General features: G+C 28.9%; 2 protein-coding genes and 1 pseudogene across 8 annotated transcripts; 1 reads left to right on the top strand and 2 right to left on the bottom strand.

Annotated features, from left to right (window-relative positions):
• Nucleotides 1-8,969: 8,969 nt before the first annotated feature.
• LOC149511881 (putative disease resistance protein RGA3) lies at nucleotides 8,970-33,246 on the bottom strand (annotated as a pseudogene).
• Nucleotides 33,247-37,178: 3,932 nt separating this feature from the next.
• Nucleotides 37,179-53,663, top strand: LOC111316761 (WD repeat-containing protein 26 homolog). Of its 7 annotated transcripts, XM_022918872.2 has the most exons (6): nucleotides 37,270-37,475; nucleotides 37,603-37,675; nucleotides 39,968-40,860; nucleotides 48,605-48,706; nucleotides 51,631-52,257; nucleotides 53,287-53,663. In XM_022918872.2, exons 3-6 carry the CDS (start codon nucleotides 40,063-40,065, stop codon nucleotides 53,500-53,502), a joined length of 1,743 nt encoding a protein of 580 aa, XP_022774607.1. In that variant the 5' UTR covers nucleotides 37,270-37,475; nucleotides 37,603-37,675; nucleotides 39,968-40,062; the 3' UTR covers nucleotides 53,503-53,663. The 7 variants fall into 7 exon arrangements, with proteins under 7 accessions (XP_089610109.1, XP_022774610.1, XP_022774613.1 ...); XM_089753983.1 differs by lacking the exon at nucleotides 37,603-37,675 and having other exon boundaries at nucleotides 37,179-37,475; XM_022918875.2 differs by lacking the exon at nucleotides 37,603-37,675 and having other exon boundaries at nucleotides 37,179-37,357.
• Nucleotides 53,664-54,671: 1,008 nt separating this feature from the next.
• On the bottom strand, nucleotides 54,672-56,565 carry LOC111316763 (oxygen-evolving enhancer protein 2, chloroplastic-like). Its single transcript, XM_022918879.2, has 4 exons — nucleotides 56,073-56,565; nucleotides 55,655-55,887; nucleotides 55,507-55,557; nucleotides 54,672-55,103 (listed from the first exon to the last, which is right to left on the bottom strand). Exons 1-4 carry the CDS (start codon nucleotides 56,314-56,316, stop codon nucleotides 54,843-54,845), a joined length of 789 nt encoding a protein of 262 aa, XP_022774614.1. The 5' UTR covers nucleotides 56,317-56,565; the 3' UTR covers nucleotides 54,672-54,842.
• Nucleotides 56,566-72,089: the final 15,524 nt, after the last annotated feature.

Below are 72,089 nucleotides of genomic sequence, written 5' to 3' on the forward strand. Positions count from 1 at the left end.
ACCTAATTTTTTTTTATTACAAAAATACTCCAAATGAAATTATTTAATTAACTTTTAATAAATTACCCTTTAACTCTTCTTATTCTTGATTTATAATATTTATGAAATACATATATGAAAATTTTAAAAATCTCAAAACTTTAAAAAATTTTAAGAAGTTTTCGAATATACAAATCCCAAAACTTACAAAAATATATAAAAATGCATTTCTTAAGTAACAATTTTACGAAAAAATCACAAATTACAAATCATAAGCCCATTCAATCATTCAACCATCATAAATAAATATCTCTATATTGGAATAGATGACTTGAAACTATTAATCTCGTTTGAAAATTAACAATTTTAAGATTGATCTGAGTGAGAATAGAAGGATAGGAGATGGAAACATTGAAGGAAAAGGATTTAGGGGTTTGGGGTGTAAATGAGGGAATGATGAGGATGGTAGAGGAATTGTAATTTTAGGGGATTGGGTTTTGAATTTGGAGTGTTATTTTTCTTTTACTATAATCTTAAAATTATCCAATTACATTCAAAAATTATATAAGGATTCATAACTTATAAATATAGGCTTCATATCAAATTTTTATGAATTTTATATAATTTAAAATTAAAATTAATTAATTGTTGTGTAAAGTAAAATTTGAGTTGCAAATACAAGCATCCTATCAAAATTATCTCCCTGACACCTAATTCCCATCCGCCCCAATTCCTATCTCCTATCCGCTCACTCACAATTTAGCAATTTCTTGTCAGCCTTTTACAGGTTACAGGCTTGTTTTGCATCTCAACGTTTGACGTTTTATTTCTTCTTCTATTCTCTCAATTTTCCATCTCTTCTTTGTTCTCTTCTTCTAATTTTCATCTTCAATTTCTCATCAACGAAACCTTCATGTAATTAAAAAAGAATAAAGTGCTCATATCATATTTGATTACTATCTTTAAGATTACTATCTTTATAAATTGATAATAAAATTTTTAAATTTCACAATAAAATTTTCAAAAATCGACGCTTATCCATTTAATAATTTGTTTGATTGATTAACTTTAAAAAACATGCCATAATAAATTGAGATAGAGAATTGATAGAGAAATACGCAACTTGATCATTAATTAAATAATATATACAATTGGATGTTTCTGTATCATATTGTTCAACAATAAATATGACAAAATTGAAAGTTCACCAAACTAAATTATCTCTACTATAAACGTAGGAATTAGTTTAGAATAGTCAATGATTAAAGGCCAAGAAAAACATTAACAAGTTTTAAATTAAAGATAAGATATAACAGCCCCAGTACAAAGAGAGAAGGCATCTAGATTTGTGGAAATTTTTGGCTGTAAATTGAATTGGAGTTAATAAACTCACGGTATTAAGTGGGCTATTATATATATAAAAATTAACTTGTAATGCATGGATTATTTTTATTTTATTTAAATTTAAATAAAAATAAAAATAAAATTATTAAATTATTAATATGTTCAAAATAAATATATAAAAATAAATAATATAATTAAAATATCAAATCATAAAAAAATAAAAATTTTAATTAACAAATTAATAATCTTTAAAATATATGATAAATAATAGTGGAGGAAGAAAAAAAATCCAAAAGATGTTGTAAAAAAATTATTAATTACGCCAACAAAATATTAAAATAAAAACTAAAAATCTTATCGCTTCAAATGAACTTTATTCAATTTATTTCCAATTTCTTTTATCATTTTTGTACACCATCAAATTTATGTAATTTTAAGATAAGTTTTATTTATTTAAAAAAAATAATGATTTTAAATGTTTAAATAATATATGTGATAACTTACTCTTATGTATATTTTTTTTGTAGGAGTTTCAGTAATATCATAATCTTTAGTATATTTATGGCTTTCAAATCTTTGTCCCTTTCAATTGTTTTGATGTTGACATCTTATATGGAATTATATTCTTATAAAAACTGAAATGAAATAGTTTTAAATTTTAAATAATAGTATTAAATTATAAACAATTATTTAAGAAAATTATTGACAAAAACTTTTAATGAAATGTATTAAACTACGTACTTTTTGTATTATTTAAAGTAAATATTGACTCTTTTTTGCATAAAGTATCTGATGAACATATATAACAGTCAATCTTAAACTTTCATGAAAAAAATTGTAATTATTGATTTCTACTTCAAAAATAAATGAATGGCCTATCAACTCTTCCCATATTTTTTCCACTTTGGCATCTCCATTTTCCTATGAATGAGTTTTACATAAATTTAATTAAATAACATTGATATTTATACAAATTTAGAAAATTATTTTGAATGTGATATAACCTCATTTTTCATTTGAAACAATTATTCAGCTGTATACTCTAGAATTCAATTAGGTTTTCCATAAAAAAGACAAATGATGCATTGTCAAGCTCATCTGATACATTGATAATTAATTTGTACCTATGATGGAATATTAATAATTATCAAACTTACCTTCAATTGAAAAAAATGAAAAAAAAAGTAAATATTCAAATGATTATGTTTTAAAAATTACTTATTTAAAAATATCTCAATAAATTTTACTTAAATTGACATATAATGATGATGGAATTTAATGATATCTTACAATTGGAAGTTGGGTTTGAAGTACACAATCCTTGCAAGCATAACCTTCGTCAACTTCTAACACCTTTTTTCTATGCACTATATATTATAAGAGATATTTCATTCCTTGTGTCTCTCTTTTGTTGACTATTTTCCATTTATTTCTAAGCCATTCCTATTCTTTTCTCATTAATACCTAATAATGGAAGAAATGTGTGATTGTATTTTTACTTATTGAAATTAAAATATTGATTGATAACTGAATAATAGTAAGAAAGATTTCTACGTTATCTTGGAAAGGTTAAGAGGGATAAAGGCAAAGATTAGCTGTTTAAAGCCTAGTAAGGGTTTGAATTTTAAGAAGAAAGATTTATGGGATGATTAAGAACTGAGTCAATTTGTTTGAAGTTGGGAGAGCTTAAGATCTAAAAAAAAGAGTTTTAAAAACTTGAGTACTACAATTGAAAAAAATTAATTAACATTTGCATAGCATGCATTGCATTTGAGAATGTCTAGTGAATGACTTTAGGAAATAGAGATATTGCAAGATTTTTTAGTGAAAAAATTTTAAATTCTCGTTTGAGAAAAAAAATACCTTTAAGATAAGATCTTGATCATTGAAAAAGGATATTTCTCAATATTAGTAATGATTTATAAGACCTCCAGGCAAATTTTCCTAAAATTTCTTCAAACAAGATTTATAAGACCTTTGAGCATGATTGTCAAAGAGCTTATTTTTTAAAAATCGTTTAGCTTATGTTTAGAGGAACCTTATATATTTATTAAAGTCGTGAGCCTCTGTTTAGAGAAGCCTTATTTATTTTTTTCAAAGTCAATGAGCTTCTATTTATTGGAGCCTTATTTATTTTTTTAAAGTCGTTAAGCCTTTGTTTAGAGAAGCTTTATTTTTTTTCTAAAATCATTGAGCCTCTATTTAAAAAGCTTTATTTTCTAAAGTCATTGAGCCTTTGTTGAGAAAAGCTTTTCTATTTTTTAAAGTTGTACGCCTCTATTTAAAATAGCCTTATTTATTTTTCCAAAGCCAGGGAGCTTCTATTTAGAGGAGCCTTATTTATTTTTTTTCAAAGTTGTTAAGCCTCTGTTTAGAGGAGCTTTATTTATTTTTCTAAAGTCATTGAGCCTCCATTTAGAGAAGCTTTATTTTTCAAAGTCGTTAAGCCTTTGTTGAAAAGAGCTTTTCTATTTTTCAAAGTCATTGAGCCTTTATTTAGATAAGCTTTATTTTTCAAAACCGTTGAGCCTCTGTTTAGATAAGCTTTATTTTTCAAAACCGTTAAGCCTCTACTTAGAGAAGCCTTATTTGCTTTTTCAAAGTCGTTGAGCCTCTGGTAAGAGGAGCTTTTATGTTTTTTAAAGTGTTAAACCTTTGTTTAGAGGAGTTTTTATGTTATTCAAAAAGTCTGAGTATGCTTTAAAAAAAAAAATGTGTCGAGTTGATTTCTGATTGGATTGTTTACGTCTTTGCACAATTTTTGTTTCATAAAAACTGCACAAATAGGGGTAATTGTAGACAACTAGTCAGTCTAGGGTGTAATTGTTTTTTGTTAATAAAAATAAAAAAGTAAAAAAATAGAAAATGGAAAAATTAGATGGTTGAGTTTTTGTGAAACTGTTTGTATAGACTGAAAAGTTTAAGTTAAACTTAAAATTTGAAGTTTGAATTTAAAGGAAATTAAAACCTTTTCTAGTTTAGGGTTATCTAGATTTAAGCCTAAATACAGACCTACACTAAGTAGCAAAAGACATAGAGAGATAGGCAAAAAAAAAAGTAGAAAGCATAGAGACTAGCAAGCAAAAGGGTAAGACACGCAAAAATTTTAAAAAAAATTTGAAGATTTTTTTTAGAAAAAATTTAAAAAATTCCCAGATTCCAGCCACTTTTTCCAGATTCTAGTGAAAATTTTGGCAACATTTGAAGTTTCTGACGAGATTTTTAGTTTTTGGTAAAGTTTCTGGTGAAATTCCCATATTTCAATAGGGAATTCCAAAACACGACACTTGCATTCATCGATTTTAGAGAGAGAAAAAAAATAAAGAAAAAAAAAGAAATCTAAAGGGAAAATAAGAAATTTATTCTTTTTTATGCCTGGTTAAATAATGTCTTTTTAGAGGTTAAGCAATCTTTAGGATTCGTACGTTTCCAATGGATAACCTGACCCAAGCATTGACCTGTTTCTTTGACCCACGTTCCAACCATTGGCTCCAGTCAAGTCGAGCTTGAACCATGCTTTTGGAGCTATTATCCTTCCTTATAGTCGAGCCTTTTAGCCATTAGAGCTTAGCCGTTTCTGTTTTGATATTTTTTATTTAATTTAATTTAATTTAATTAATTAGTTAATTTTATTTATTTATTTATTTTTAAAATATTTTTTGCATGATTAAATTTTGGAAAAAAATAGAAAAAAATTTAAAAATATAAAACAAAATAAAACATTAATAATTTTTTTTGGGAATACATACTAATTATCCAATACTGAAATTTTTAAAATTTTCAAATGGTAAATTTTTATAAAATTCTTAGATGAGAAATTTTTCTATATTTGTCCCAAATGATGAAATAATTTAGATAAAGTTTCAATAATAATAATTAATATTTATTTTTAATTTTAAAAAAATAAAAAAAAAACACAAACTTAATAAAAATTTGGAATTTAAATACTAATTACCCAATGATGAGATTCTTAGAAATTTTAAATAGTAAATTTTTTAAAAAATCTTTAAGTGAGAAATTTCTCTAAATTTATCTCAAATGGTAAAATAATTTAGATAAAATTTTAATAAAAGTAATTGTATTTAAAAAAAAATACTTAAAAATTTGTTGAAAATATTTGACAATTATCTAAGGATGAGAATCTTAAAAATTTCAAATGGCAAATTTTCTAAGAAATTTTTAGATGATAAATTTTTTTAAATTTGTCTCAAATGGTAGAAGAATTTAAATAAAATTTCGAAAAAAAAATAATTGTCATATTATTTTCTTTTCAAAGATAAAAAAAAAACTAACAAGAGTTTTTTTTTTTTTAAATAGACCCAAATGGTGAAAAATTTAGAAACAAACTTCAAGAAAATTTCTAAATAGATCCAAATAGTGAAAAATTTAGAAATAAAAAAGAAAATTTTCAAATAGGCCCAAATGCAAGAAATATGTAAATTTGTTGCGACCATAAAGAGTTTGAAAAATAAAATAAATTAGTGTATATATATATTGATCTGCATCTTTTGTAACCTTATAATCCATTTTATAATGTTTTAAAATTTATTTATTTTTCAACAATGCAAAGAGCTTGGTAAGATCATTGATTTTTTGAGCTTCAAGATCAAAACATAACTAACAAAATATATTAAATAAAAAAAAATCACTCAAATTAGCAACTAGAGAGTCAACAAATCATTAATACACGAAAATATATTTCCATACTTTATTATTTTATTAAGCATAAAAGAGAGTATGTAAAATTAGTTGTGCACTTCGTACCTTTTGTACATATTAAATTAGTGAATGTTAAATAAGGTATACTTTACTGTACAATGTTCCTTAATATTATGTATATGTTTTTCAGATCGAGATATGCGACATCCCCTGATTTGATGATAGAATTCAGCTCCTCCAAGAACACACCAATACTTGTCCTTCTCAGGTGAATCACTTTGTTTCAGCATAGGTGTCTTGAGCTATAATGCTTAAAAGATCTAGGAAGCATATTAAAATGGTTAGTCACTGGAATAAATAGTTCAGAAAACACACAAAAATCGAAACAATTGTCAAGGCAAGCATGGATGGAAACTACATTGAGTGTTGTTTCACATTATTTATCACACAATCACAGCTACTTTAAAAGTTTAAACCAGGCAAAGAACAATTTATAGCTCCACCAAACCGAAAGAAAAGACTAGGGAAACAGCAAAGCAAAGCTTACCATCAAGGAGCGGCATGAGTTCCCAGTGTCTGAATGAGGTGAGGTAGAAAGATGATTAAAACAAGAGAAATTTCAAGAGAAACTTACAATAAAGAAACCACAAAGCTCAAGGTTCAATACCATTTTAGTGCAATCATATTATAGTTAGAAGCCGGATAACAGTATGCAGAAACCATTCCATGAATCATACATATCTCTGTTGAGCCATAGAACAGTTTCCACTTTCTACACGTAAAGTGAAGGATCTGTTCGAGCCATAGGTTAAGCCTCTAGTCCAACAAATGTTATGCACAAGCATCTTGTTTAGCATGTAATTGAGCTAGTATCATTTCTTCGCAACAAACAAATATAAGTCTGTCAAGCAAACATATTTCTCAACCTTTGAGATCCTCAGTCATGCATAATAGTATGTTGTTGTGGAAAAACAATTTTGAACATGGAGATTACCAGAATAATAAAAGGTAGTACATGAGATCATTGAATCCTCAGCCCTCCTGGTCTAAGCTTCTAAATCCTGGTGTGGTGTTGCAGAAACAAACCTATTGCTACTGTTAAGTGCCTCACATATTCGATAGTGATACAACTGAAACACAACCTTGAGCTGTCAAAGGTCATATTGTTTATATCAAGTTGTGATAAGTAAAATAGTTCAAAAAATAAGAAACAAAATGTTGAGATATATATTATTTGTAAGGAGTTAACTAACTTTATAATATATGTATATCAGCACGCTAGGCTTGGGAAAATGATACCATTCAAAAGATTGTCTAGCTAAATCTCCATTCCATGAATACTATACAATCTCAGGTCATTTACAAATTCAAAGCCAAAGCAAAAAAAGTAATTGATGCATGCAATTAATCATGAAGCACGTTAAACCGAATAACTAAAACATGGAATGAGCACAATCTGACATAATTTGTGATATGTGAGCAATATGGTATCACCTTCGACCACTCACATTGCTACATTTCCCAGCTAGAAAACAGTGCCTGCATTTGAATGGTTTTAAACCTTGCAGCTGGATAGAAGATTCCTAGTAAGGGTAATAGCAATCTTGCACGTGCGTAGCTTTGAAGAGAAAAACAGTCACCAGTTAAATCAAGAAATGCTTATAATCTCTGCTGCTCCCCAACTTTTCCAGTTACAATGTAAAACATAGGTGGCCTCCTTAGTATAAACAATAAATGACAGAAATCAAGAAATGCTTATAATCTCTGCTGCTCCCCAACTTTTCCAGTTACAATGTAAAACATAGGTGGCCTCCTTAGTATAAACAATAAATGACAGAAAGTCTTGTGATCTGTTGTGGTTCCTTCATATCCTTCACTGTCTGGTAGAGCGTGGAAGAATCATCTGCATAATGCCACAATCAAGCTTACCTAACTTAATGCAACAAAAAAGGAAACTTGTCAAAAATAACCTAGTCATTGCTATTATTTCTGAAGTACTTAAGAGAATACCTTCCGAAGTGCTTTTGCCTATATTAGGAAAAGTTCTCAATAGTTGAACTAGAAGCAACGGTGCTTCTCAGTTCCTTCCCCACAATATCATGCCACAACAATTAAACAAAGACAAATACAATTAACATATTTGGGAAAAAAGGATGACTTTTGAACAAAAAGTTTTCTGATAGAGAAAAAACAAGACAAAATTAGAGGAACTCACAAGCTATGGTTTAATTGAGGATAACCTAAAACATTTCAATTTTGCATATTGAAGGGGCTTCACATGGCTTCCTTAGATGGCAGACGTATTAGGTTCTCACAATTCCGAATCTGTAAATATAAAAGTGATGAGAGGTTTCGCAACCACTTTGGCAAAGCTTTCAGTCCTTCGAACTTCCATAACTCTAATTCCTTAATGCAGTGAGGTGTTGAAGTTGATGTGTCCCAGAGAGCTTCATTTTTCTGATCCATTCAATCTCAAGAGTTTAAAAGAGAAGAGTGAAGGTGTTGTGGAAGAGACCAAGACCTGGGAATTCCTGAACTTCAGCTGGGAAAAAATTGACAATCATTTTGAACTTTCTCTCTATAAAATCCAGTGTTGGATAGATATCCAACTCTAAGCTTCATCACTCTGGTGCATTCTTCTGAAAAAAAAATTCAGTATTGCGTGGAAAACAGTGAGGTTTAGTAAAGGTTTTAATCAAATTAAGTATTATTTTTTTTTTTTTTTGCTAAATGAAAAGACTGAAAGATCAAATATAAGCTAACAAAGGCTCTGATTTCCCACTGTAAATCCAAACTTTTAAACAGCACACATCAAATGGAGCACGAGTTGCATGTGTAAAAACAATGGAACAAAGTTTGGATGAGGAAACTTTTTAAAATTATTTAAGTTCACGTGTATTATGATTTAAACATATCAAAATCTGAGAAGTTCTCAAGAGAGAGATGAAAAACAAGAATACAAATGACAATTGGATTAAAAATGTAACTTACTCAAGAAAAGAGAAGCCACCTAAACTGGGAATGGAAATCAGATTAGGACAATCTTCTATCACTAATGTTTTAAGCCTGGGGCATGCAGATAGTCCACCCTTTATCTCTCGTAATTCTTCACACTTTGTTACTTCAAACTTCAAAAGAGATTGAGATCCGCCGTCTAGAGGAATTGATATCAGATTAGGGCATTTCGTAATGCGTACCTGTTTTAGACATGTGGAGGCAAGTAGTCCCTCTTCTATTTTACATAATTTGTCACAATCCCTCTTCTATTTTACATAATTTGTCACAATCCCCCACGACAAGCTGTTGAAGAAAAGAGATACCACCCTCTACACTTGGAATGAACTTTAAGCTCCGACACCTATCTATTCTTAATATTTTGAGAGAAGAGGGAAATAGTTCTTCCCCTGTCCAACTCAACTCCTCGCACCAATGAATATTGAGTCTCTCCAGTGAAGAAAATCTACTCATTCTTGGAATCCTGCTTAACTTGTAACATTCTACAAATTGCAACTCTTTTAGTGAAAGGAAACACGGGTATTGCTGGCTCCACTTCTAACCATTCTTTTATTTTTTTCATATCCCTAAAGACGAAATATTCCAATGCTGGAAATAATGGGATTGGCATCTTCTCATCATCACCATCGCACCAATTGCTACCAAAATAAAATTCTTTTCCTATGCAACTCACATTATCTAAACCAAATGTTTTAAGAAATTTGAGATTGGGATATTGCCCCAGACTTGGAAGATACTTTAAATTCGGACAATCAAGTAGGTTCAACTCCAACAAATTTATGTGTTGAAAACATGCACTTGGACCACTAAAACTCTTCATTGCCAACCACGATGGGTAGTGCTCTCCCTTATAATCCTCAATGCTTAAGCTTTTCAAATTTGAGTGATGTTTCAACCCTTCCAATACTTCCTACATCGTTATTATAACCTTCCTTTCTCAAGCACGGCGTAAGCCATGAGTATCTCAACCGGTATAACTTTTTCTTCTCCCACAGTTTCGCTTCCCCAGCTTCTTCTTCGTTTGTAACATACTGGAGATTCAATATGGCCAATTCTCCTTTAAGTTCAGCGAAACATCCCAATTTCCCAGTCCCTTTTTTACCCACATTAAATATTGGCAAAGTTAATTGAAGACCAGTTAGACATCCGATCTCATAAGGAATATGTCTTGGATCATCGATATATAAATCCCTCAAGCTGACTAAATTTTTCATTCCTTCAGGAAGTTTTTCAAGAGAACTACAACCCTGCAATCTTAATGTCTGCAAATGGTTTGCCAACTGGTTTCAACTGAAACTTTGAAGATTTTTTTGAAATTTTATGGATGGAACTTGAACAAAGTTTTTTTCAAATTTAAAGATCTATAAGTTAGGAATTGAAGAAAAAATTTTGGCTCAATACAAGTTAGAATTCATCAAGATCTGATCAAAACATTGCAAAGAGGTCAAAAACTGAAACTGCCAAACAGTATTGATGGTCACGTGAAATCAATAGAAATTGAAGGTAAAAACATATGATTCTTGAAATTTCATTGAGAAAATCTGAAAGTATATTGAAAATTGATGCAAGAAAGTTAAATTTTCATGGAAATTAAAGGCAATTGGCTACCAAACAACATTATTTGGAAAGTAAGAAAATAAAAGTGCAGAGAAAATGAAGTGCAGAAATTTAAAACTAAAAATCTAAAAATATAAAAGCTCTTTATGGCTGGCCACTCTCCCCTATTTATAAGCAAATGAGAGGTGCTTCAGCCTCAAAAATGCAGCCATCTTTGTAGATTCTTCTTCCTCCCTTGTTTTACTCATTTGCTTGCTTGATTTTTTCCTTTAGCTTCCCCTTTACTTCAAGCCTTATTCCTATAATCCAATCAGCTCTAAGAAAACAGCATTATGGCCAACTAGATCCCTTCAAATGGCCAACTCAGCAAGTCTAATTGATCCTTTTTGAATCTCCACAATTGGCGCCAAAATGTCCTGATTATATGGCAATGCTTCCAACTATCAATATTGAAATTTGGCATTCTCTTTTTGGCGTCAATTATAACAATTGGTTTCTTCATTTTGCTAACAAAATTAAAGCCATTAAGTATATAAATTATGCATTATAAACCTTGGAAAAATTCTTGAAATTACAAATTCAAAATTAGCTTTCAATTACACTAATGTACCTATTACCTACCAAACAAATGTAAAAATACTACAAAGGTAATAATGCACTAATAAGTTAAAAATAACATTCCCAAATGAGATATATAAGAATTAAGACTTGAAATACGGTTCCATTAAACTAAATTATGCTAAGGAAATCATAGAAGAAAGGATTAAGAAGAACTCCCATAAATGACAACATAATACAAGCACACTAGTTTGGCCTTTTCTTTCTTTTAGCACCAAAAATCTTTTAAAATAAATCCAAAATCTCCAAAATTCTTCATTTTCCAAATTTTCACCTACACATTAAACATTTATGCATTTAGGAGTATTTTGTCCAAAATTCTCGAGGATCAAGCCAAAATTTCAAAGAAATTGTACTAAAAAAATGTAAGAAAGTGTTAAAATTTTAGTATAATCAACAACCTCTATGATTGTTGCTAGTGGCTAGTGCATAGAAAAAAAAAATCCAAAACTAGGAAAGTTCCTCCACAAAATTCTAAAATACCACATGGGAATTTTGTTTCACTAAAAAGAAAAATTTTAAATGGTATAAATAAACTAAAGAACTAAAAATAAAAATTAAGTTATTAAAAATATTTACCTTTAAAAGTTGAGATTAAATAACTTTGAAAGTTCTTTTAAACTTCAAAGTAGCGGCATTTTTTCATTTATACTTTAGTCTACATAAGAAATTAATTTTAAATAAAAAACCATTATAAAATTTGAAATATATAACAAATAAAAGGAAAACATGAAAGTTACTTATATTTTGCTTTTCTTTTAAGACCATAGAAATTTCATTACCAGTCATTACCACAAAGCAGCATTTGCACTGTATCAGTTCCTAAAGATGAACGAAATGCATTAATAACTCTACCACCAGCACTAAAAGTTGATTCTAAAATCACTGTGGTAATAGAAATAGACAATTTCACAAGCTATTTTGATAAAATTTGAAATTTAAGGTTATTTGCCTTCCACCACTCACATTACTCAAAATTTTCCTTACAAATAAACACTCATTCTTCCAAATATGTATCTACTTGATAAAATTCGAAACTTAAGGTTATTTGCCTTCCACCACTCGAAGGCATCATGTTCTTTAAAATTTTTCTTGCAAATAAATACCCTTTCTTTCAAATACGTATCTTATTCAAAATTAACATTATGAATTGTATCCACTCTGTTAACATAATTTTCATACTTTGACCTTTCTATTAAAACACTTTTTTTCTTCCTAATTCCACAAGTTACAAAAAACATTGGTGATAATACCAATTTTTTGTGCATCATTTTCTATAGATTTACCAACATTAGTTGTTGTATAAGCATTTACATATTTCTTATAAAGCTCATATAAGCTGTCATGCATAGTTTTAATATGTTTAGGAGCTTCCTTTCTAAAATAGATAACATGAAAGGTAAAGTCAATTAATGTTATCTTATTCCTAGGATATAGGAACAACAACAATAAAGATCAACAAATTATATTCACCCTAATACTTATCAAATTTATTTCACATTTGCATAACCATTAGTTTCATATAAGGTTTTTCACTTATAAATTTTTTATCCAATAATTCTTTTATACTTTAAAGCTTAGGAAGAAATAAAATTGATATTGGATATTCAGAACGTAATAATTATAAAAGAAATAAATATTCAAATTAAATAATATAAATCTATAACATAAATGAAAAAAGTTCTAAACTCGAAATATTAAATGTTAATTACTTAAGATGATGTTGGTAACTTCATTAAAAAGTGTTAAAAAGGAAAAAAAAAAAAGCCAAAAAGGAACAAACAAAGCCAAAAAGGAACAAACATCCTCTAATGTCACTCAATCTTCATCAGTTGGCAAGTTGGAGTAACTTGAATCTCTTATTTTATATCATGGAAATATTTCTTTGAACTCCAATACATATGACAACATAGCATATGTTGCATTATGCTTTGTGCAACAATCTAAAATCAACCTCTTATTAGGTAACTGAAGCTATTTAGCAATATCACTAACATATTCAAATTTAGAGTTGATGTTTTGATGTGTTTCACACTTTCCCTTACATTTTTAACTATTTCTTCAATCACAAAAAGACCATCATACACCAAAAGATTTAAGATGTGCACACAAAATAGAACATGAAATAATTTTTCATCCAAAGAAAGCCTTTAATGAAAAAAAAAATTGTCTTTCAACATCCTTATGGCTCATTGTAAGAACCACTATCCACACTAGTTGTGCATATTTTCCTTATTCTTGCAAGCATTTGTACAATACATCATAAATGACAACTTCATTATGAGTAAGAAGCACATCAACAAAGTTCTAAACATTTTTTTGCAGTTTTCAATCAAAGTCCACAAAATGAGTAGTCAACACTATGTATTGAATCTTTTAACCTGACTTTCACATATCAATCATAATGCTAATTTTGATCATTACTTATCCAACAATTAGTTTTCGTTGTTGCACGAGAAAGCTTTTGATAGTGGGGACTTGCAATTTTCATCAACAAAGTGAAAAGCTTATATTCAACAAATACAAATGGCAGTTCATAAACCATAATCATCTAAGACAAAATCTCTCTTAGCTTTGTTTGATCATAATTTCAAGATCGAATACAACTCATACTGTCTGATCTAGGTGTTTGTGACAACAAATAAAGATTGGTTTGCCCATGTTCAGTCAATTGACGTTTATGATAGCTAGTTAAATGCCCCTCATATTGTATTGTACCATCTTTGTTCTTGCCAAGCTTGATCTTACAATGATTACACTATACCTTTTCAGTCCCATCAGCAAGTTTCACTATTGTAAATTTTTGCCAAACCTTTGAATTCTTCTTTCATAATTTTTTCACATAATTGGCAATTTCAATTTCATCCTTTTCAATAGTATTATGTCTTTCAACATTGATTATTTCATTTCTCTCAACAGAAGTCATAGAAATTGATGAAGAATTAGCCACTATAGGAGTTTAGATTTTTAGTGGCACTTTTTTTAACATTTAGCAGCATTTATAAACACCACTAAAAGATTTATGACGTTTACAAAAAATATCAGTTAGAGTGCTGGCTATACATGTATCGTAAAAAATAACAGCATTTTTTTATAAAATGTCGCTATATTAACGGTGTTTGTATCTAAAAGACATCGTTATATTAGTGGCATTTGTATATGAAAAACACTGTTATATTAGTGACGTTTGTATTTAGAAAACGTCGTTATTTTAACGGTATTTGTATTTTGAGATGTTGTTAATTTAGTGACATTTTTATTAGAAAATTACCGTTACTTTGGTGGCGTTTGTATCAAAAAATCATCACTAATTTAACGATATTTTTCAATAAAAGTGCCACTACTTTTAGTAGCATTTTATGGTACAAATGTCACTAAATTATTCATTTAGCGATATTCTTGAATGCGAACGCTGTGAAATTACGAAATGTATTTTTTTAAAAAAAATTTTTTGTTAATATTTATTATTTTCATAAACAAACTTAAATTCAAAAACTGAAATTAATAAAAACTTAATTCATATTCCAATATGCATCTAATTAACACAAAGTTTAATAATTAGTATAATAACAATCAAATTTTTTAATACATTAACAAAGAAAATTAAAATGTATGAAATTGTTGACCGTATAGATTTTGAAGGCTGCTAATTGATGAATAAATTTTTTCACCTTAGTCACTAGCTTGTTCAAGAACCTACTAAATAATATCATACAATTTTTAACACTTTATAGTAAGCTTTTTTATATTAAAAAATATAAATATTTACTAAATATAATCCCTGAGTTGGTAGACCACCGAGATCAGTTCCTAGAATTGTTGCACAAAATTCATAAGATAATTGAATCAATCATGCAATTACTAAAATTTTGCACACTCTTGCTCTATTCTAACATGTTCTTCCTCAATTTTGGCATGCTCATGTTCTTTTTCTACTTTCATTTGCTGGAAACGTTGTTGCTTAGTTTACAACTACTCTCTCAATATCAAAATGTCTCGCGAAGATTAACTTGTTGAAAATGTAAATTGCTGAAAGCTACATCCATAGTAGGTAAATGGTGTTGAACCTAATCCAAGGCCTTGAACCCGTCCATGCCTTTCTTTTCCAACAACTTTTATGAATATTCGATTTTTCAATTCTTGCATGTTGAAAGAACCATTAGATGCTACTTCAATCTCAATAACCATTTTTTTTTTCGCTTTCTCCTGTAAATTAGTCATATACAACTATCAAGTTTAATGACTAATTGATAATATATTAAAAAGAGTAAATATTTACTTTTTGTTAAAATAGATGTTATAAATTACCATAATTTCTTATGTTTTGACATTTATGTAAAATCCGTCTTTTATTGTGTATGTTAAGCGAAAAAGTTTCACACATCCAATTTTACCACCCATATCAATTTCCTATACAAAAACATATGTTATTTGATAGGATACATATCAACCACAACTTATTCATGCATATCAAGCTTGTCAATCAAGTTTAAAAATTTTGAATAATTTTAATATCTTGTATTTATATTTTGGCCACTTAACAACACAATAGTTTTAAACAAACACAAACAATAAAAGTATTTTGGCCTTTCACATATATCGATCATGGAAACCAAATTCAATTATTTGGACAAGTTTAATATTATAGATTGAAGCCATTCAAATTGTTGAAAGCTATCCAAAAGTTTAGTTTGTATTTTTGCCTTTTAAAGGCAAAAATAGTCCAAAATCGACATAAACGATAATTTTTTCACCCATATCAATCGCAGAAACCAAGTTCAATCAATCAGACAAATTTAATATCAAGTATTGAAGCTATTCATACTGTTAAAATAGAATAATAACAACAAATTTGTATTTTTACCTAAATAGACGTAAACAATAACTTTTTCATACATATCATCTATGTCAACTAAGTTTAAAACTTTTGATAAATTTAATATCATGTATTGAAACTATCAAAACTATTAAAATAGAACACTAACTATTAATTTGTATATTTATCTTTTAACAGCATAAAAAGTTCATTTATTGGAATAAATTTAAAATCATAAACTTACTATTTCTTTCTGCTTTCTTTCAAAACTTTTTGATCTACTTGTATGGCTATATTTCTATTGCTTTCTGCTATCAATCCCAATCTATTCTGTTTTCTGTAATAAAAAGTAATTACGTATATGGTAGAAATACAAATATTACCAACTTAAAGCATAAAACACTTTTATTATTTCATTATACTATACAAAGTTATGAATTAGTACTTCTTATTTTCTTGAGAATCAAAATCTAACTAATTGTTCATATTGTCACCTAATCATATTACGGGGTAAACTTTCTATCATCGCCTCTACAGTAGTATTTTAATCAAAATACTTATTCTTCAAATTATGCTTATAATCTTTCCATTTCTTTCCCAATGACTTAAGCATAAATGAAGTTGGTATTTTAAGTACAAATCTTAACTGTAATAATAGAATAAGAAAAGTTTGAATAAGTAAACAAAATATAAAATAATTTTATTTTTATATGTAATTAATTATATTAATACCTCAATAAAGTTTAAAGCATCGGTCCTAACTTTTGTTGAAACTTTATGCCATGTTTCAAAATGAATAAGCAATTTCATTCCATTACAGGCAAGCATGCCTAGAAATCCAACCAATAGTTGAGCCTTTTCACCAATTAGTTGCCTATCAGAGTTTGTAAATACTACAATACACTCGTTCGAAAGTAATGCAAACAATTTCTTCAAAGTTGTCCGACCTCTAGTCTTCCGTTGACCATTGTTATTAATTGCAAAAAATGAAAAATAAATTTGTAAAATGGTAATACTTTTATCATTATAATCGAATTCTAAATATAGGGTATATGATACCTACATTCAAATTTAAAGCATAATCAATTAATGGGATACTATCTAAACTTGGACCTTCCGTATTGTCAGATCCAATATTAGATGAAGGGTTAGAAATGATTAAGTTAGTTCGACAGTACATTCATTCCCCTTCAAAAGATTTAGTCCATAGCTAATATCAACAGGTGCCGTAGATGGTTTTGACCTAATATCTCTTATATATATTCCTTTCAATCTACTCCTCCGTATTGTAGCTTACTTGCATCATAAAAATGAATATATAAAAAATATTAGTTTAGAATATATATATATAAAAACATTAAGAAGTTAAGAAATTATAACCTACGATATATAAAGAACATATCGATTTAATTAAATTAATAGATAATGTATGATTTATAATACAATAAATATACAATAATGAATGTGACATTAATTACATACAATCATTTACTACAATTAAACACTCGAATTACAAAATATAGATAATCCACCATGGTTCATAAATGTTTTCAGTAACATTTTTGGGGACCCACTGACTGTAGGTACTAGAGATATTTTCATCTAAGTTTTGTTCAGCTAAAGGACAACATTTAGTTCTATGTTCAACATCATCTCTGGTATCTAACCCCATATCAAATAAGTCTCTAAGTGTGTTTCGAAGAATAACAAACCAACCCAATTCTTTGAGATCTTCAGAATAAAAAATTTGTTTGACTTGAGATGAAAAAACATAAAGGTCATCGATGAGTTGTTGTCCAGTGTGAATTAATCGAGAAAAATTCACAAGTATAAATCCATACTGATATTTCTTAATACCCTTTACACTATTCACATCGCCCAATCACACCAAAATAAGGCAAGTTTTCACTTGCCATAATAATCCAACTCAATGATGTGATTAATCATGCCATAATAGTAAACATTTCTCTCTAAAGGGTTTGTGTCCCTAGCACTAGCATAGCTAATAGTTGATAAAGTAATAATAACTCCTGAATTTTGTGTACTTTTAAATCTCTCACAGGATTTAGTATGAAATCTAAATCCATTGATGATGAAACCTTTGTAGCGTTTCACAATCCTATTCGAACCTTGTGAAAGACACTTGACCTTTTCACTAACAAGCCTTCCACTGCAAACCTATAAAAGTGAAATAAATATATATATGTTATTAATATTAGCTATATCGTCAGCATTCTATGTAGATTTCTCATAATGGGAAGTATGGCATTACTTACAGTTGCTTCTAACCATTTATGACAGTTTTTTACGAGCAACTTATCAATCTCTCAAGGGTTTGATCATTGATAATGTGCAAGATCTCTCAAATTATTTTTATACTCATTACAAAGCATCATGATAAAGTATTAATAATAAAAAAAATACAATAAATTATGCTTAATATAATGAACAATTTCCTTGCTAAAAAACTTACTTGCGAAATGATTCAATTGAGTCATGATGAAAAAGAACATATCGATGTGCTTATGCTTAAGATTTATCATCTAACTCCACCATTTCAACTTTGTCTATTGGTTGTCTAAAACTTTGAAAAAGATAACTATAGGCGAGTCAGTATGCTGTATACCAATATTTCGTGATGGTCTATTAAATCTCGTTTCAACATCTTCCAAATAATGAAAACAAAATGTCATACATTTTTCTACTAAATATCCTTCAACAATAGAACCTTCCGGATAGCGTTTATTGCTACAATAAGACCTTAACCTCCATAAAAACCTATCGTATAAAATATTAGTCATAGTTCTTTTTAACTAGAATGGCATGATCATCAATAAAAACCTAATCAATCTATTAAACAATAATACCTTTCAATAGGAGACATCTATCGATAATAAATCGACCCATCGACTTTTGCTTCATATGAAATGTGGATAACCAAATGCATCATAATAGTGAAGAAGTTTGGAAGAAAAATCTTCTCTAAATGGCATAAAGTAATTGTGACTTGATCTTGAAGTTTGTTAAGCTCTTCTATATTCATTCATTTCCTACATAGAAATTTAAATATGTTACTCAATTCAATTATCACAGAAGTGACTTGCTTTGACATTGATGAACGTAAAGCAATTGGAAGTAAATCTTACGTCTAAATGTGATAATCATGTGACTTCAATGAAAAAAGTTTTCACTCCTTCAAATTCACACATCTCGATATATTTGACGTATAGCCATCCAAAACTTTGACATTTTTCAAAACCTTGCAAAACACATCTCTTTCAGCTTTAAAAATCCCAAAATAAGTAGTAGGCAATCGATATTTGCCATTAAGAAGGAACTTTAGTTGAAGGTCAAGGTGAATCCCTATATCAACTAGGTCAAGCTGACTCTTTAAGTTATTTTTTAATTTTCTATTCACATTGAGAATTGTCCCGATAAAATTTTTGTAAATATTTTTCTCTATGTATATCAAATCAAGGTTATAGCATAATAAATTATATTCTCAATAAGGTAACTCAAAAAAGATATTTCTTTTTTTTTACAACTCAAACTTATTGGGGTCATTTTTTTCATCGTCTTCTTTATCACTTTGAACATCAAAATCATCAACTTGAGTATTAGTATCACTAAGTTGCATAATATGGGCCCAGGCACTTTTAAAGATGTCCCTTACTCTTTTCTTTGATGGAGTCATGTTTTCATAAGTGAAATTGATATCTTTTAACTTTGATAAGATATTAGACCCACTGATTGGTAAAATCGATCTTCTCAACTATTCAGTTCCATCAAAGAGATATTTTTAGAATCTAAATCGTTGATTATCATCTAACCATCAATGATGTCCCCTGTAACAAAACTTCTTACCATTAGGTAACCACTTCGAACATGTATGTATAGCATAATATGGACAAGCATAATGAGCTTTTATACTCTAACCAGATAAATTCATATAAGCAAAAAAATCATTAATAGTCCATAATAAAGCAGCACACATATTAAAGTTTTCTTTTTTTTTATGCATCATAAGTTTTAACTCATTCCTATAATTATTTTAACTCTTTAATAAGAGGTTGTAAGTAGATGTTTATATCATTACTCAGACCTTTTATTTTAAATTATCATAGACTATATAAATGATTGTTATTTCATAGCAATCCATGATGATACATTGTAAAGAATCAATACAATTGGCCAAGTATTATAAGAAGTACTCATCATTTTGAATGGATTGAATCCATCAAATGCTAGTTCAAGCATAACATTTCATAATATTTTCGTAAACATTCTTCTCTATGTGCATCAAACTAAGGTTATGGCATAATAAGTTATATTCTCAATAAGGCAACTCAAAAAAGATACTTTTTTTCTACAACTCAGACTCATTAGGGTCATCTTCTTCATCATCCTCTTCATCACTTTGAATATCAAGGTCACCAACTTGAGTATCAGTATCACCAACTTGCATAATATGAGGCCAGACACCTTTAAAGATGTCCGTCACTCTTTTTCTTAATGGAGTCATTTTTTCATAAGTGAAATTGGTATATTTTAACTTTGACATGATATTAGATCCAATAATTGGTAAAGGCGATCTCTTCAACTTTTTAGTTTCATCAAAATGATTTTTTTGGAATTTAAATTGATGATTATCATCTAACCATTGACGATGTCCTATATAACATAACTTTCTACCATTAGGTAACCACTTTGAATATATCTATACACCACAATATGGACAACCATAATGACCTTTTATACTTCAACCAGATAAATTCGTATAAGCATAAAATCATTAATAATCCATAATAAAGCAACATGCATATTGAAATTCTCTTTTTTTTATGTATCATAGGTCTCAACTTCTTTTTATAATTGCTTTAACTCTTTAATAAAAAGTTGTAAATAGATGTCTATGTCATTACCTGACTTTTTTTTCTAAGAATTATCATAGACAATATAAATTATTGTTACTTTATAGTAATCTATGGTGATAAATTGTAAAGAATCAATAAAACTGGCCAAGTACTAAAAGAAGTACTCATCATTTTGAACGGGTTGAACCCATTAGATGCTAGTCCAAGCATAACATTTCAAAGATCAAACACAAAGTCTGAAAACTTAGAATAAAATGATTTCTTTGCCCAAGAATCTGTAAAATGCCTCAATAATCCATCATCTGTCCACTTTTTATAATACCACTTTATTGAATTTATAGTTTTGAAATATATGAAGAGTCGTTGAAATCTTAGCATTAATGGAAAATAGCGTAAAACCTTAACAGGCTTCTTTTTTACACAGACCTTATCACCATCCTTATTCAACATTTCATTGGAGTTTTTGTTCACCCAACGAGAAATACCACACAAATGATAAGATTCTTGATTTTTTCTATCACCCCAATATAGCCTACAATCATTGGGACAACTATGAATTTTCTCATATCCGATACTTAAATCCTTGATCATCTTCTTTAATTTCTTACAAGATTTAGAGATTTTTGCAAAAAAAAATATTTTTTTCATAAACTCTAATAATAATGTCAAAAAATTTCCTGTCATCCATATAAGCATTTCAAGTGAAAAAAATGAACACAAAAAGATAACCTTGAATGTTTCGATCCCTCATAAAGTTCTTCATTCATATCCACAAGCAACCTATAAAACTTTGATACTTCTCCTCCAAGTTTTTGGTTATCTACACCTATACCAGGTTCACCAAATTCATTCATTTCAATATTAGACTGATTAAATCCATCATTTTGGGGAGAAAGATTATGAAAATGTTGGTTATGGATGTTAAAAACATCTCGTAACATGTCTTTAATGTCATTTGCTATAAAAGGATTATGTTGGTATTAAACAGCTCTTAAAGTTAAAAGAACTATAGTGGAAGACCTTGACGGTACAAACTCTTCATGACGGTACAAACTCTTCATGAAATAAATCCAATACAAATTAAATGTTCAAAAATAACTTCACGCATTTACCAATCAATATTAGCACACTTCACACATGGGCATAATATTGTATTATCTTCACTTGTATTCTCAAATGTAAAATTAAGAAAATTTTTCACTTAATCTCTATACTCTTGACTTAATCTTGACTTTTACATCCAACTATTATCTGTTTAATACTTGTTACATTATCAGACCAAATGTATATAAATAATTTATATAAAAACAAACATGTAAAATACTTAAGTTTACTATGTTTTAAATAAAAGACAATAACAAGACCAGTACTTATAGAATACCAGAACTCCTTGTTGTAAAGTATTTTATCAACTACCTAATATTATGAATGTTAAAACTCTGCTGCTAACGTAAATAGTACCCTAAAGTATTTATAGTTGGGGTTGAAATAAGATAAAATAGATACAAAAAAAAATCAAAAAAATAAAAAAGAAAAAGAAGTGGATGCTGGGTTACAAATGGGTAATTGAGGAAGGCGGATTTTAGAAAAAATTATTTAAACAAAAAAAATCCCACAAAAGCTAAAAGAATAGTAGAATGACGTAAAAGCTAAAGTAAATAACTAATGAATAGTCAAAATAGGGTTTTAAAGGACAATGCTAGAATACTAAAAACTGAAGGAAAGGAAAAGTAAATTGTAGTTAGTATAAAAAAATAGTAAAATAATGAAGATGAAGCTTGAAGTTGGTGATTTGATGCACTAAGTTTAGGGACAATTTTATTTAACCAGATTATTGAAGGCGTTTACTAAGAAAATTACCTTTAATAATTTTCTCTTAACTATTTTTTTAAATAAATTACAAGTGCCTTCAACAGAGTCATAGTAAAATTGTTTGGGATTATTAAAGGCGTTTATGCCCTCAAAAACTCTTTCACTAATTTGTTTATTCCAAAAAAACACCTTGACTAATTCTTTTTAATTTTTGATGGAATTTATTGAAGGAATTTTTTGCATTAACTCTTTCAATAATTTTAAGGGAATTATTAAAAACGTCTTCTAATGAAAAACGTCTTCAATGTTCTACTACTCAAATTTTAAGATGGTCATTGAAAGCATTTATTCCAAAAAAAATACTTTCACTATTTCCTTTTAATCTTTGTACAAAAATATTAACAGCAGTTTTTGAGAACAAACGCCTTTAATAATTTTCTTTTAAAAATTTTATGGATTATTAAAGGCATATTCTAGTAAAAAACACATTTAATATTCCATTACTCAAATTTTGAAATGGTTAATGAAGGTGTTTATTCTAGAAAATACATTCAATAATTTCTTTTAATATTTGTACATAATTATTGAAGGCGTTTTTGATAACAAACGCCTTCAATAATTTTCTTTCAAAAATTTTTGAGATTATTAAAAGCGTATTCTAGTGAAAAACACCTTCAATATTTCACTACTCAAATTTTAATACAGTTAGTCAAGGCGTTTATTCTAGAAAAATGCCATAACTATTTCCTTTTAATTTTTGTATGTAATTATTGAAGGTGTTTTTTTAGAACAAACACCTTCAATAATTTTTTTTTTAAAATTTTATGGATTATTAAATGCGTCTTCTAGTGAAAAACGCCTTCAATTTTCTAGTACTCAAATTTTAAGACAGTTAGTGAAGGTGTTTATTCTAAAAAAATACCTTCAATAATATTTTTTAATTTTTGTACATAATTATTGAAGGCATTTTTAAAAACAAACACCTTCAATAATTTTCTTTCAAAAATTTTTAAGATTATTAAAGGTATCTTCTAGTGAAAAACGCCTTTAATATTTCACTACTCAAATTTTAAAATGGTTAGTGAATGCATTTATTCTAGAAAAATGCCTTCACTATTTCCTTTTAATTTTTGTATATAATTATTGAAGACATTTTTTTAGAACAAACACCTTCAATAATTTTCTTTTAAAAATTTTTGGGATTTTTAAAGATGTATTCTAGTGAAAAACACTTTCAATATACTAGTACTTAAATTTTAAGATGATTAGTGAAGGTGTTTATTAAAACAAAATGCCTTCAATAATTTCTTTTAATTTTTGTACATAATTATTAAAGGTGTTTTTAGAGAACAAACGCATTCAATAATTTCTTTTTAAAAATTTTTGGGATTATTAAAAGCGTCTTCTAGTGAAAAACGCCTTCAATATTCTAGTACTGAAATTTTAAGATGGTTATTGAAGGCATTTATTCCAGAAAAATACCTTCAATAATTTCTTTTAATTTTTGTGCATAATTATTGAAGGTGTTTTTTTTTGGAACAAACACCTTCAATAATTTTCTTTTAAAAATTTTTAGAATTATTAAAAGCATCTTCTAGTGAAACACGCCTTCAATATTTCATTATTCAAATTTTAAGATAGTTAGTCAAGGCGTTTATTCTAAAAAAATACCTTAACTAATTCTTTTTAATTTTTGTAAAAAATTATTAAAGGCATTTTCTAAAAATAAATACCTTCAATAATTTTTTTTTTTTGGATTAGTAAAGGCGTCTTTTAGTAAAAAAAACACCTTTAATAATCTTCAACTAAAATTTTAAGGGGATTATTGAAGGCATTTTTTCTAGAAAAATGCCTTCACTTATAATTTTTATATTCATTCCCCTGTCTTGAACATTAAAATCACAAACTGTTAGTATAGAGAATAATTAAAAGCTACATTAATCAAGCAAACCAAACCCATAAACACATTTCTACAAGACTTTTGGTTTCTTTATGCCTATCGTCACTACTGACCTTCAACAAATCAATGACGTGTACCTTTCTATTTACCGATATGTCTTTATTTTTTTTTGTTTATTGTATTATTCATATTATTTGATAGAGGTATTTTTTTTTGTTCCTTACTATTTACATATGCATATATATTTTTATTAATTTCACCATAAGCATAGTCATCCATACACCTTTCATTGCATGTATGCTATTTTTGTGTAGTTTTCTTTAAATATTGTGGTTTGCTAAATGGTATTATGTGATTTTTTTTGCTGAATGGTATTGTATGATATTGTATACTAAATCGTATATTGAATAGTTTGCTGAATGGTGTTCCTGAATAATTTGCTAAAGGGTGTTTTGAACATATTACTGATTGGTTTACTGAATGGTGTTTTTGTACGTAGTATGGTATTGGTTGTATTTAATTACATATAGTATCGAATTTAGATAGTCATTTTGTGTATTTTGTATAATTATGATCAAAATTACAAGTATTATAGACTTTGAACAACATAATTCTCCTTCTATTGAATATGCATAAGACACATTTGTAGGCCAAAAAAGAAAAAAAGGGATCGAAATAAATAAATTAATCTGAGTGACACAAAAATTCACATTGATTTCAATCAAAGTGGGTAGTCTATGTCTGAAAGAGCTACCAAGTTGGCTACTCATATTAGTGTCATTGTCTGTAGTAGGATTTCAATTACATATACCAATTGGTGATGAGTTCTTGATGATCTAAAAGATGATATATGGCAATCAATTGTGGTATGTTTATTCAACTATTTCGTAAATTTTGTTAAATGATCATTTAATTTAAATTCAATGTGTTCATATTAATTATGTTAAATTATTTAGGAATGGTTTGAAGTCCCAATTGATTGTAAAAAGATTATGTTGCAATCTGTTGAAGAAGCATTCAGAGACTTTAAAAGCAAATTGACAACCCAAGATATTTTACCGCTGGCTGATTAAAATGATGTATTGGTTATTCTACCTACATCATATGTAGATGTAATAAGTGTCAAGATTGGACAAAATTTATTCAATATCGACTTTCAGAAGATTTCTCTGTACGTAAACCTATTACCAAAAAATTGTTTATAAGTCTTTATGCAATATATCATTTGATCTTCATACGTGATTGACATAATTTCTTTCTTTTATAGAAAATCAAAGAAAACTAATAGAACATTCGGGCTAAACAATAATATTATCATCGGACAGCAAGAAAAGGATATGCAAATGTGAAGTATAAGCTTGTATGTATTCACATACTTGTTTTATACTCATCAATGAATATTTATGAATGTTCATTTAATACATTCTAATTCTTATATTATGGTAATTTAATAAGAATCAGTGAGCTCTGGCATCAAAGTTTTCGAATGCGATGTCTGAAAATAAAAACATATATGAAATAATGGATCCTTTATAGATAAAGCAATCGAAAAACTGGCAAAGAAATTGTATATATAACTATTTTTTTAATATCATGTATGATTAGTATTGTAGTTGTATGCATTACTGTATACTAGCTTGTATAGATTTATTGTTACAACTTATCTTATATTGTTTTTCAAGATGATTATGCTACCAAAGTTAAATTCGGTGAACTAGCAACCCAGTATGGCAAAGATCCATTGTCTTTAGCATTAGGCATTAAAGAAAGACCTGGTCGATTTTGTAGGGTTGGTAAATTTATCTTGCCATCAAAGTGTTTTAATAATTAACCTAAAACCCTGTGAATGACAAATGCACAATATAAAGCAATTATTGAGCAATAATAACAACGACTTGATGACCAGGAACAATGCCTCAATGAGCAACAATAAAGACTAGCTGTTTTGGAGGCCATGTTAGCAGCAATGCAGAATAACATGCCAGTAGGCTAGTCGGATAGCATCGTCCACGTAGGATAAGCTTCCGTTGCAAGTTAGATAATGAACCCAACCTTTGCTAACACCCATGAAATATGATTTTATTTATAAGTTTACTATTAATTTGTTTATTATATTTATTGATTTGATTTTAATACTTACATTTCATTAAATATTGTAGCAGGATGTTGGGACTCAGAGTATGACCCTTGTTCAAGCTACCATGGATGAGTTATCTAATTATTCAAAGAAAACTTCATAACTATTGAGTCTGAGGAAGGGTTATTTGATAAACCATCATTTTCTTATATTGGTGTGGAGGAGGTTAAAAAATTTTGTGAACTAGATGAATTATCAGCTATTAATATTATTGCTTATATGAGGTTAGCTTATAAATACAAATATGCACACTTAATATGTATTAATCTATATTATGGTATAATACTAACTAGTATTGTTGATTATTATTATGCAGCTTCCGATATAGAGAGCTCAAGTAGAGATAGTTGACCAACAGATTTAGATTTATTGATCCCAACTTCATTAGTGAGCAGAGTGACACAGTCGCTCATCATGCTAATCATGTGATTGAATGCATGAAAAGATTGACTGATTATTATTTGCTCCCGTATAATGCACCGTAAGTTATATTCATATAAAAAATTATTCCAACCTTACCTAAATTTGATATGATGCATAATCTGAGTATATCATTGTTATTATTTTGCAATCGTCATTGCATGCTTATAGTGATTGACACCAAATCCTTAATGCCATACTTACTTAATTCAGTTAATCCAATGATGATACCTAACCCTAAAATTTAAACTTTTTATAAAAAGGTGTTACACTTTATTATATTATATATCTTCTGTTTCTTCATAAGTAATTTTATTTATGTATTAAATAATTTTTTTCTTTTCAATTTAAGGTAATATCTACATTCAATAAAAAGGCAAAGAAACTAAAATATGTGTAATTACCGGTAAATATGAAATTTATTCTTTTATGCTAAGCTTGTGCAAATAAATATTTTTTAAACCCACTCAATTTAATTTTTAAGTACCTCATCAACTCGGTAATACTGAATGCAGATATTATGTCCTTCATTTTATGTGAAAGATAGTTTTATATGATTTTATGACCACATCATTCAAGGTTAGTATAAATTTCATAAACTCATTATATTTTCAAAAAAATAAAAAGCTAAATTATGTTCTCCTTTATTAACATTTACTTCTGGTTTTTTTTAATGGGAGAATAAAGAAAGCTTCACAGTAGAGGAAGTAGATGAAGTCCGTAAAGAATGGTATGAGTATGTATTTTCATTTATCAATATTGATAAACCTTGAGGTTAGACATTGTTGGTTGAATGTAAATATATAAGGAACAAATTGTTATAATGTTTTTAACATGCTATATTGAATGGAAAATTTAAGTTCGGAGGTTAGGGTATTAGTTTAATATTATTAGTATATATTTGTTTTATATGAATACACTATGTGTACTTAATATAGTATTGAGTATGATTATTTCAAAAAGGTATATTAATATGGCAACATTATCAGTTTTAAATTTGGATGTGTGGTCAATTTATTGAAATACAACAATGTTCATTATATAAATTCTAAAATGTAATTCATACTATCACATATATAAACTAAATATTTTTTGGGCATAAATATACAATTGACTTCAAATGTTTTCTAGGCATAAACTTACAATTGACTTGACATATACAATATCAAAAATATTTTTTGATGGGATTAATGAAGGTGTTTTTAGTAAAAAAAAATGCCTTAAATCATCCCTAACAAAATGTTATTGAAAGCGTTTTTAACTAAAACTGCCTTCAATAATCCTACCTAAAAATATATTGTGTGAAATATTAAAGGCGTCTTGAGAAAAAAATGCCTTCAAGAATCCATTCCAAATATTTTGTATGGATTATTGAAGGTATTTTTGACAAAAATCACCTTCAATAATCTCTATTAAAAATTTATTGATTGAATTATTAAAGGCACTTTCACTCAAAAACACCTTCAAGAATCTATTCCATATTTTTCCTATGGATTAAGGGTATATTTAGTAAGAAAATGCCTTGAATAATCTCTAACAAAATGTTATTGAAGGTATTTTTTACCAAAACTATCTTCAATAATCCCACCTAAAAATTTATTGTGTAGAATATTAAAAGCGTTTTGAGCTAAAAATATTTTTAAAAATCCATTCTAACTTTTTTGTATGGATTATTGAAAACATTTTTAAAAAAATCACTTTCAATAATACTAACTAAAAATTAATTGAATGGATTATTGAATGCGTTTTCAACCAAAAACACCTTCAAGAATCCGTTCCATATTTTTCCTATAGATTATTAAGGACGTTTTTCTGCTGGAAACGCATTGAATAATCCCTAACAAAATGTTATTGAAGGTATTTTTGATAAAAATTGCTTTCAATAATCCGACCATTCAAATTTATTGTGTGGATGATTAAAGGTGTTTTGAGCCAAAAATGCCTTTAAGAATTCGTTTCAACTTTTGTGTATAGATTATTGAAAGCGTTTTTGATAAAAATCACCTTTAATAATCCAAACTAAAAATTTATTGATTGGATTATTGAAGGTGAGTTTGGTAAAAAATACCTTCAATAATCAATTATATATTTTTTCTATAGATTATTAAGGGCATTTCTCTACTAAAAACGTCTTCAATATTCTCTCCAAAATTTTTTAAATCGATTGGTGAAGGCATTTTTGCCCAAAAAACGCCTAGAATAATCAATTATAAATAATCTCTCCAAAAAACTAAAAAAGGCTGAAGGGAGGGATCAAACATGCAACCTTATGATTAACATCTATATGATCATAAAATTTTGATAGGATATTTATTGAAGGTATTTTTTTTACTAAAAACACCTTCAATAAGCTTATAAAATTTTTTCGTGAAATTATTGAAGGCATTTCTTGTAGATTATGCTTTCAATAATCACATACATTTTTTATGAGGGGATTATTGAATGTGTTGTCTGTCAAAAATGCCTTCAGTAATTCCCTATCAATATTTTTAAAAGGATTATTCAAGCCATTTTCTGGTAAAAACTCCTTTAGTATTCACTTAAATTTTTAAGACAGGATTATTCAAGGCATTTTAATCGATAAACACCGCTAATATCAGGTCTTGGGTGACGTTTATAAGTAACAACGCCACTATTTGAATATTTAGTGGTGTTTTAATAATAAATATCTTAAGTTTTATAAAAATACGGAAGCTAGCGACATTTGTAAGTGAAACGACATTACAAAACTACCACTAATCTTTCATTTTCTTATAGTGAGCATTGGAATAAGAAGAATAAAAACTTTCCAAAGCTACAAGTAATTAAAAAGTTGGAGTTGAACTAGTATGATTTTGTGGTGAGTAACAAGATATACCTAAAAATTCATATTTATATCATTATTAATGAGTAAAAAATATATAAAAAAGTTTCAAAAGAATCAAATAGTATTTTAAAAAATATAAATATAAGCAAGTATTATTATTTAGCAATTTTACTTATTTATATATAAATAAACATGAAAAAGGTAGCTTATTTAAATAACTCTTCTTGTATGTGCTAATTTGTTCTTAAAAAAAGTTGAAATTAGGGATAAAGAAAGCACAAATAATAAAAGAACCCACAAATTAGTTAAAATCTTGTAATGAAAATAACCTAGAAAATAGAGATAAAAAGAGAAAATACCACAAAATAATGGTTACTAAATAGAGAGTGTCTCTCCTGAACTTGTTAAGACCTCCTCAAAGATCATTTTTTTGGAGAGAATGCTAAAGAGAGTGGTTCTTAATAGAGATAAGAGATAGGCATTGCTAAAGTTTACTATAAAGAGAAAAATAAAAAAAAGTACTCTCAACATAACAACATACTCATAATGATGAAGCAAAGCTGAAAAGTGCAAATTAAAGATAGAACAATGGACTCGTGGTGTTGGAGCTTTTGACCTAACAACAAAATCACATTGTTTATATTCTTAGAAAGCAAAATCACATTTGTATACATTTGGTTTACATTCAAACTAGAAATAGGATTTGTCTTCTTGTATTTGTGTAGTTTAAGACTCAGTAAACATGTATGTATATATAGCAAAAAGAGTTGAAAAAATTATATAAGAGACTGACAATTGTAATATATACTTTTAGAAAATAATATATGATAAAGAGAACAAAAAGTTGATGGCTGCTTGAGATATAAATGGTTGAGTAGTGTTTAGATTACTTGCAAATGGTTGGGTTAGTAAATAGCAAAGAGTCAAAGTTAGGAAACAAATCTGAGTTTACAATAGCCCATATATATTCTAGGAAACAATAAAAGTTAGGAAACAAATGTGGGTTCACTACAACCCATAGATATTCTTAGCCTATAACTTTTGAGTTATTAGTTGAAACCTTTACGACTTGCTTTATATGTGTTGTACTAGAATTTTGAGTTTTGACTAGTTAATAATGGCATTAGGCTTAGGCAGAAGGAAATTCCATGCATTTGCAGGCTTTTTAACACAATCTTGGCTACCATTTAACATTTAAATTTTAAATCGGCAAATAAAATGCTTTGAAAGACTGAAACTCAAAAGGAATATATATGTTAGTTAGTGTTGAATTTTTGCTTAACAAAAATTGGAATGAATTTAAAGAAAACACAAACCAAATAGGCAGCCACCTTCAACGGATTGGTGGTATAGCCCAGAAAGGAATGATTTCAAATACTATTTCACTTGACCACACTAAAATCAAATAGCACTATTGAGGAAAAAATCAAACAACAAGTATTAAAGGAGACATGATGTTTATTATGCAGTTTTAGAAGGGTTTGAGCTTAAATTAGGATCTAATTTTCAATCTTGAATAGAAAACATTACATGATGAGGAACAGGCGAAGAGCAATGATTCAAGATGAGATGAGGCAGGATCTGCAAGGAATGAGAGGAAAACAACGACGGTGACAACAGCTAGTGAAAGAAAGGAATTGCATGTAATGCACCCATATATATCCATCTCCACGTCCTGCAATAAGGAATTTGACAATAAGTGATTGAAGTATCATTACCAATTTCCTCAAATGCCTGATGGGAACTTCTTTTAAATTGTTGAAGAAAGCCTTCCGTCATCCAAAGCTGGATTAATTATTGCTCCTTTTGGATGCGGAAATCTTTAGGAAAAATAGAACAATATGCAAAACATTGCTTTAAAGATGGAGAAGGCAAGCGATCAAAACTTAATTTTAAAACACGTACAACCGCTTCATCTCTTTCTAGAGAACCCCAAAGAGGACTATCTCAGATTTTTTCACACTCAACTTTATCCCGCTTATTGCACATTGTTCCACCTAAAACATTTGCCACCAATGGCACACCTTCACATTTTTTACCGATAGCCTCCCCAATATCTTCCGATTCCACAGATGTTAAAGAGTTTTGGAATGCTTATTATTATTATTATTATTATTATTATTATAGCCCAACACTCATCATCTTTCAGTAGCTCAAGAGGATAACTATTTTCATGAGGTATTTCCATTACCACTGCAACATTTTGATTACGAGTTGTGACAAGAATGCTACTCCTAATTTTATTTCATTTATTCCCAGCAAATTACCCCTTAAGACCTCCCATTTGCTACGATCTACATTCCACACATCATCAAGTACGAGAAGGTGGGTTTTCCCTTCCGAGTTTTTTTGTATTTTCTGGAGTATAGCATCCATATGTTTCATGTCACAAGCTTTCCCAGTTAGAGATTCTAACATCTCCTGTAAAATCCTAGAGACATCAAAATTTTTAGCTACACACAGCCACATTATTTCATGAAAATAATTCTTTACTTTGTCATTTTTGCGTACACACTGTGCTAAAGTAGTTTTCCCCGAGCCCGCGATACCTACTATGGATACTAATGAGAAAGTTTATTGAGTGCTTGAGCCAATCAACAGATCAACTATTCTTGAAACATCAGCTTCCCTTCCAACAACTCGTGATGAGTCACCGAAGGAGTCAGTGATTCCTACTCCACTAAATACTGGAGCCGCATTTTGAACTCTTTGTTGGAGCCCAAGTTTGAAGGCCCGATCAATAATTCTATCCAGGGATATGTTAATATTCTTAACATTTTTAGCCATATTTGGAGTCAATGTCATGGGAATTTTGAAGAGGGAAAAGTAGTTGCTGCCCTGTGTTCTCTTTCGGGTGTCCACCTTAATTCGAATATGTTCTTAAGCAAACTCATCCAATGCATCATCCGCCTTAGTAGCAATACCTCTGAGCTCTACCAACCAAGCTTTGACAGGCTCATCAAGTTGTCGCCCCTCTGCATCTTGCAAAAAAGCTAATGTTAGAGCAACGGAGGCATAGAGCTGGTTCAGGTCGTCCTCAAAATCGCATGCGAGGTCGATGTGTCCTTCAATGAATAAGATAACCTTGGATAGAGCCACATCTACGGTAGCACTGATGGCAGCTTCAACCATTTTTGTTTCAGGCACTGGTCAAGAATTAAGAAAACGCTTGTTGATTTCAACAAAGATCTGAATGACAAGGAAAGAGAATGGTGTCATTGTCCCTAATTACCATAGAATTGGTTTCTTTGTTTCTTGGCTTCATAAGTTAGATTGGAATAAATCTTTATTAGCTTATTCAAAGCCCAAAATGAGTCTATAATAATTCACTATCAAGGAAAAGGCAACGATGCAACCATAAGTATTTATCTCAAGCTTTAATTAAAATGATACAAATTCGGCATAATTATGCATGATTTACCTATCCAACTTGTGTAAAAAATGCATTTAAAGTATTACCAACTTTTATTATGCAATTACTTATTAAACTATCATTAAGTTTGTGAAATTAACGAATTTGATTATATGGTATGTTATTAATAAATAAATCTTGATTATGAATCTTTTGCAAAATAGATATGATTTATAAGTATTTTGTATTGGTAGAAGTAAAAGGGAAAAGAATAAATGGTTAGATTGAAAGATACACGATATTAATTAACATATTTTTTCTTAAATTAGATTGTTGTATTGATAAATTGTGATTCTAGGGCTTGGGTTTAGAGACGTTAAAATAACTTTTTTTTATAATTTTACCTTCCATCATATTTAAAATTTTTGTAACTCTTTCTTCGAAAGTTAGGATATTTTAAATTTATTTTAATGTTATATATTTATAGGAAAAAAAATTTTTAGGCACTAATGTTATATATTTATAAGAAAATTTTTTAACCTAAATAAATAAATAGACAATGTAACATTTAAATAAATAATTTTTCTCATAAATAGATAAGCTCAATGGTTAAAAAAATACTTTAAAGCAAAAAAAAAATTGTTAAAAAATTAATATTTAATAAAAAATATTACAGACATAGACATATAATAAGAATAATAAAAATTAATATCAATTAGTATAAAAAAGATTAAAAGTGTCATAATACTTTAAAAAAGATTTATGAAAATTTTAAACACAATAGAAGGTAAGTATAAAAAATATTATTTTAATATAAATAATAAAGTTGGAAACATAAAATTTAAATTAATTAATTTCTCATAAATAGATAAGCTAATTGTTAAAAAAAATATTTAATGGATGAAAAAAAAGATTAAGTTAAAAATAATATTTGAAAATAAAAAATTCAAAAATTTGTTATCATAAATACATTATAAGAATAATAAAAATTTGAATCAATTAACATAAAATTGCATGTATGTGTCATAAAATCTTAAAAAAGAGTTATGAAATTTTTAAATGTAATAAAAAATAAGAATAAGAGTAAGAATATATTATTTTAAAGTAAAGAATTAAGCAATTTAAAATTTGAAATAATTATTTTTCTATAAATATATAATGCTAATAACTAAAAAATATACTTTTAAGACAAAAAGAAAATGCAAAATATGATATTTTAAAATAAAATTTCAAAATTTTTTTAATGTAAACATGTAAGAAGACTAATCAAATTTGCATCAATTGACACAAAATAGGTTAAAAGTGTTGTATCATTCTTAAAAAATCTATAAAAATTTTTTATGTAATAGAAGAAAGAATAAGTGTAAGAATATATTATTTTAATATAAATAATTAAGATGATAAAGTAAATTGAAAGTAATTATTTTATCTATAAAGATATAATGCCAGTGGCAAAAAAAATATTTAAAATATTTTTAAGGTTAAAAAGAGATAATATAAAAAAAAGATATTTTAAAATAAAAATATAATAAAAAAATAATTATTGGTGGTAGAAATAATAAAATGTGTATCGATTGGCATAAAATAAATTAAAATATCGTAATATTTTAAAAAAGAGTTATAAAAATTTTAAACATAATATAGAATAAGAATAAACGTAAGAATGTATTATTTAAATATAAAAATTAAGTTAGTAACATAATTTAAAAGTTGGAAATAAATTATATTTTTTCAAGTAACAAAAAATTTAATTTAAATTGGTAAGAATAAATTAAGTTAGTAACCTAAAATCTAAAGTAATTATATTTTTCTTTAAATACATAAGCACAATGATTGAAAAATACTTTCAAGGTAAAAAAAAATAAAAGAATTTATATTTCAAAATTAAAAAAAAATTATTAATGTAAATATGTTAGAGGAATAATAAATTTATATTAATTTATATAAAATAAATTATAAGTGTCGTAATATCCAAACTCCAAAAAATAGTTATGATCATTCTAAACTTAAAGAAATGTAAAAATAATCGTAAGAATATATAATTTTAGCATAAATAATTAAACTGATAATACAAAATTTAAAATGATTAATTTTCTTATAAATATATAAGGCCAATGGCTAAAAAATTACTTAAAAATAATAATTCTAAAACTAAAAATAATGGAAAAGAATTTATATTTTAAAATAAAATGATGTTTTTTTATCAAATTAAATAGGTGAGAGAAATAATAAAATTCATATCAATGGAGATAAAATCATTAACTTTGAATGGATCCATTTTGAAAAGTTCTTAATGTGTTTTACTCATAACTTATTTTATCAATGTTTAATTCTAATGTTGTCTTTTTCTTCGATTTTCAATTTTTTTCAAAATGCTAATTATGTTTATTGTTCCATAAATTTTTATTAGACCTATTTTAGGACTAAGCTACATACCCAAGCTTGAAGTGCATACCCACTTTTTGAGAGGGTTTAGATAAAAAAAAAATTAAAACTCGTTAAACGGATATAGTAACAATTTTTGACCCATTTAAATTTTAGGCTAGGTCTTGAATAAAATATTTAAAATCTAAACCCGACTAGGCTTGGTCTAAATTTTCATATATATAAATTTTTTATTTATATATACGTGTGAATTGTATATAAAGTAATTCATATATATAAAAATTAAAAATTAAAATTATATATATAAATTAAAAATAAAAATTATATAAGTAAAAATTAAGTTTAATAAAACATATATAATTTTAATTTTTAATTTTTATATGTATGTGAATTGAATATAATCCCATTAAACTTAATTTAATGACATTTTTTAATTTTTTATTATATAAAATAAATTTAATGGATGGGTTTGAGATTTATTTTTTTTTAATTTGGATTAGGTTTAAAAAAATTTTGAGGCTCAAAATGTTAAGCTAAGCTTGTTCTAAACAAATATATAAGCCATTAATACAAAATATGAGCCTAATTTAAACTCAGCTCAGCTGATTCATAAACATCTCTAATATTTACTTCAAGTAAAAAAATTTTGTATGCATATTATATATATATATATATATATATATATTACAACTCATAGTATTATGGAGAAAAACTACTAAAAATCATACATTACACAAAAAAAAATACAAATCAACATTCATTATTTTATTTATTTCGAATATATTATTTATTTTTAAAATATCATTATTCTTATTTTTGTGATAGTATAGATACATGTATAATTGATCGAATTCAAATCGATTTAATATTAAATTCGAGCTTAAGTTTATCTTGAAATTCAGGATTTGAAATTTAGTTCGAATTTGATCAAGTTTTTTTTTTTTTTTAGTTTGAGCTCAACTTAAAATAAAAATTGAGCTACATGAATTCGTTCGATTAGACTCGATTAATATGAAAAAATAAGTTCGATTCTTATATTTAATAAAAGTTTAATTATTTGTACTCAAACTCGAGCTCGAATTTGAAATAATTTATTAATTAAAATAATAAAAATATATTAAAATATAAAAATTTTATTAGATTTATGAGTTACTTGAGTCGAATATAAAAATATTTGAATTTGATTCGATCGATAAATCAAATTATTCAAACTCAACTCAATTATAATTAAATTAAATTCAAATTTTATTTAACTTATAAATACTAATATATTATTCATACTCCTAAAAACGATAACAAGCATTTTAATTTTTCATAAAACTAAACTTTAGAACTTCCTAAATCCAAAAACATCGTAAGAAACCTAGAGCATAATCATCATCACAGTCCTCTATACCAGGCCATTGGTTTTGGTATGAGCCCAACCCATCATCAGGGTTTCCACAAATTCGGCCGATTACAGAGCTTCAGATTTGATAAGATAAAACCGTGGAAAAGCCCCATTGTCTAAATCTAATAGCTAAATTCACGCAGCCTGACAGCCATAACCCACGTCTAACTGTTACATTATAGCCCCTTTTGAGCTGGTTTCCTCCACACAAAGAGGAAAAAAAACCTCAGAGTCTGTTGTTTTCTCCCCTTGCAAAGGTGCCAAACACTTTCCTTTTTCTTCCCTTGGGCACGGTTAGCCCTTTACACTTTCACATCTGATTTTAATCCTTATACCCATTTTTCTGTTCGTTTCCTCTGTTTCTTGCTTCAATCTAAGTGTTTGCCGACAAATAACCAAAAAAAAAAAAAGGTTTTTTTGTCTTGGTCTCCTCTATTTCTTCACCTTTATTCATTTTTCTTTTAATTATTGGATTCTCAATTCAAATTTTCAGATCTGAATCCTTACTTGTTTCATTATCCCTTTCTGGGTGTTTCAGATTTTTCTTTTTTACTGCTGATTTTACCCTTCAATTATGATCTGCTTGCAATCTAATTTTGTTCTGGTTTTGGGTAAGTTTTGCCTCAGAGCCAATATGATAGTAGCTTTTTCTAGTATTTTTGGATGATATTAGTTATAGCTGCTGGGTATTGTAGAGACTGTACATTAGTTGCTTTATTTATGATGTGGGTTTTCCATCATTTCTGCTAGGAACTTTTTTTATTCAATTTTGAAACTAAAATAATTTTTTTTTGTTCAAAATGGCCCTTCTTTTTATCTGTTTCTAATGATCATTATATTTTTTTTTATGTAATTTGTTTAGCTTGAACTTAATCATATATTAATGTTCCGGCTATCTGATTCCTTCAATCATATGGATACTTAAATCAATTATAAATGTGGTTTCATAATTGAGTTAGGTCTTATAACTGAGCATTTGACTTTCTCAATTTATATGTTGCATATGCTGATCCAAATGTATAAAATAAATTCCTTTTGGAGATGGATGTAATGATAATTTCTTCTCGTTTAATTTTCCAAGTAATGATTGAAGTTCCCAACTTGGCCTTACTTTACAAACATTGTCACAACAAAGCTTAGTGAACTAAAGTGGCAAAGATTGTACTTGAAAAGGCTTTTTGTTTATGGTTGAGTGTAGTGTTATAAATATTGAAAACTTTTCATCACGAAGAAAATGTTCAAGAACAAGAAAGTTTAAAGTCAAATCGTGTTAGTATGTCGTTTGTAATAGCAGTATAATTGCTTTAAATGTAGTTAATTCATTGTCCCAATATGAATAATTCAGAAGCAATATCCCTGTAATTCTCAAAAGTCTTCTGCATAAGAATATCATGGCAAGAATAATCTCTGAATGATATAGTGAAACTGTATGTTCCCTTTGTTTTCCATATTGGATACAAAGTCAATGAGGTTAAATTCTTATTTGTAGCAAGAATGACGTATTAAATTTCTTTCTTATTTATAGTATCTACAATTATATCAAATTAACAAAATGTTCTAATCCTTAAAAGGTAAGGCAAGTTTGGTGATCTTAAAATTTATCTTTGCAAGTGCAGGTTCCCCTGAATTTTATTTTTTGGCTGAAATTTATAGTTAAAGGATGCAACCAATTACGTTTGATTCCTTATGCTAACTGATTCGTAGACTTACCAAGCGTTCCTTTTGTGGCCTATATGATATCCATCACTGTACAGTGATAAAATATTTGTTTGTTGTACTGGATAGAAAACTAAAGTCATTGTGATAGCTGTTTCTATACATTGATAAAGGTGTGTTTTATTGTTTTGGATAGAAAATTAACATATGCTCTTAATGAGCATTTGAAGTTCTTTAGAATAGCTGTAATATGATTGTTTTAAAACTAACCCTTGTCTTTAATTACAATATGCTCTCTTTACTCAAATGGTTTCTTGCAATCCCAAAAAATTATTTCAAGTGGTTGTGGATTGAGCTCCTCCAGACATGGCTTTATCCCCAAGACAGGGAAGTTATCATTGTTGTTATAGCTTAGGAAATAAACCGCAAATGATTTTGCCAGCTGCAATTAAGTACGTCCTATGGGTTGACTCAGTTATTGGGGTACATTGAAAATGTTGATTGGGAGATTGTAACCATTATGCTACACAGAATAGCTGGAAAATGGAAACTGTAATGTTGGGCAGCTGAAGTCTTTGGTGAAAGTAGACTTTCTTATCTAGCTAGAAGTTTAAGCTCCAATGATCATTTTTCTCTATAGATGAAGCTTTTATTGAACTCATTATGATTAGCTGAGGTAACTCTAAGTTCCTATTATCATTGTTCTCTACAGGTGAAGGTTCTATTGAATTTAAAATTAACTGAAGTGTCCTATGGATGCCATTAAGGATCTGACTTTGATATTTTCTCTTCTTTTATTGTTTTTTGTGCCCTAATTCCTTCCCCCGCTTTTTTTCTTGAATTTAAACCTTTCTCTTTATGGTAGAAATTCATACATTTACATTGTAATAGTTGATTGATAACAATTCTAGTATAATGATGGTGTTTTAATTATTAATAGAATCATGGACGTATGAACTTGCATATGAAAATGAAATGATAACTAAATTGGAAAAGTATAAAAGGTTTGTATATGCACATTTTATGAGGGATAGCTGAACTGATTAGTTTCATGAAATAAATATGCAGCCTTCTTATCAATTGCAATTTTTTTGCTAAGTAATTGTTTGTGTATATATATATATATATATAAAATTTCTTTTTTGTAACCTCACATTGATAATAGTGAGATTTTTCTCTGTGATCTTTTTCTCTTTCTTATGCTCAATTTTGTGAACCTACAACATCTTTTTGCCTGTTGCATGCAGAGTCTTATTCCTCGTGATTCATCAGAGGCATTACTATTTATCCCTGTTGCTTTTTTTTACCAGTCCGATAATATATGGGCTGAGGTGCACATTTCATGGGAGGTGTAGAGGATGATGAACCAGCCTCAAAACGCATGAAACTATCCTCTGAAGAGTTGAGACTTCTTTCCAACGGTTCAGCTATTAAAGAACCTCTAGCTGGGTCCTCAGGAGGCTTGATGGCTTGGCCCCTGCATTCTCAAGGGGGCAAAGAAGTTGTTGGCTCAAAAGGACTCATAAAGAAGGTAGAATTTGTCCGAATAATAACAAAAGCATTATACTCTCTTGGTTATATAAAGAGTGGTGCTCATCTAGAGGAAGAGTCGGGAATAACATTACATTCTTCTTTGGTCAATGTATTTATGCGACAAATTCTTGAGGGAAGTTGGGATGAAAGTATTGTCACATTGCATGATATTGGTCTAACAGATGAAAGGACCATAAAATCAGCCTCTTTTCTGATATTGGAACAGAAGTTTTTTGAACTTTTGGATGAAGAAAAAGTCATGGACGCTCTGAATACATTGAGGACTGAGATTGCACCTCTTTGTATCAATAATAGTAGAGTTCGTGAGCTTTCTTCATCTATTGTATCACCTTCTCAGTGTTTTTCTGTTTGGTCTCTGAAACAAGATACACTGAGGGCTAGATCTCGGACTAAATTATTGGAAGAATTACAAAAGCTGCTTCCTCCAACAGTTATGATTCCTGAAAGAAGGTTGGAGCATTTAGTTGAACAGGCCCTTGTCTTGCAACGAGGTGCTTGCTTGTTTCACAACTCTATGGATAAGGAAATGTCGCTATATGCTGATCATCAGTGTGGGAGAGATCAAATTCCGTCTCAAACATTGCAGGTTAGATTTTATTCTGCTAATCAGATTTTGTTATTAATTTTTGTCTCTTTCATTCTATACTCGAAGATGGTAAAATTCTAAGGATTTTTTTACATTCTTTTATTTACGCAAAATTCCATGAACTACAATCATAACATGGTACACAGTGCATTCTTTTACATCCTTTTGTGTTAGTTTTGTGGAAATTATAAATCTATCTTAGGTTGTGCTTTATCAATATGGGTATTCTTTGCCATAGATTAGCAGGTTCTTTGATTCATGTGCTATTGATAACCTTTGCTTGATTCAGGCATTATAGAACTGATGTTAGGTATTTGATTATGAGTTAGATTTTAAATTGTGGTGTTTACACTTTCACTGGAATTAGTGTTTGAAGACTTCTTGTTGGATAGACAATTTCTTTCCTAGGTGCAATCTTGAGGCATTCTCTACCCATTTATGTATTACACTAGCCTCAAAAGTCTGCTGAAGGGGTTGTTAGTATCTGAAAATGAAAATGGAAAGTCCAATCTTAAATCATTGAAGATGATGGTTTATGTGTTTTGACTTTTGAGGGCTCTCATCTCACCTTTAAGAGAGATGATGTGAAAGAAAATCTAATGTACGTGAAGTCATATAGCTGTGGACTAGAAGAAGTGATTTGAAGTCTGTAACTGACTAGATAGTGAGCTCTTTAAGATCTCATGTATGATTAAAAAAGTCGAGAGGAAAGTTCCTACTCATGGTGCTTGAGAATTGTTTTGCCAAGTTGGAATTCAATGTGGTTTCTTAATGAAAATGCTAATGGAAGGTCATTTTCTAAGTTGGTGAATTTCCAAGTCAGTATATCCTTTCTTTGGTAGCCAAAGGTTTGTTCCAAGAATAATAAACTAGGGAAGTGAGTGAAAGTACTCATAATAAGTTGTAATAGTTCATTAAACCTATTTTTCTTGATTCACTATTGCCTTTGCATGCCAAAAGGATGAAACTTCTGTAAAATTTTGATGCAAAACATTCATGCTTAAAATGTACATATGGTGTTTGGGAGGTACACATATGCAGGGATTTAAATAGTGGCCTGGTAGTGGTTTAGCGGCCGCTATTTTGCAGTAATGCTGCCGTCCGCCACCGCTATTAAAGAAAAAACAGATGAGAATGCCGATCACGATGGTTGTGGCTTGTTGCGGACGCGAAAAGCGGTGTAACTGTCAATTGTGGCGATAATGGTCTGTTGTTGCCAGCTACTCCGAATTCCATCCAAAAAAATATATAGAAAAATGAAAACAAAACCATTATGCCTGAGTAAAATTAAGAGTTTTTCATCCAAGAAAAACCCAAAAAATAAAATAAATACAGCCTCAGTCAAACTCAAAACACTAAATTAAGATAAGCATAACCAACTAATTAAAGGTAAGCATTGCAATTTAACTTAAAATTTCTTTTTTATTTCTGAAATTTTTGCAAAAATTGTGCTGTAAACTGGTGAGTTATACTGTGAGATCCATCTTGAAAAAACTGAAGCTGGCTGCACTGATACTAGAGCCTAAGGTGAGAAGGACGGAACTAGGTGATTGGAGGCCCTCTGTTTCTAGAGCTAGAAAGGGATAGGTGATTGAAGCTTTCAGGTTTCAGGAGAAAAGAAAGAAGATGAAGGAAAAAGGAGTAGAAGAAGAGAGACTGTGTTTGGAGCTGGACAGCAAACGGAGCATTACTAGTGGAGGGAACCTGGAGGCTGGAGTTGGAGTTTCAGGTTTGGAGGGAGGAAGGGAATGGTGCTGCTGGTGAGAGAAGAAATATAAGGGAAAGAAAAAATGGATTAAGGTTTTATAATTTTCGATTAATACCTAAGAACTAAACAGTAAGTTTTGGGATTAAAGGAAAAAAAATGGAAAGAATTGGATGGATCTTGGCCTTGCATACTAAATTTTGGCCCAATAGTTGACAAGCTATTTGATTTATGGACTTATTGGATCCTTTAGACTTTACATTAAGACTTTAATAAGTTTTTATTTGTATATTTATTTTTAGTTCATGTTAATAATATTTTTAAAAATGTTTCTAAAAATAAATAAATTATGAATGATTGTATTATTGTTAAAATCTTTTTTATTATGAAAATATTTATAAATGAAATATTACTTATTAATAAATAAAGTAAATGTGAATCTTTGATGATAAAATTCTAAGAAAATCTAAGTATTGATTCTATTAAAAATTTCTAATAAGAAGAATCTTTAATAAAAAAATCCCTCATTTACTCCTAATGTAATATTAGTATATATGGATCCTTGACATTTAATATATTTTATTTTATTAGTTATTAATATTGGTAAAAATTCATAGTTAAGAATTAGTACTTTTCTAAATATGAATATTTTACTCTAATGACATAAATTATAAATATTTTTTCATATAAATAAATGATCCTAGTGAGACATAAATTACTTTAAAAATTATTAAAAAGGAAGTTTTATGATCATAAGTATAATTACTATGTTTTACAATAAATTGTGCAAAATTAAAAAAATTTCACAATCACAATGACCACGATAGCAATAGTTACATCCGCAACCGCAACCGCAATAAACGTAACATGACCGAAAACGTGACAATAATTGTAATTTAAATCCCTGCTCATATGATACGTGGTTGATTTGAACAATCAACAATTGGAAGTGTTCTCCAAGCAAATTATCTATGACACGTTAATAAGAAGATTTTATGATTCATTCACATTTTTTTGGGAATGTGAGATCCTCTTTTGAAGTTCAAGAGAAAGTGATGGCATTTCCAACCATAAAGATATCTTCTAGGACTAATGGAAAGTGCACTTGGTAGTTATGGAATTTTAGGGCCGCTGGTTTTATTCTATTCTGCTGTTAAAGAGTATTTTAGGTAAATTTATGTTCTGCAAATAAAGGCCTTGATTATTGTCCATTGCATCTTAGCTGGAGGGTTATTTTTGTGGCCTTTTGTGGTGGATTGATCAGAGTCCTTAATTTCATCAAGATATTAAGTCCTTTATATCATTACCAGTCATGTTTGGACTGATGGTCTTGGTACCAAAAAACTTGATGTTTATCAGGATATTTGTAGCACCCACTTCAGACAAGATATTAGCAGGTGCTTTAGCTTCATCTTCCAGACCAATATTGTCCCTCATTAATGGCTTCAATCACTCAACCATGGTTGGGCTTTGATGCCAGATTTTATGCTTATGGAAAACATTCATTTTCATTGTATAGAACTTTCTCCCAAGGATGATGTAATGGATTGAAACAATGAGGTTTGATACCCTAAGGACAGCCACCGGTGAAGCGTTTAGTGAGTCCTTAAGACAACTCTCAAGGTGTTCTTAAACATCTTCAAGAATATGCTTCCAAACCTCCTTACTGTTAATCGAACATCATAGCTTTTGAGATGGTCAATCAAATAATCTTTAAAGATTAGTTGCTGCCCTGCATTGAGCAGTGACACAGACAAAAAGAGATACAAAACTTCATGCCATGAATTGGGTCGATTTTAGGAATCTTAGTGAGTTTTTCTCTATACAAACATCTAACTTTTTTCTTTTTACAATATTTTCAAGTGACATATCTCTTGGACCAAAAATCGTTGTAAAAGCTGTGCAAATGGTTCATTGAATTTGTTTTATGTGGGATGGTCTATGTTTGTTGATGCATTCAACCCAACTACATATCATGGACGTCACATTGACTATAATAGGGTGTCAAATGGGCAGGTATGAAATGGTATAGGTGACTTATATATGGATTGGGTTATAATTGCTTATATGCCCATTTAGGACCACTTTAATTTGTACATCTACATGCCAAAGTCACCCATCATCCATTTATATGGACCAGCCCAATCAATAGGCATAAGCAATCAATTGGTTTGGTTTTGAAAAATTGGAAATTGACTTAATCGATTGCCCTTAAAAAATAACTGAATTGATTGATCTATTTCTAATAACCGAAAATAACTAAACGAACATAAGGTCAGTTGGTTCGGTCAAAAAACCAAATTTTTTTCATCATTCTTTTGTCGCCCATTTTGAACAATTTTCACCCAATAAAACTCACCTTATAATTTGCCATTAATATCATATTTCCCATTCTTAAAAACACATAAAAAAAAATTGTATATATTTATATTATATACAATATATGTAAAAATTTATTAAAAATGTTGGTTAATTTGGTCAGTTTGGTTATTAATTTTAAAAACTGAAAACTGACTGAATTAATTGACGAAACCTATTTATTTAACCGATAATTACGAAAACCAAACCGACTTAACCAAATTCAGTTGATTTCAGTCATTCAAATCAGTCCCAGCCAACTTATGCTCACCCCTACAATTGATTCATCAAACTTTTATCCTTTTCATATTTTTATATATTCATCTTCTTAAACCTCACAAAATTTTTATATATGTAAAATTGTAATTAGAAGTGAACAAAATGTGGGTTGAAAATATAAATGATAAATAACCGTTCTAAAAAATTATTGTGTGTTATTTTATTCAAGGAATGTATGATTAGTTATTATTAAAATTCTGAAATTTTCTATCTTCGGTGAAGTATGTTATTTTTTTGCCTTTTTCTCTTTTCTCTTTTTTTTTTTTGTTTTTTTAATTTCTTTTTCCTTTTCTTTCTTCTCTCTTTCCTTCCACTTCTAGGCATCTCGGAGAGACAATTGGGCAATGTTTGGCTTGGCAGGATCCAACCTCTTGGAATGTTGACCTGTCATATAAATTAGCTATAGCCAATCCCTACCAATGTTGGCTAGGCTTGTGAGGGTTAGATTCAGCATTGTCAAGTTTGTTTTCTGGTGACCATTGTTGGGGGAAAGAGAAAGAAAGGAAAAGAAAAAAAGTAAAGAAAGAGAAAGAAAAAGAAAAAGACAAATTCAAATAAGCTGATCATTGGCCATTGCGTTTAAAAATTAAAATAATGGATGCTTGTTGGGTACCCATGGGGCACCAATTAGTTTGTTTTAAATGGGTGTACCTTTTTGATAACCCTTTTAATCAATGGTTGGGTTGGATTGATAAATTTTAGGGCAGGTATGAGCGGGGACCAAATGGGTTTGGACAAATTTTGAAGCTATGTGTGAGATGAGAAGCTTGAGAAAATAATGATAAATTAACCTTTTTGCGTTAGCAATTCTTTGATGCTAGGAGATGACAATCCTAGGAGTTGAACTTCTTGTCTTGAGTGCTAAAACCTCAACATTGCTTAGAAGAGTGGATTTTTGAAATTTTCTGTTAGCCATGGAAGAAAATCAATTCTCTTTATCTGTAATCTTCTGAATAGGAGCATGGGTTATATATGTTGAATATTAACCATGTATATTAGCAAAAGGAAATATGTGTAGCCATAAGGAGAAATATTATTATACATTAAATAGCCTTAAAGAGAAATATTATTTTACATTAAATTTAAAACTATGGCAATTGTTTCTCAATAAAGATAAAATGACATTTGTGAATTATCAGTGAATTTTCCAAAACTTAATAAATAATTTCATTTTCAAGTGGATAGAGAATATTACGACCATTTGCAAGATTTGTGGCCAATATAGACCTTTGTGATTATCTTAAAATTTAAACATTAGAACAAAGTAGATAATACATATATCTTTACTTGCTCATTGCTTGAGCACGTAGTGGATAAGGTCTGGCAGTTTTAGGTTTAAACTAAGACAGGGAAAGGGGAATTTTTTTTTTTCTTTTGTTTGTGTAGTGTCTTCCTAAATTGTAAATGGATCAAAGCTTCAATAGTGTAGTTTTATCCTTTGATTATCTTTCACTTTTCATTTTCTTTTTCAATATTTTTAGCAGTTAGGCTCCAAGTAAAAGGGACCAACAATGTCTGACTTTGTAATTATATTAATGGGCATCATGTCTACATAGAGAACTGATTTAACAGTATTCTACCACTGACTAGGTGGGTTTTGGAGGTTTTAGTTATGAATTGGCATGAACATGTAAAATAGAGTTAGGGAAAATTTTCACTCCAACTGATGTGGAAGTACCTGATACTTTTAGAAGTATTCTTTACAAATTATCGTTTGATTTGTTCTGGTATTTTGATTTGTTAATTACCATTTTCGTTGTAAGGAAATTGTGTCCTTAAGACTTAAGAGCTTGGTTTTGCTTTTAAATTCTTATCTTAATAGGATTATATTTTCTTTTATTTTATTTGAATCCAATTAAAACTTAGAAGCTTTAAAAGTTATAAACTTTTGATTAAGTGATACTTGAGCCCTGTTGAAAGGTTTCTTGTGGATACTCTTCACTATAGTTTTTCTTAATATTATATGTATATCATTGTTGGTTTGCTTTTTTTTTTTTTTTTTCTGTAGATTTGAGATTAGTTCATCATGCATTAGGGTGTATGAATGATACCAATGTCTTTGTCATTATATGGTAGGCATCATGGGCTTCAGTTAGTAGGAGAGAAAAGTGGGTAGATGGAAAGATATGAACGGAAAATTGGAAAGAAACCAATTTTTACTTCAATTTGGAAGGAGAAGAAAAGTGAGGCTAGAAAATAAAAGTGATTGTCAGTTTATCTATAATGACAAAAATCAATCATTCAAGTTTGCGAAAATTGTGGGAGAGAAAAGGGGAAGGATATAAATGAAGTGATAGTAAAGTTTATTGATGTGTGTGTGTGTGTGTTTTTTAATAAATTGTGCTTTTATTTCCATTCAAAAATGTTATAATGGTAAAATAATGTGATTTTAATTTTCTTTCCTTCCAATTTCAATTCTATTGAGCTATGGATTAAAGCAATAATTTTCTTTCCATTCATTTTCTATCTTTCCTACCGTATACACTAATAGAGTTAATAGAAAATGCTTCCATTCCTTTCACTTTCTTTTCTCCCATTCTTTTTTTCCTCCATTTTTTGATCTTTCTTGAGCCAAACCTTACTGGCAAATTCACTCACTAAAGAGAAAGGAAAAAGTACGACTGGCAATTCGTGTTAGCGGTTCTTAATCTTTCCATGTCAAGGTCAGGGTATAACAGGTAAATGGGTCAAAACGAACTTGATACAATTAATCATCTTGTTGAAGTCTTTGACACAAACATGGCACTAGTAAATGGGTCGACAGACACGAATGTGACATGATTATTACACTGCATGCATAAAGTGACATAGTTAACATGTTTAAATATGGTTAACTTGTTTAGACACGATATGGTTAACCCATTTATACACGATATGGTTAACCCATTTCAACACTATTAACCTATATAAACATGAATAATATTTTGTTTTATGTATTGTAATAAATGAGTTTAAACGTGTTAAATATTTTGAGTAATGTGCATTAACCTATTAATACAATTAATTAAACATGTATAAACGGGTCATATATGGGTTAGACGGGTCAGCTTGCGCAACATAAGAATATTTTCCTGTCATAAGCAGGTTGACATGACCTTGACGCGAACACAATCATGCAACAGTCAAACCCTCTAAATTTGGCGTTGTATTCACATTGTGTTAGTGGATTGTGTCCAAAATTGCCAAGTCTGGGAAAAAAATTGGATCACTTGTTTACATATGCATCCGAGTGAATTTGTTTTAGTGTCCTCTGACTGAAATATTCGCAGTTTCTTGATTTTTTTAATCTGTTTTTTTATTCCTTATCTGAAATTTTATCTATTTGTGGCTTGCTCTTATCTTTTCTTGAATTATTATTGAAAATTCTTTTTTTAATTCTTTTTGTCATTTCTCTTGCAACAGATACTACAGTCTCACGCTGATGAAGTATGGTTCTTGCAATTTTCACACAATGGAAAATACTTAGCTTCGTCGTCTAATGATCGGTCAGCGATCATTTGGGAGGTATTGCTATTCACTCAGGACATGGATAAAACAATAATGTTAATTTTGTTAAAGATAACCCCTTATACCTATAACTCATGGTTTTGGACTTTTTATTTTGGCTAAAGGGTATAAAAAACCCTTGAATTATAATTAAAAAGAAAAATCTAAGACCTTATTTTTTTTATTGCAATAAATCAACCCCTCCAAAATTTATTTACATCCAATTAAGCCCTTAGTTGGATGATAAAGTTAATATTGTTAATTTTTTTTGCCAACGAAGATAAAATTCCATGTGACATCAATAAAATAGATTAAAGTTTTCTACGTGGTGCAATTAATATAGGTGAAAATAAAATAAAATAAAATATTTTTTCTCTTTATCTTTTTCTTTTCTATTTTCTTTCCTCTTCTCTCTCTAAGATCCCTCTAAGGGTTCAATTGATTGTAGTTCAGGGATTGATTGATTCAGTTTTTGCCACATAACTAAATTTCGTCCAATGAAGGGTTAAATTGGGTCGAAATAGAAGACTAAGGATTCGATTGATTGCAATAAAATGTTAACAGCTTAAATGACATTTTAATTCTAGTTCAGGGGCATTTTTGACCCTTTAACCTTTTATTTTTAAATCCTTATCTTTAGTGATAAATTGATTTACATTTTCAACTCTGTTTTTTATACTCCATTGCAGACATAAGTGCTGTAATTTTTATGTACTTTCAACTAAAAATAGTAACATATAATATCTTATTAGATTCCTCTTTCCAGTGTTCTTCAGCATCTTTTTTTTAATACCTTATGGTTTATTTGTAACTTATATTCTACCCCATCTTCAGCATAACTGTTGCCAACATAATAAAATAAGGAAAGAAAGAAATGATAAAGAGATGTGGTTTCTTGGAGATTATTTTGGTTGTCATGTTTGCTACTTGATTTCTTTTCCAAGCATAAAGTAAACTCTGATTGAATATGAAAGTAGATTAGTATTTTTGAAAATTAAAAAATTTGACTTTTGTGCATGACAAAATGCATGATTTTATTTTATGTGGAGGAATTATGTATGAACGTGTGGATTACTTTAGCAATTTGTTTGAATTAAATATGATTTTTCTATTTCCTCATTCCTTTTCGTTTTTTATTAAGTTTATGGAGGTGAAAAGCAAGAACAATGAACATAGTAAAAGCAACAATTACAGGTGTAAATGATATATTAGTACTCGCAAGCTACTGGCATTCAATTCGAATAAAACTCGAATCTAGTTCGGTTATTATCAAGTCAAACTTGAGCTTGAGTAGCTTGACTTATCGATCGAGCCAAGTTCGAATATTCTTATACCGACTTGAATTGCTTGTGAACCTAATCGAGCTTTTATATTTTAATATATTTTAATTATTTTAATTATTTTAATTGATAAAATATCTCGAACTTGAGTTTGAATTCGAGTTTAAATATAAATAATCGAGCTTTTGTCGAATATAAAAATCGAGTTTATTTTTACATGTTAATTGAGCCTAATCGAGCAAGCTCAAGTAGCTTGATTTCTATTTCAAGTTGAGCTTGAGCTAAAAAAAAAAAAACTCAATCAAGTTTGAGTCGAGTTTTCAGCCTCGAATTTGGAGTCGAGCTCGAGTTTAATACTGTATTGACTCGAACTTGATTGATTATATCCCTAGAAACAATCATATGGAACCTTAGCAAAAATGAGTTTCCCTAAATGCAGCAAAGAAAGACCTTTCTTGGTAATCAAAGCTAGTAATTTTTTTCCCATCTAGGGTCATGGGTGTGCAAGGGTTTGGATGTAATGAAATAGAAAATAGATGTGTTGTTGGAATATGAAGGGGTACTTCCTGTGTTGATTTAGGCAGTAATTATTGTCTGTAAGAACGCAATTAGATGACAGAGGCTTAGAGTGTGGTTGTTCTGTTCTACTTCAAAATCGCCATTTTTCTCATGCTGATATTGTGAATGTTTTGCATGGTAATCAGCATGAAAATTGCTTGAAGGAAAACGAGGTGAGAGTTAAGAATCAAGTAAACTGAAAGGAAAAGCTTCAAAGGAGGGATGCCCCAAAGTTAGAAGAATGGAGAAAGCTCAAAAAGCTACACCTGAGATGGAATGTCTGCATTAAAATCCTCAATGATAAAAAGTTTTAATAATCAAACTAATTGATATAAACTCAAGTTGATTTTAAAAAATGCTAATCTCATTCCTTAACTTCTGTTTGATCATCTCATCATATGAGTTATCAATTTGATACCTTTGTAATAGTATGTCCTCTTTTTTCTTGTATATAGATAATTTTTTTTTCTCCTCAAAAAAGAAAGAAAGAGTGATCTTTCTCTAGTCATCCAGTATTTTCTTGGACTATTGAATAAAGTTTGTAAGCCAAGATATTGTTCTTCTCATATACATTTCCTCTTGTTAGTCTGGATGCCATCTGGCCGAAATGCTTTTCTACTCTTCATCTTTTTCAAAGACTTCCTTAGCTTGCTTTTTCTAGTATGTCAATGGAAGGCATAATTGTTTTTTCTTCTGAATTATTAAGCCCTCTTAAGGTTGTATTAGTAGCCAAATTTAAGCAACTTATGGAACAGCTCCTCCGTCTAACTTCAGTAGTCTTCTCAATAACAATCACCTTTTATTCATCCTTAATGCAATTTACTTAATTTAAATCCATTCTCTATTTTTTTTTCTGTTAAGTTTTTAGTATTTTTAAACACCAGAAACTCCAAACGTTTCTTTTTCAAAGTTTTCTACATTTATTCAGGGGGTTTGGGTGAAATTAAGACTTTCTCTTGGATGGAATCAATTTCAAGCATATAAAAAGGTTGTGTTAACCAGTGACAATGCTTAGATCACTGTGAACAATTATCTTTTGCTTACTTGACCCAAAAGCCTAGCAATCAGTCTTTTTTCTTATTCTAACAATTTTAATTATTGTAGGTTGATGCAAATGGACTATCTTTAAAACATAAACTCTCTGGTCACCAGAAACCTATATCTTCTGTTTCATGGAGTCCTGATGACCACCAGCTTCTCACTTGCGGTGTTGAGGAGGTGTTAAGGTGCTGGGATGTCTCTTCTGGTGAATGCCTCCATGTTTATGAAAAAGCTGGTCTTGGCATGGTTTCATGTGGATGGTCTCCAGATGGCAAATGGATATTTTCTGGTGTGAATGATAAGAGTATCTGCATGTGGGAATTGGATGGGAAAGAGCTAGAGTGCTGGAAAGGGCAATGTACTCTAAAAATTTCTGATTTGGAAATAACAAGTGATGGAAGGCAGATTATCAGTATATGTAGGGAAACAGCAATATTATTACATGACAGGGAAGCAAAAGTTGAGAGATTAATTGAAGAGGATCGAACAATAACTTCCTTCTCATTATCAAGAGACAATAGATTCTTGCTGGTAAATCTTTTAAACCAAGAAATCCATCTGTGGAATATAGAAGGTGATCTGAAGCTTGTTTCTAAATATAAAGGCCATAAGCGCACCCGCTTCATCATTAGGTCTTGTTTTGGTGGACTCGAGCAAGCTTTTATTGCAAGTGGTAGTGAGGACTCACTGGTACGGACTTTAAATTTGTTCTATATCAATCTGTAGCAGTAAGTTAGCCTATGCTTAATAGGGAAAGCAGTATTCTCATAATAAGGTTTCCATGTGTTGACTTATATTATATACAGGATCATCTCTACATAAATGTGTCATTATAGTGAAAGATTGTAGTATAATAAGAAACTGAACCTTTGTGAAGGCTATTAGATCTCAAGCAAGTATGGATGGTTTTTGCTTTATCACCAAAAGTCACATTGCTTTCCATGTTCATCAGTCATGTGCAGTCATATGCTTGCATAGATGATATTGTATAGTGGATCAGAGCCACTGATTTTCTTCTTCTGTCATGTGTTTTCACAATATTACGCCAGTCAAGCAGCTGATTAATGTATTTTTTTCATCACCCTTCACCTTACTAGTTGTTTACTTCTGTATAACATCACAGAGAAATGTTGTAAGATATTTATTTGTCACTGATGGGCTCAACATATATCAGCCATGCATGCGTAAGCATAAACATTTGCTATCTGCTTAGTACAAAAGTATATCTTCTCATTCTACAGTCCAGTCGCTTTTTCGTTTCTAGAAATTGTACTTCTGAACGACCCAGGTTTGGCTTATTGATTGTTTCTTCTGCTTAGGATTGTTAAGGTTCAAGGTCCTAACCCCTTTGTGACTCCCCATGCCCCCCTCCCCAACATGGATGTAGTCATATGTAACAAGAATTTCCACATCTGTGTACAGCAGTATACACATTGGTGGTAACCTTGTGGATTTTGGCCAACTTAATGGTAACTTTTGGCTGCCTGGACTTAGTGCCTAACACTAGTCCAGAAAAAATGGATCTTGACTTATTCTTAGATGTTTATGGCTTCATCGGTGGACTCTGGTCTGTTTCCATCACAAGTATAGCGCTGAAATACTAATTAAACAATGTGACATTATGCATACACATTTTGTAAATGTAAATTTATAGGGAATGTGATTTATTTCTGAAGTTTGAGTGAATTAAATATAATTTTCTTTTTGCTATATGTTTAGGTTTATATATGGCATAGAGGCACAGGGGAGCTTATAAAGGCATTACCAGGTCATTCTGGATCTGTTAATTGCGTAAGCTGGAATCCAGCAAACCCTCACATGTTGGCATCAGCTAGTGATGATCGTACAATTCGGATATGGGGCTTGAATAATCTAAGCGCAAAGCTGAAAGACAGTCACAGTAACGGTATCCATTATTGCAATGGAAGAACCTGAGAGATTGAATGCATGGAATCTCCTGTCATTGATACCTGATATAATTGGTTTCATGTAAATACTTTACCTTGTAGAAAGCTGGCATTCATATTAAAAAAAGATTGTCAACGTTGCAGCAACTTTCTGATAATAAATTTGCTATTTTTCTTTTTAACATTTAATTAATTTGATTACATTTTATGGTGAAAATTTTGAGCTTGCATGCTTATCATTAAGGTAGTTCATCAATACCTGTGTGCAAATGTTTTCTGGTTTTAACTTGCATTCTGATGGAGTATTACTATTAAAGGAACTGCCTATAGCTTTTGATTACTGTTGCCACAAGGCATCCCTTCACTCTGCAGGTCTGAAAATCAAGACCTATTTTTTGGATCCTCAAAAGTTTTCTTCTTTTGAGAAAATGGCTCGTGATGCTATAGTATTCAGTTTTAGATGTGTTTGCAATCACTTGCATAACTGCTTTTAAGGTGGCTGGCTTTGCATTTAAGAAAGGGTCAATTACACATTTGATATTTGAACTCTTGTGAAATTGTTGACCACTCATTCTGGCTTACCTCCAATGTTCACTATTTTTTAGCACATCTTAACTACTTGTTCCGGATTACTTTCAGTAATGTATGCAGCAATGCAATTTCTTTTATAACAACTTAATTGAAATTGAAGAGGTAATATGTTAGTAGTCAAAATCAAGTAGGTAAAGATTAGTTCTCCAGATTTTCTTGGGTGGAGAATCCATCATATATAAGATCCATACCACTTCTTTCTTGGCTCTTTTGAAGTTGGGGTCTCTTTTTAAAGTGTGAAATGTAAGGGATCTTGCCATTAATGCAGCTTTTGGTTAGAGAGTCGTGCTGATAACGCTAAGAGCACGGCGAGGTCACAGGTTCCAGACCTGCATGGTCAGAAGGTCACGGGCTCGAGACTTACATGGTCCGTTAATCAGACCAAACAGGAAGATATATACTATTATCTTTCGGATTTGGGATGAGGAAAGAAATTTGAAGGTTATTAGCTACATAGGTTCTCAGTTTTTGATGATTTAAGCAGATATCCAAGTTGTGGTGAATGCTCATTTTCCATTGATAAGATTCAACAAGCTTCATAACTATCTTCATCCGGGATGGTTTTGATTTATAAGGGAGAGATATAAAGAGATAAAAGGAGTAATATGGCAGAAGGGTTGCTCCTTAATTATTTAGATATCCACAAGTTTCCTCGAAAGGACCAAAAAGAAAAGAGAAGCATTGGAGGGGAGTTGATGATTCATGATAGACAAACTCAAATCTAACATCCTAACTTCTCAGAAGATTTACATGAAATCTCTCCAATTCATTAAGTTTTTAAGCAACACCGAAGGAATTTGCAGTGCTCTCTACAAACTTTCTAGCTCCCTTAAACCACCTCTTGTCTCCAGCTTGTGCCTTGCAAATGTAAAGCTTACCATCTTTTACAGAGGCTATAATGAGTTGGTGCTTGCCACCTTCATCTCCATCAGCAGTTCTTGTCAACACTGACAAGTAGTAGTACTGTTTCCCACCAACCACCGGAGTTGAACTCTCCAATATGTTTGCGGTTGCCACTGCATTGGAGTCAAACCCACCCTGACCAATTCAAGTGTATATGCAAGTAGACATTAGAGATTTGCTTGTAATTTTAAAAAGAAGTCAAGAAATTAAAGAGGGAAGGGATAAAAATTTTTTTTCCCAAATGCTGCTATAACTATGTTAAGTGTCTAAATTCAGTGTTTAGTTCATTTTGTTTATACAGCCAATTTTAAAGTGACATTTGGCTAGTCTGGAGTTTAAATTCTAAGACTTGCAACTCTTTCCCTTAACCCTAAACCTAAACTGTGATTTCGTTTGTAAAATTTAAAAAAAAAAAAAGTATATACGTTAACTGTCCACTTGCAAACGATTTTGGAAACATACATGACTGGAAATGTCCACCAACTCCCCTTTTAATTTGCCTCTATTTTACCTCTCTTTTGATATGTTAGTGAATTACCTCAGCATCAGTTACGCCAGCGTATACTTGTTTTCCAAGCAGATAGTCCACCTGCAAAGATCCATGACAAGAAAATTAATCGGCAAACCATATTTTCGTAATTCTTGAAATATCTGATTACAGATAATATATAGAAATCATAATATACCTTTAAGAGGAATTCTTCAGGGGAACCGAAGTCAGTTATGGACTTCTTGTCAGTTGGAGTGACCATGACGGCAACATTGGTGTTTGAGTCGAAGTTGTCCTCGTATCTGAGGACTTGACCTGGGAACTCAACCTCCTTGCTTGGGCTCCATTTTGATGGTATTGACAGCTTGAACCCATCCCCATTGTATGGTAAGAAGTCTGTGTTTGTTTTTGGCTTACCAAATACATTTGCTGCAATCAAACACAATCTTAATTAATTAATTAATTATATTTGCATCGAAGACCATCAATTCTCCCTATTTCATTTTACTGACATTAGAGGACATTATGGCATCCATATTTGTAATACACATTACAAACTATTTTTTTGATATGTTTAAACAAATTTAACAGTACAAGAAGAGAAAGGAAGTTACCAGCTTCACCGTAGGCTGCATCAGCAGGAGAAACCTTAGAGCCAACAGCTGCAGCACCAATGAGCACAGTGAGAGCCAACCTACGGGAGACAAGGCTTCGATCATCCTCTTGTACCGCCTGCTTCTGAGCCCTGCAAACTAGCTGGTTTGGCTTGATGTTTGCAACTTGGCGCTGCGATGATGATGATGATCTGCTTGCGGTGATGGGTGCATGGTGGTGCAAGAAGCATGCAGTGGAGGCCATCCTAGCTGCTCTTCACTCTCTACTATTTTCCTAGTTTTACACTTCAGAGAACTCCTCTTTAGCTGTGTTTTCGTTCAAGAGTATAAAACTAACAGATAAATGGGTGTGGGAAGTTTTAGTTTGTTGATATGTGAAGGGAATTGGTTTGCTCTGAGATATTGGATAGAGGAGGATTGGATTATGGATTTTGGGATAAGGTTCTTGAGGCTCTTATTAGTGCCATCTGGTTTCCTGAGTCACTCTTTTGCTAGGTCCATGTTGGATTTCTTTATGGATTTATGGGATTCGATGACAGGACTAGGTGAAGGGTATTGCGTAATTGCCGAGCATTTTACTTATAATTTTTTATTATAATCTTATAAATGTTTAATCACGATAAAAATTTTCTTTAAGTATCCATAATTTACATAAGATTTATCATTAATAAATGTAAATTCTATATAAAATTAATTTAATACTCAAATATGCTCTCAAGTTTTTGTACAAAATAGATATAAGCTTTCATCTTTTATTATATGCAAATAAATTTATAATTTTTATTTTACTACAAATAAAATCTTAAACTCTAAAAATTATATAATTAAATTTAATTCTATTAAATAAGATTAACTGCCAAATGCATTGAATAGCTGTCATCTTATATACGTGAAAGATGTCATGGATTAATGACATCATTTTAACTTAGCAAAAAAGGTTAATATGCAAATATATCATCGACCTTTTGTGCAAAGCATATATAAGTCATTGATATTTTATTACATTTTTTTTAAATTTTTTATTTTTCAAAGAATCAAAACTGAAAAAAATTGGGAAAGCGATTAAAAGTTTTTCACAAATTAAGAAAAATCTAAGTTTCAAGTTTAGGGTTTATATCTAAATTCTAAAATTTTATATTTTAAATTTAAAAAAAAAAGTAAGAAAAATATTTGCTGGTTCTTTTTCAAAAATAAAATTTTACCATAAAATATAATTTTAATATATTAAAAATTTTTTATGTTAAAATTTTATTTTTTAAAAAATAACAAATATTTTGAATTTTTAATAAAAATATTCTTTTCATTTTTTTTCCAAATGTGTAATATTTAATTCCAAAATAAAAAATTTTAAAACAAAATATTTGTTTATTTATTTCAAAAATAATTTTTTTAATTTATGAAAAAAATTTAATCCCTTTCCTGATTTTCTTTTTTTTTATTTTTTGGTTTTAAAATTTTCCTTTTATTATTTTTTTAAAATAAAATTCAAATAAAAACGTTTAAAATGCATTAAAAGCTCAAAGGCTTATATTCATTTTGTGCAAAAGATTGATGGTATATTTGCATAAATTGATGGAGTTTTACACTTAATTTTAAATAAGTTAATTAATATTTTATTTTATTTTATTTTTCATTTAACTTATTATATCACATATATACATGCAAACAATATACTAACTGATTGTGTATTTTTGCAAGCGCACAAATCGTTCAAATAATAATAATGACCAAAGTTAAGATATTGTCTTACGAAGATTAACTAAAAAGTTCAGGCTAAATACCTATTATCTCCACACTCACTCTAAAGTTAATTCAATCAATTAGAGAAGACATTACTAAACTAGTTTCAACAAGAATGGAAAATCAAAAACAAGTAATGCAAATAACCAAAAGCATGTTCATTAAATGCAAGGTAAGGTAAGCATAGGTGAAAAGCTTAACAAAACAATAGCTAAAGTACTTTGAATTAAATCTAATACGCTTTGAAAGTCAATCTAATCTAACAATCTAAAATTATACAACTCAAGTGTTAACCAAACAGCAACTAACAAGTAGAAACCGAAAATAATTAACAACTAACTTCTAAAGAAAATGTGATCTAGAAAACAAGTAATGCAAATAACCAAAAGCATGTTCACTAAATGTAAGGTAAGGTAAGCATAGGTGAAAAGCTTAACAAAACAATAGCTAAAGTACTTTGAATTAAATCTAACATGCTTTGAAAGTCAATCTAATCTAAGAATCTAAAATTATACAACTCAAGTGTTAACCAAACAACAACTAACAACTAACTTCTAAAGAAAATGTGATCTAGAAATTTCATAAAATTGATCAAACAATTTTAATTGGGAAAACAGTAAGTAAACTTGAATCAAAACACAATTGAATAGCAATTGAAGAAGTGTAATCACAAAATCAACAAGAAAAGTGCAAACTAAAACTAGAAATTTAAATTTGGAAATTAATTGAATTGAGAGAAAAACTTAGATTTACAAACCTACAAAGCAAATGAACTAAAACTAAGCTAAAGTAACTTAGATCTACAAGATTACTATAAGATTTAACAAAAAAATCAAAAGAAACAATGCAAGATGAAGCTCAATGAACTTTAACAAAATCCAAATGCAGTAAAAAGAAAAATAGAGTATTCAAGAGAAAATCATCCAAACAAAATTGAAAAAGATGGAATTAAAAGCAAGGAATTGAATCTAAGAAAGTAACACATGAATTAACAAGATCAAAATGAGAAAAGATTGGACCGATCTCCTAACAAGTAAAGATGGATCCTCAAGTGTTGTCACCACTTGATCTCTTACCCTATTGTTAGATCTCTAATCAAAATTTTTCAAATTTTTGTAGAATTTTGTGGATTGAATTTGAATATGAAATTCTCCAAACTTATATAAATATGAATTAGAGTTTATAGAAAAAAAACATGGATCAAAACTCGCAAGATTTGAAAGAGATCTTAAATGTAAACTACAACTACCTTAAAAGAAAACTTAGCCAAACATATTTGAGTAATTAATGAAAATGCATGAAATTGAACAAGAAAACTTAAAGGAATTGAATTTTTATTGATTGAATCTTAAAGTGCATGTAAAATAAAGGCAAGAAAAGTAAATTTTGTTGGAAAATTAAAAGAATTTTCTCCCAAACAACCTTTTAAAAGAACAAGGAGGAAACTGTTAAAGTGAAAATTAGCAAGAAAGTAAATGTAAGAAATGAAAAAAAAATCTAAAGAATGCCAAAACTCCCAATTAGCTGGCCATCCTTCCTATTTATAGGCCAAGGATGATGTGCTACAACCAATCAAATTACAAAAAAAAAAAAAAAAATGCCACCTAAGTTGTCACATGGCTAGATATTTCTATGTCATCCTATCTTGCTTCAAAAGCTTCCTAGTTTGCGTCTCTTCATTTCACTTCACTTCAAGCTCTTTCTTTTTTGATATTTTCAGCTCCAAAAAGTCAGAACTATAACCAATGAGAAGCCTTCAAATTGCTAACTAAGAGCTGCCATTGGCTTTCCTTTTGAATCTAAGAAGTGACATTATATTCACTTGTTCACACACCAAATGTATCCAACGGTTGTGCTTGTTTCCTTCCTCCAAATTTAGGCGCCAATTTTAACTCCCTTTTTCTTTTTGGAATTCCAACCAAATGAGAACCACTTAATTACCAAATTAACCTTATAAAAATTGTGGAAATTTTTAGCTCCAATTATAGCTCCAAAATTGCACGTATATAAGTGACACTAGTCTAGCTTATGCAACCTTACTACAAAGATGACAAAGCACTAATGAGTAGAGCTGTTCATACTCTGAGTCGAGTTGAGCTCATGCTTGGCATTATTAGCTTATATATTTAGTCAAACTTGGTCCAACCCTAAATTTTAGATCTAAAAATTTTTTCAAACTCGACCTAAATTAAAAAAATAAATTCTAAGTCAATCCAAACTTAATTTATATAATAAAAATTAAAAAAATGTGATTAAATTAAGTTTAATAAAATAATATTTAATTCAAATACATATAAAAATTAAAAATAAAAATTATATATGTACAAATTGAAAATAAAAATTAAGTTTAATAAAAAAATATTTTTTATTTTTAATTTTCATATATATGTGAATTAATAATTTATATATAATTCATATATATATAAATAAATAATTTATATATGTGAATTTGGGTTGAGCCAGGCTATGCTCGAGTCTTAAATCTTTTATCCAAGGCTCGATCTAAAATTTAAATAGGTTTAAAAATTGTGTCAAAACTCGTTTAACGGTATTTTAATTTTTGATCCAAACCTTTTCAAAACTTAGACTAGCCTTCGAGCTTGGACAAATAACCTGACCCTTGAACAAGTCTACTAATAAGTTAAAAATGATATTTTCACAAGAAAAATATGAAGATTAAAGCATGAATTAAATTTTATTTAAGTTCAATTAAGTAAAGAAAGTCATTAAAGTAAAGGTAAGAAAAATTTTCCAAGTATGACATTTGAGCAAATGCACACTAATTTCAACTTAATGAAGCTTTTTGCATTAAAAAGTATAAAAAATGAGTCCAAAAACTACTTTTTTTTTTCTTTTCATATTTTTACATACATATTGAATATTTAAGTAATTAGGAATATTTTTGCTAAATTTTTCAAGAAATAAATAAATATTCAATAAAACTTGTACTAAAAAAATGATAAAATGCTGAAATTTTTGTATAATCACTAATATATTTAAACAATTTTAATTTTAAAGGGACTAATTTAAGTTTATTTAATATATATATATATATATATATATATATATATATATACATAATAAGCATTGCTAAAAGTTTGGAAAGAGACGTTAAGAGTTGTGAAAACTTTGGAGGGCTAAGGCCCCCTCATGCTTGTATGACTGCCCGTCCTTGTTTGCATATTAAACTTTTTTAAGTCATGATGACACATAATCAATTATTTGGACATCTTTATAAGTCATATTCCACAGAGGATGCTAGCAGTATAATATAAACGATTGTTAGTTTCATTTAATGAAATTAGATTTCATTACATAATTTTGAAAATTTTTGTTTTATTTATAGCAAAATAAAATATTTGTAAATTTATTTGCATGTAATAAAAGATTGAAGATTTATATTTATTTTATACAAAAAATTGATGGCGTGTCTAAGTATTAAGCTAAATAAAAATAATTTCTAAAAGATAAAAGATATAATCAAGATTTCAAATTGATGAAAATGTTGAATATTGTCATAACATATAGATTTGTAAATCTATATCTAGACTTAATAAATGAAATAGTTAGTAATCTTTTTTATCTAGGTAGGATTCATCACCTAATGAATCTATCCTTTTAAAGATCTCCTAAGCTTGACTAAGGTTCCCTAAAAGAATAGATTTTGGTTTACTAATCAAAATAGGGTTCAGAAGTTCCGTTACATATGAGGAAGGTTATAGCACCCCCACATACCCATCCAAATGATGATACCATTTTATTTTAAATTATCCTAATATCTTGATTCTAATGATTTTTATTTTAATGTTGAAATATTGGAAATAACTTCTTAAGATTCTCTATCAATATGATAAAATTCTTAAAAATATTTTATTACCTCAAGTGTATTCAAGAATCTCATTTGTTTTCTTGAAGAAGCTCTATTGTTGGAAAAAGATTTAATTATTTTTTATTTTGAGTTTTTTTATTGAAAATATATCTAATTATTCCACCATTTGGACTAAATTAAAAATATTTTCTCACTTAGAAATTTCTTAGATAATCAACCATTTATGATTACTAAGAATTCCATCTTTAAAATTTATTTTTATTTTACAAATTTTATTTCTAAATTTTCCACCATTTGGGTTTATTTAAAAAAATTTTCTTTTTAATCTTTGGAAAGAAAATAATATGACAACTATTTTCTTGAAATTTCATTTAAATTCTTTCACAATTTGGGACAAATTTAAAGAAATATCTCACCTAAAGATTTCTTAAGAAATTTACCATTTGAAATTTCTAATAATCTCATCATTGGATAATTATTTCTTACTTTAAAAAATTTTATTTTTATTTTGTTCGAAATTTTTTTAATTTTTTCTAAAATTTAATCATGCAAAAAATACTAAAAGCAAATAAAAATAGAATATATAAAATACCAAAATAGGAAAATAGCTTAGCTTAGCTCGACTGTAGGAAGAATAGGCAACTAAAGCAGCTCAAGAAGTGGCTCCACTCAACTGAAACCCATGGCTAGAATGCAGATCAAAAAGTAGGTTAACGTTCGAGTCAGACCAATTCAAAGAAAAAGACATGAATCTTTAACCCTTTTAATCCTTAAAACGATGCCATTTTGATTGGCTATAAAAGCCAAAATTTAGTTTTTTTTTTGTCAGACTTCACCTCTGTTTTCTCTCTCTTCCTTCTTTTTTCTCTTTCTAGAACTTCCAAGAATACCAGTTACATCTTCATCGAATTCTAAAAATTTTAGCCGCAATCAATGTTGGTTCATCAGAAGTTGGCCTAAAGCTCCTTAGTTTTTGGAAATCTATTGCTAAAAACTGGGAAACATATCAAAAATTGGAAATTTTGCTGGAAAGTCTCTAGAACCTTTAAAAGTTGTAGGAAAATTCAATCAGATTCTGAAAATTTTCAAAAATTTTCCATAAAAAAAAACTTATTTTTACCCAAAAATTTTTTTAAAATTTTTTGACTGCTTTTTGGCTTCCTTTGCATGACTTTTTCTGTTTTTCTCTTCATGTACTCTTTTTGATTTTTTTTTTTGCTTTTAATTTATCTTTCTGTCTCTGATTTGTGTGTTTTTCTGTGTGCGACATGGGTCTATATTTATAGGATTCTGATCCAAAGAACCCTAATTCGGATAAAAATCTCAATTTCTTTTAAACTTCAACTTCAAATCTCAAATTCAACTTATACTTAAACAAACAACTTCAATCAAACTCAACCACCTACTTTTCAATTTTTTTATTTTTTATTTTTTATTAATTTTATTAACAAAAACAAAAATCAAGTAGTTCCTGATAGATTGGGGTATATACTGCTACCCTTTTTCGCACATTTTTTATGAAACAAATATTATGAAAAGATGTAAACAACTCAATTAAGAATCAACTTAACACTTTTTTTTAAGCATACTCAGACTTTTGGAATAACATAAAAAGTCCTATAAACAGATGCTTCATGACTTTTGAAAAGTAAATAAAACTTTTATAAACAGAGGCTCAACAACTTTGAGAAATAAATAAGGCTACTCTAAGCATAAGCTTAATGACTTCCAAAAAATAAATAAGGCTCCTCTAAACAAAAAGCTCAACGAATTTCAAAAAATAAATAAAGCTCCTCTAAATAGAGACTCAATGACTTTGGAAAGATAAATAAGGCCCTTCTAAATAAAGGCCTAACAACTTTCAAAAAATAAATAAACATCCTCTAAATAGAGGCTCAACAACTTTGAAAAGTAAATAAGACTCCTTTAAATAGAGGTTCAATGACTTTGGAAAATAAATAAGGCTCTTTTAAATAAAGACTCAACAACTTTTAAAAAATAAATAAAGCTCTTCGACAATCATATCTAGAAGAGTCATAGATCATGCATGAAAAAATTTTAAGAGATTATGTCCAAAAGTCTTACAAATGTTCCTAATATTGAGAAATATTTTTTTTCAATGATCAGAATCTTACCTCAGAAGTATTCTTTTTTTCAAATGAGAAGTTGAAATTCTTTTATTAGAAAGTTTTCATATTTATCTTCTTTATGGAAAATTTTAAAATATCCTTGCTTCATACACTGGACATTCTCATATTTAATGTATGCTATGCACTAAACATTCAGAAATATCATGCATCCTATGCTTTCCTTCAAAAATTCAAAATTTCTTGTCATGAAAATTCTAAATCTTTCATCAAAGTCAAAACTTTGTAAAGAATTATGATAATGATGCAAATGCTTTCTTAATGATGCAAATGCAATAGTCTAGATTCTTATAATACTACAAATGTCATGATTCATATGTTCATTGCATTATGTAAATGCATAGCCAAATCAAAGTTTTAGATATTTTCCAAACAATAATGCAAATACAATGCATGTAATGTGGATGTCAATGTCATGAAATTCTAATTAAATATGGTAACATGGTTCTTAAGACCCCACCATCTCATATTTTTCCTTTTTTAGCTTTTTAGCACTAACTATTTTTGAACAAGTTCTGTCAATTGAACCCCATTATTTCTATCACTTGATCATAATTCACAAGCTTCTCAACACTAGCAATTTTAAAATAAGTTTCGTCCATTGATCCATATTATTTCCATCACAACTCACAAGCTTTCCATAACTAGTTACTTCATAATAAATTCTATCAACTGATCCACATTATTTTCATCATTGGATCACAACTCACAAATTATGTTGACCAATCTATCACCATATTCATCACTTGGTCACACCATATGTCTTTCCAAATCATTTTTTCAAGTTTCTGCCATTTTTTCATTTTTTTACCCCTTATCATCATGATTTCTTTTCAAAGAAATAAAAGAATCTTTTATGAACATTATCATTCATTCATTATCATTTCAAATCATGAAAAATATAATACAATCATATATTTTCTTGATTTATTTTGAGGATGCAAAAATAAGATAACACAAAGTGAATTAGGAGAAATTTAATAAATGAGAAGTGAGTTTGGTAAAAAATAAATGGACAAAGGAACAAATTCAAAGCATGTCATTAGGATGAATGGTATTGAATGGTACCATAATGTCCAAACAATGAATACTTAGACAATTATTAATATCAATCCAGAATTATTTTTCAAAAACTTATTACATTGACTTTTGAAATCATTTTGAGCTCATTGAATTTTGCTCCAGCTTTGAGAGATCTTCAGATACCTTAATCTTTTATATATTTGAATTGTCTATCCAACTCACAGCTTAGAGGTTTTTCTACCAAAATCACCTTTTCGAATTTTTAATTTAAGTCTTTTTTTTCTCTTTTTTTACATTTTTTCTATTTTTTCTATTTTTTTTCCTTTATTTTTTATTTTTTATTTTTATTTTTTTTTCATCCATTCTTAATATCTCTCACACATCAATCTCTAAAACACAAGAACACAACATAATTCCATTATTCCATCACAAGCATACCTTCACCAAACATATGATCGTTCAATTTAAGCATTTACATTTGATCAAAATGGATGCTTAAAGGTTGTAATATAGGCTATGGTGAAGAGTCATGAAATAAATAGATAAAATAAGCTCAAAAGATATATTTAAAAGGTTCAAAACCAAAAGATCATTTTTTATCATTTGATGCAACTTGGCATTTTACCCATCATTTCACTACTTTTTTTCATTCATCTTATTCCTCACAAAAGAATTCTCATTACTTTACCTTAACTCATTTGTGGCATTTCTTTTTTTTTTTTCTTTTTTTTAAAGGGTTATTATTTCTCTCCTTTTTTTGACTTTATCTTTAAAATCTTTTATGATCTTTTATCTCTTTCCTTTTTTAAGCATGTTCTTCTCAAAATTTTCTTTTAGTATGGAGGGTGATCCTTGGTTAAGGTTTTTTAGAAAAAGAAATCATAATAGGCTTAAAAAGGGTAACAATGGATGATTTTACAAATGGTAAAATAAAGATGTTTATTTTTCATTTCAAACATGAATGCTTTCTTTAAAAATTATCTCTTGAATAGAGACAAACTCATAGATCTTTATAAAAGACTGTATATCTTCAAGATATATCTATTTCACATCTACTAGCAGCTTACTTTTTTTGCTCAAATAGCCTCCACAGATTGAGCTTTATCAATGTGAATAAGTTTTCAAAATCAAAATTATTGTTATCATTGTCTAAACATTCATCATTTAGAATTTGAGAATGAGAATAAAAAGATATGAGAAATAACAAAGCATGGAATAATGGCTTGGATGAATGAAAAAAATGAAATGAAATGCATCAACTTGCCTTTTATTAAAATGATAACAAATGAAATCCTAACATTACTCTAAAAAAAATCTCAAAATGACAAGTAACTCTCAACTAGACTTAGCATCTTTCTCTTTTTCAAAATTATACTCTCATGCGATTAGGCGAAGGGTTTTTATTGGCATCTGAACCCCTGATTCATTGAAGCTCACTAAGCCTTTTCAGATCAAACTTGTTCTTGATTTTCACTTAGAGCATTGACATTATGATTGGGCAATGGATTGCCACTAACATTAAGTGCTATTATTCTTTTTATATCACAGTTTATCATTCTATCCTTGATCAATTATTGTATTTTATGCTTTAGAACAATGCAATTTTTAATGGAGTGACCAGCAATTCCATCATGATAATTATAGTGAGCTATAGAATAATACCACTTGGGATAGGATGGCTTAAGTGACTCTAGATGGTTGAGGGCAATTAATTGGTTACCACTTGGGATAGGATGGCTTAAGTGACTCTAGATGGTTGAGGGCAATTAATTGGTTACTGTAGAGCTCTTGGTATAATTTCATATAAGTCATATGAATTGGATTGAATATGAATTTTTCTCGAGTAGTTCATAGCTCTCGTGAACCACTTATTGGGCTTGCAAGGTGAGTCTAAAGTCTTATGAAAGGTTGAGTGTTAGGACTGCATATGGCATTTTGAGGTCTAAAAATGAGCTGATATGTTGATGGGTATAATGGCTGTAGGGTAGGTTGATATGGGTAGGGTAAGGTATTATTCACTATAACATAATATAGGGAGTAAGATAATGGATAAGGTTGATAACCCCTGAACTATTATCTGTCAAAGCTCAAGCTTGAAATTTAGTTTCTTTCTTCTTTGAGATTTTCTTAGTTGAAACTTCTCCTCTATCCAATTTGCCATTCTTAATGGCATTCTCAATGATTTCATCTGAAATCACCATGTTGACAAAATTTTTTGTTGCATTCTCTATCATCTTTTCATAATAGAAATATTTTAAAGTGCTGACAAACAATGCTTTATCTCTTTCTCAGTTAGAGAAGGCTATACTTGAGTAGCTATGTCCCTCACCTCTGTGCATACTCTTTAAATGATTTAATTATCTTTTTCTCTATATTTTACAAAGATAAATGATTAGCAGCTAAATCTATGATATGTCAATATTGACTAAAGAAGTTATAGGCCATATCACTCTAAGACTGAATGTGAATCCTATTTAACTAGACATATTACCTAACAGCAAAGCTAGTAAGGCTGTCTTGGAATATATGCATAAGAAACTTTTCATTATTAGCATGGGCAGCCATTTTTTTATAGTACATAGTAATGTAAGTTTTTGGGCATTTTGTACCATCATACTTTTCAAACTTTAGTACTTTGAACTTCAGAGGAATAATAATATTTGAGACTAAACAGAGCCCAGCAGCATCTATAGAATCATAAAAACCAATTTCTTTCATCGTTTATAACCTTTCTTCTAGTATACTTATCTTTATATAAACTATTAAGTTCTTCGGTGACTCATTTTCTTTTGGTTTTAATTTCTCTTTCTCGTTTAGATTATCCAAATTAGGGTCCTAGATTGGTTCCACTACCTTTTTAGTAAAGACAAGACCTATATAACTCTGGTAATGTCCTAGATTTTAAAAAAATGGCATTCTAGGGTATGTATACCCTACAGGGTATATGAATTGCTGTGGTGGTGGATCTTATGTGGACTGAGCTTCATGGGGTCCAAAACCAAGAGGGTACAGACGATCAGTCACCTATTGTGATGGATGATCCTATTGGCTAGTATTTTCTTTTATTCCCTTCTCTTTATTTAACTTGCTCAAAAAATCTAGAATCTTACTCAACTCCCCTTTAAGTTTCTCTTAAGCTTTCTTTATCCTTTTAAAAAAATTGAAATTTTTTTATTCCATTTGTCTTGCTTGAACTCTTGTATTGTATTGGTGAGTTGATTGTGTGGGGTTCTTATTTAGTGGAGCTATCTTTGAATCTTGAGTACCATAATTACATGATGAGTAATACTATGCTTTATGTTTGGTATTTTGATGCATGAGTGGAATGTACATTTTCATGGATAAAATCTAATATATGGCAAATATTTCCTATATGAAAATGATGCAAATGTACAATGTTAAATATGACAATGAAAATGATGCATGATATGATAAAGCAAATGCACAAAGTTAAACAAATAAAATGGTTAGATCACAAATTGTTCGTTTCTATGTCCTAACTTTAGGTTACATCTATCAATGGGTGGGAAAGGCTCCATCATCAGACTGGCCTCTTAAGTATAGATTATATGCAAGGTTAAATGAGTTTAACCGCTAAAAGCTCCCAAATTGTTCCTTACATTATTGTCCATCACAAACTAGTAAGGCATTCCGATTCTTACCCATCACAGGCTACTAACGAAAAAGATTCAATTTGATTAAGAGTATTTCGCTAGCCATTACGAAGATTATCATCTTATGAGAGGGAAAGTACTTTACTCCCTCCTAAAAGAAATAAAGCCTAGGTATAAAGCTCATGTAATGTAAATGCATATGATAGTGTGTATAAAGGAACATAAAATTTTCAACTGCAATAAATCAAATTATAGAAAAAAAAGAAAAAAATGGTAGTAAACAAATAATTACAATGTAAAACCATTAGTTCAAAGGATAGGATAAATTTAAAATGTTATGGCCTGACTCTCTATAGTGTCCCTAGTAAAATTGCCAAACTGTCATAATATATAGATCCGTAAATCTATAACTAGACTCAATAAATGAGTCACCGGTAATCTTTTTTATCTAGATGTGATTGGTCACTTAATGAATCATCCTTTTAAGGATCTGCTAAGCTTGACTAAAGGTTTCTAAAAAAATAAGTTCTAGTTTACTAATCAAAATAGAGTTCGAAAGTTCAGTTACATATGACAAAAGATTATAGCACCTCTACATGCTCATCCAAATAATGGTACCATTTTATTTTAAATTATCCTAATATTTTTATTCTAATGGTTTTTATTTTAATGTTGAAATATTAGAAATAACTTCTTAAGATTCTCCATCAATCTGGTAAAATTCTTAAAAATATTTCCTCACCTTAAGAGTGTTTAAGAATCCCATTTATTTTCTTGAAGAGGCTCTGTCGTTAAAAAAAGATTTAATTATTTTTTATTTTGAGTTTTTTTATTAAAATATATCTAATTATTTCACTATTTGGGTCAAATTAGAAATATCTTCTCACTTAGAAATTTCTTAGATAATCAATCATTTGTGGTTACTAAAAATTCCATCATTGAAATTTATTTTTATTTTACAAGTTTTATTTCTAAATTTTTCACCATTTGATCTATTTAGAAATTTTTTTTTTTTTAATCTCTGGAAGAAAATAATATGACAACTATTTTCTTAAAATTTCATTTAAATTCTTTCATCATTTGGAACAAATATAAAGAAATTTCTCATTTAGAGATTTCTTAAGAAATTTACTATTTGAAATTTTTAATAATTTCATCATTGGATAATTAGTACTTACTTTCAAAAAATTTATTTTTATTTTGATTTTTATTTTGCTTTATATTTTTTAAATTTTTCCTAAAATTTAATCATGCAATAAATATTAAAAACAAATAAAAATAGAATAAATAAAATACCAAAATAAGAAAACAGCTCGGCTGTTGGATAGCTCAACTCAACTCGACTGTAAGAAGAATAAGTGGTTGAAGCGACTCAAGAAGTGTCTCGGCTCAACTAAAACCCAAGGCTAGGACTTAGGTCAAAAAATGGGTCAGTACTCAGGTTAAATCAACCTAAAAGAAAACACGTGGATTCTTAACCCTTTTAATCCTTAAAACGACGTCGTTTTGATTGGCTATAAAAGTTAAAATTCAATCTTTTTAGGTTAGACTTCACCTCTGCTCTCTTTCTCTCTCTTTTTTTTTTTCTCTCCCTCTCTCTTTAGAACCCCTAAAAACACCGATTGATTCTTCACCAAATTCTATGAATTTTCGTCGAAATTTGTGTTGGTTCGCCAGAAATTGACTGAAAGTTCACCGATTACTAGAAATCTATCACCAGAAATTGGGAAACACGTCAAAAATTGAAAATCTTGCAGGAAAGTCGTTGAAATCTTCAAAAGTCACTGAAAAATTCAATCAAATTATGAAAATTTTTCAAAAAATTTCTAGAAAAAAAACTTATATTTACCTAAAAATTTCCCTAAAATTTTTCTAACTGCTTTTTGGCTTCCCTTATATGATTTCCTTTTTGCTTTTCTCTCCGTGTACTCTCTTTGATTTTTCTTTCTATCTTTTATTTTTTTTTCTATATTTGATTTGTGCATTCTTCTATGTGATGTGGGTCTGTAATTTTAGCGTTCTGATCCAAAGAACTCTAATTCGAATAGAAATCATGATTTCTTTTAAATTTCAACTTCAAACCTCAAATTCAACTCAAACTTAGACAAACAACTTCAATCAAATTCAACCACCTATTTTTTATTTTTTTTTCATTTCTAATTTTTTATTAATTTTATTAATCAAAACAAAAATCAAGTAGATCTCCAAACAGATTGGGGCATATATAAATATTATTAGTTTAAATAAAAACATTTTATTGTTAGTGATAAAATATAGAAGAAATTATGTTTTTGGTTACAATTTTTATTTTTATTTTTTATTTTGGATTCAATTGCAAAAGGTATCGTTTTGATTACTTTGTTTGCGGATATGTTACTTGGCCAAAATGTGCTTAGGTGAAATAGTGTGTGACATTTGTCTGTTATCTTTTAATAACTAATTAATCAAAATATTCAAAACACTTAACATTTATAATTAACCTTGATCCAAAATATGTTTAAATAAAAACATTTATAATATTGTTGATGATTTTAGGATGTGGTGGTTGAGGGTAGCAGAGGGTGATTCACTGTAACAGGAGGTCTTGATGGAAATGGATCTCTTTATTATCTAAAAATCACTGGAAATTTTCGTTACTTCATCTAAAAAAGATAAATATATTTTTAACTAAATCTATAATGAATATTTGCTTAAATTTTTTTTTATCTTTTTAATTAATTTTTACTTATTTTTATATTTAATTTAAAATTATTAATTTGCAACTAGTGCATTTATCATTTTTAGATGAAATAGTAAAAATTTTATTAATTTTTAAATAATGAAAAGGATCATCTCACGATCTTGATAGGGAGTTCTATTTCTTATCATATAATTTAATATGAATGTAGATTAAATTTATATTTTCCTTTCCGCCAATAAAATTTGTCACCTGTACAATAATTGGTAAGAAATATCCTATCAAGATTTTCATTGGCCATAGTGGATTTTGTTTTTTTAAATCTTGTGCCACATTTACATTAAATTCCACGCGTATTTTAAATTAACTGTAATGACAGTTTTCATCCAAATTAAGATCCAATTGATGTAAAATCGAACATTAAAGACTTAATTTATTGCAATGATTTTTTTTTTTCAGCTTGCAAGGGCTTCTTGTTTGATGCTTTCAATTGCTTTAACCTCTAAACTGTCCTTTGACGGCAGTCTCCCACTATATGCTGTCTATCTTAAGCAGGGGCGGATGCAAGGAAAATAGGAAATTTTGAAAGCTCATTTTATTTTTATCATTCTCAAAATCTTTTGTCCTACATCTTTCAAAGTTGAAAAAAGAAAATCTTTTGAAGACCCATTTTATCTTGAATATTCTCAAATTTTCTCTTGGTCATCTCAATTTTTTTTTATTTTTAATTAAATAATTGTTTTGTTATATATATTAATAATGATGTATTTGATACAATTAATAATGATATAATTTTAAAAAAAAACATTTATTAGAATAATGTAAAATCCATGAGCGATGCCAATTACAACGACACGAGCCTTTCTGACATTCCATTTATGAAATTAATTTTTTAAGATACATATGAGAACTCGTCGTGCACAATTGAGCAATTTATTTTTTTCAAAATTTTGTTTACAATCTAATATATATTATATTATAACATAT

Source organism: Durio zibethinus, chromosome 24 (genome assembly GCF_047325235.1).
Source record: "Durio zibethinus cultivar Kanyao isolate XHJ-2024 chromosome 24, ASM4732523v1, whole genome shotgun sequence".
In the NCBI taxonomy this organism is placed as follows: Eukaryota; Viridiplantae; Streptophyta; class Magnoliopsida; order Malvales; family Malvaceae; genus Durio; species Durio zibethinus.

What these genes read in the sequence shown, in the direction of transcription:
- LOC111316761 (XM_089753983.1), top strand. Translation starts at nt 40,063, where the DNA reads ATGGGAGGTGTAGAGGATGATGAACCAGCCTCAAAACGCATGAAACTA. An exon ending in TTCCGTCTCAAACATTGCAG is followed by an intron (nt 40,861 to 48,604) that starts GTTAGATTTTAT and finishes CTCTTGCAACAG; the next exon opens with ATACTACAGTCTCACGCTGA. An exon ending in GGTCAGCGATCATTTGGGAG is followed by an intron (nt 48,707 to 51,630) that starts GTATTGCTATTC and finishes TAATTATTGTAG; the next exon opens with GTTGATGCAAATGGACTATC.
- LOC111316763 (XM_022918879.2), bottom strand. Translation starts at nt 56,316, where the DNA reads ATGGCCTCCACTGCATGCTTCTTGCACCACCATGCACCCATCACCGCA. An exon ending in TGCAGCCTACGGTGAAGCTG is followed by an intron (nt 55,888 to 56,072) that starts GTAACTTCCTTT and finishes GTTTGATTGCAG; the next exon opens with CAAATGTATTTGGTAAGCCA. An exon ending in CTGGCGTAACTGATGCTGAG is followed by an intron (nt 55,104 to 55,506) that starts GTAATTCACTAA and finishes TGAATTGGTCAG; the next exon opens with GGTGGGTTTGACTCCAATGC.